Source organism: Papaver somniferum, chromosome 5 (genome assembly GCF_003573695.1).
Source record: "Papaver somniferum cultivar HN1 chromosome 5, ASM357369v1, whole genome shotgun sequence".
In the NCBI taxonomy this organism is placed as follows: domain Eukaryota; kingdom Viridiplantae; phylum Streptophyta; class Magnoliopsida; order Ranunculales; family Papaveraceae; genus Papaver; species Papaver somniferum.
In genome coordinates, this window is record NC_039362.1 from 18,708,257 (window position 1) to 18,780,345 (window position 72,089).

The 72,089-nt window shown below is 37.9% G+C and overlaps 2 protein-coding genes across 3 annotated transcripts; one reads left to right on the forward strand and one right to left on the reverse strand.

Annotated features, from left to right (window-relative positions):
- Nucleotides 1–23,782: 23,782 nt before the first annotated feature.
- LOC113281091 (eukaryotic peptide chain release factor GTP-binding subunit-like) lies at nt 23,783–29,196 on the reverse strand. 2 transcript variants are annotated; one of them, XM_026529737.1, is made up of 13 exons: nt 29,057–29,196; nt 28,783–28,852; nt 27,603–27,677; nt 27,439–27,514; nt 27,172–27,211; nt 26,944–27,015; nt 26,507–26,566; nt 26,271–26,422; nt 26,073–26,137; nt 25,808–25,961; nt 25,001–25,097; nt 24,782–24,920; nt 23,783–24,671 (listed from the first exon to the last, which is right to left on the reverse strand). In XM_026529737.1, the coding sequence occupies exons 2-13, from the start codon at nt 28,832–28,834 to the stop codon at nt 23,977–23,979; spliced, it is 1,677 nt and encodes a 558-aa protein (XP_026385522.1). In that variant the 5' UTR covers nt 28,835–28,852; nt 29,057–29,196; the 3' UTR covers nt 23,783–23,976. The 2 variants fall into 2 exon arrangements, with proteins under 2 accessions (XP_026385522.1, XP_026385521.1); XM_026529736.1 differs by lacking the exons at nt 28,783–28,852; nt 29,057–29,196 and adding an exon at nt 27,796–27,959.
- Nucleotides 29,197–52,238: 23,042 nt separating this feature from the next.
- On the forward strand, nt 52,239–54,008 carry LOC113277304 (protein TAPETUM DETERMINANT 1-like). Its single transcript, XM_026526430.1, has 3 exons — nt 52,239–52,485; nt 52,686–52,817; nt 53,522–54,008. Exons 1-3 carry the CDS (start codon nt 52,332–52,334, stop codon nt 53,866–53,868), a joined length of 633 nt encoding a protein of 210 aa, XP_026382215.1. The 5' UTR covers nt 52,239–52,331; the 3' UTR covers nt 53,869–54,008.
- Nucleotides 54,009–72,089: the final 18,081 nt, after the last annotated feature.

Genomic DNA, 72,089 nt, shown 5'->3' on the forward strand with positions numbered 1-72,089 from the left:
GGCACGAGTTTGACGTCTGGTGCGCATCTGAGTGATGGCGAAAGATCTTTCATGTTGAGTTGCACTCCTGGTCATTTGCTATCAGTCACGTTTGGAGAGCTTTCAGTGGAGGAGTATAATATTGATAGAGCAGCTCGACAAATGGGTATGGATCAGTGTGTTCCAACCATACGGAGAAGGAAGCCATCAGTTGAGCAACTCAGGACTCATTTGGATCATACTCACGTGGAAGGGAGTAGCTACTGGTTTCCTGGTTCTGATAGATTCGCCTATGTAACCCCAGGTTATGTAGAATTCTGGGACGCAACTTGGGCGTTTGCGTGGCTTTGTAAGATTTCCCAGACCTCCATTCAAGGATCTTCCTTCGGCTGAGATGATTTCCAGTCGACCAAGATTGAAGTATCTTTCTGGTGATAAACGAAAGTCGTCTCCAGGATGCTCTCAGGTATGTTTCTTCATATAATCTTCACGAAATTATAAGAACTGTATTCTGATTATATTACTGGATTTCACCACAGGACGGTCGTAATATACGACCTCGAATCGGTGTAGATTTCTCAGAGACTGAGGCGGTTATTCATGGCGGAGAAGGCAGGCATAAAGGTTATAAGTGTTACCAATACCGTAAAGTCCCCAGTTGGTGCTTTGGTGAGTTCCCAATATTTCTCACCGTGACTTTCATTGCTATTAACATTAGAATCATGAAGCCAATGTTGTTAATTTTGTTGCAGAATTTTACTCCATCGTCTTGAAGGTCTTCAATTTTCTGCTACTGAACAAGCAATCGCTGATTTGAGTGACGAAGAAACTGTAAGTATTTCTTCACATGTTCAAATGTGGTGCTTCATGATGAAAATATTGATTGTAAAGGACGTGTACAGGAGGATGTCGTCATGGAGATGGAGAATTCTGGAACTCAATCATCCTCTGGGAAGGGAATGGAGGTAATTCCCAAGATTCGGAGCCGGATGGAAGTGATGTTCCTCTTGTCGTTGATGTGGACAATTCCAACCCCTTGGACACTTTGGAGACTCCTCAAGTAAGTATATATCCTGTATATTCTTCATAGAAGTATAAAAGTGTGACTTGTGAATGAATGAATGAGAACCCATGTGAATATATGAAAACTTAGTCGAATTTCGTCGTCAGAAAATTCAGAACCCAGCTTTTTAGTAAAAACTGTAGAATCTTCGTCCGGAGTCGGATTTTGATGATCTGCATGTGCAAATTCAAGCCCGGAAAATTTCCAAGCTTTAAAGAAGATTTTTAAGTTTTGAGCACGTTCAGAGCCTGAAAAAGGCGAAATAGTAAACTTCCAGGAGACTTCCAGAACTTTTTCAGATTGCGCGTCACTTGATATTTTGGCCACATCTACTCGCTCGTTCATCGGATTGTCATGAAATTTTGACATGTCATAGAGGACATCCATACAAAGAGAATGGCATATGACCCATCCGATTCCTTGTAGATTTCCCAGTTCGTCTCTAGTAACAGGGCGAGTTCAGTTTCTTCAGACGGACTCATCGTAAAATGTGTTTTCATGACTTTCATGTTATTTGCTCGTGCCTTGAATGTAGTATGATGAACCTTGATGATGTTGCCTTGCTGGTATACTGTGTTTCATAATCTCCTTTGGCTTCGTGACTCTAACCTCATGTAATCTTCGTATTAGGTGCTAAATACCGAAGTTGAGGATACTGGAGCCATGATAACTCTAACCTTCCGAAGTTATTGATGAAGAGACAACCATCCCTGCATTAGAGGCCAGATGAGAGGTCGCTGCTGATGTTATGGAAAACCAGATGGTTGTTGCCTCAGTGATAGAAGAAACCGAGATAGCAGCGGAGAATACCGAAGGAACTGTTGCTTTGGTCGTGGAACGCTCCAGTGACTGAGAACCGTATAATAGTGTATGAATATCCAACTGCAGGGTTCTTTCGATCCTCCCTTTAACACTTCACTCCCGTATCATGAACTGGTCGGTGGATTCAGCGTTCCCATTGGATATGCACGCTTGTACAGACGATATGGAAGAAGTTTGGCCACATGATCGTTGACAGGAACCCTGGGCGTGCTTATGCTTTAACCATGCAAGTAGGCGTTATCTTGCGTGTCGTGAGTGATATGCATACGAGACCCAGGAATACCGTGACTCCAGATATACTCTTTGATTGGGAGTTTAACTTGGAGAATTCAGAAAGACTTGGCCTCAACGTGAAATGGCTTCGTAAGCAAATAAACGTTATCAAGGATTCATGTGAGAAGAACATACCCTTTCCAATGATGTTGTGAAGGAGAAGGAGGACAAGATTGCCAAGCTGACCGAGGAGTTGAACAAGGAGAGGGCGGCTTTGCAAATCTTGAAGGATGCTGATGAGCGAAAGCCTTTTCTTGCTGATCTTTGAACTTCTGAACTTCTGAGAGATGTGAGGTTTATACTTGGGTTTTGATATTTAGATGGTTTTGGATTGACTGATGGTTAAGGATTTTCTTGTAGATTTGATAGAGATTTTCTTTTACGAAATATGAACTGAATTTTGATAAATTGCTGAATTCAAATACTGATTGCAAGTATTGCAAATGTTTTGGAGGAATTGAAATACAAATGAAAGAAAATCCTAAATGTTAAATCCCAACACCATGAGTGCTTCAAACGCCCAATACCTTAAATGTCCAATAATTTCAGATAAACGCCTTGAGCCAATTTTCGTGAATTACTGGTAGGGTTCTGCCATCTGTGTTGGTCAATTTGTAGTATCCTCCGGCCACGGACTCAGCGACCATGAATGGTCCTTCCCAATTGGAGTTCCTTGTAGAATGAAGACCGCGCTGAACTGCTTTGAGAACCAGGTCCCCTTCATGAAACTTGTTAGGCTTGGTCGATCGTGCCTTGAATATCTTCCGCTGATTCGGAATTCCCTGTTTGATGGAATTCCTCGATTGTGGCCGTATGGACACTCGCGCGGAAGAGAGTATCCAGCATAGTGTTGATCATGCTTAGCCAAGTCTTCAGCAATAAACCTCTCGATGGAGTGACCGATTTGAAGAAGTTCTGAACCCAACCATTGAGTGTAATATTGCTGAGGTGAAGTTACCCACTCGTAGCTTTTGATGACTGCTAAATTATTCATGGGGAGAAGTCCTGGACCATAGTAGCGTATTTGAACATTGGTAATATTGGAGCAAGAGGAGGAATAAGACTTTCCTGAGCTCGAAACCTTCTGACAAAGGTGTGCGGATTATCTCCAAGTTCCTGCGTAAGTCCCATCAGAGTTTTTACTTCTTCCAGATGCTCAAACGGTGGTGCGTCCTCTGCTTCGTCTTCCGACTCGGAATCCTTGTCGATGACAGGATGTGTTGAAGGCATCGTTGTCCTTTCAGCATGAATCCAAGTTCTCCCAAGGACCATGTCGTATCCAGGGTCTTCCCGGATTATGAAAAACTTGGCCTCATTGTAGATCAATCTTTCCGTAACTTTGAGAGTGATGAAGCCATATGCGTTTCTGGAGATTCCTTCGTGGTCCCTGATTGTTATGGGAGCGTGGGTGGTTTCCCGTCGAGTAATACCAGCATCTCTGAGAGTTTTCAAAGGGATAATGTTGACGGCAGTACCAACATCAATGAACGCCATCTTGAACTCATTTCCTTTAATGTGTACTGTGGTGAGCAGTCCCCAGTCATACATTTCTGTGTCGATGGCTGAAGGTCCGGTGGTAGTCTCTTGGATCAGCGGACGTCTTCCGTACACGATGTGGTTCAGTGCAGCAAACATGTCTTTCCTTTGAGATTTCGAAAGATACAACAGCTCACAGACATGTTCGATCAGAGATTGGACCGTTTCCTTGATAGGAGGTTCGGAGATGGTAAAAGTTCTGACTGGGTGGGGGTTTTTGTTCACCCCCTCAGTCCCAAGGTTGAGCTCTCCTGATTCGACCTTTTCTTTGAATATGCGCTTCAAAATTTTGCAATCACTCATGGGATGGCTGACGTATCTATGGAAGCGACAATACCGAGGATTTTCCATGGCCTCTTCAGTTGGTTCCTTCTTGACATAAGGAAATTTGATTGCGTCGTCTTGAATCCAAGCATCGAGTAGTTCATTAACTTCTTCCATTGAACAGGGAAAATCAGGTGCTTCTGGATCTTCCGTATGCTGAGGAGGGATTTTCGAATTCTTCTTCTTGTGTGTCTTTGAAGGGGTGGAGGAAGTCTGCTTGTGTTGTGGTTCTGCTTTTCTCTTACTCCCTTCCGCGACAGCATTTATTGAAGGTTGTAGGTTATACTGCTTGTTGATTAGACGCCTGCTTCCTCGAGTGTCTTTTGATTCTTCAGTCTTTGTAGACTTTACTCTTTCGAAAAGAGCGGGTGCAGTGGTTACCGACATCTTCGCAGCTTCGTGAAGCTCTGAGAAAGTCTGGAATCGAAGGTTTTCTAGCAAGGCCCTGTAGACCGGGAGCATGCCATTGATGCACAAGTCCACCAGTTGTTGCTCCGTGACGTTTGGATCATGACAATCCAGGGCTTGGACTCTGAATCTTTTCACATAATCATTGGGATTGTCACTGACCCTCTGAAACATTCTTCCAAGTTCGGAGAGGGTGACTTATTCTGACACGAAGAAGTATTTCATGTAGAATGCGTTAACCATTTCTCCCTAATTGTTGATAGTCCCTGGTGCGATGTTGTTATACCAGGTGTATGCTCTGCCTTTCAGAGATTTTGAGAATTCCTTGAGACGGACGACATGATTGTGTTCATGTTCTCCCAGGGATTCGAGAAAACGAGATACATGTTCCCTAGCATTGCCAGTTCCATCATATAAGGTGAAGGTTGGAGAAATGTAACCTTTGGGAAGTGGAGTCCTCTGCGTAGCGGCAGGATAAGGAGGTTGATGACGATGGACATGCGATGTTTTGTCTTTCCCACGGTTCTCCAAAAGGTTCTCCAGATCCTCGCGAGTGATGAAATTCGATGATCTCTTCGCTGATGAGTTGTCTGCAGTAGTTTTGTGGACTTCGCCGTCTTCTACTGTATGGATTGGAATTACTTCAGGGCCGTCGTCTAAGGATTTATCCTTCTCCTTTCCCTTCTCTTGAGTCTTCTATGTCATCTTGTCATTAAGAGTTTTGAGATAATTACACAGTTCCTTCTGTGTAGCAGCCATGTCAGTCTGGTTCTTCGTAAGAGTCTCCTGCGCTTTGGTAAGATCAACAATGGTAGGCGGTGGGTCTCCTCTGACCTCTTCAGGGTGTCGTCCGGACAGTGGATGATCTTCGGCGTGAGGAGGAGTAGTGTCACCACCATCAGTGTCGGAGGTCGGAATTGTCTCCGGGATATTCTGGTTGTTGTTGTTGCTAATGCTAGCACGGTTTGTGTTAGGATTCGTAACTGAACCTGACCTGAGATCAACCATCCTGTGAAATTGTGAGATTGCAACCGAGAGAATGATCTCACACAGATGCACTGCTGCAAAGGGGGTGCTTTAGATTCGAGAGATCAATCTGTAGTACTCCGGCCTAAATCAAGACAATGACCGTTCCAGAGTAAATTCGGTCACAAGAGAAGATGGGTTGATCTGTATGAGGGAAGCAGATAAATGTGTGGAATCAATGGTAATCAAATATTGTGGGTGTGTGAATTCTGAATACGATAAGCTCTGGGTGATTGAAATTGCTCAATTGAGAGTAGTTGCTCAATTGATGAGTTGATGATCTCGTGTTATCGATGAGACGTGAGATTGATGATACTGATGATGATGATTCAATCATGATTCAGAGACTTATTTATATTGTTGGAATTGTAGACATCATGATTCCATGAAGTGTGACAGCTGATGGAATCAAGAAGTGGGGAAGTGGAGATCGTGTTTGAAACCAGTTGCTCAACGTGTGGAGACTTGGTCGATTTTCCACCCACTACCTCGTGAATTCCTTCAACTGATTGCACGACTTGCTCACATTCCATCGTGTGTTTGAACACACGTGCCGTAGACTGCCAGACCAAAACCCTAAGTGATATCCCCCAAGTGACATGATTGACGTCTCATGGTTTGTTAGTCAATTGATGACTTCTTGGTTTGATGGGACGATGAGTCCATGTAGTCGTTGAGTTGAACATGATGTTCTGAAACTCGTGAATTGAACATGTCATGAGACAAAGGTATAGTTCTTACGATGAAGTGAGCAAGTATTGCTCATTCGATGGATCGTTGAATATTGATTGTTGAACCAATATTCCTTGGTTTAAACAAATATTTATCATCTGAGAAAGTGTCGCTCATGTGATGAATTGTTGAATATTTGGTCGTCTGAGCATGTGTTGCTCGTCTGATGGATTATTGGCAGCGTACCAAAATATTAATTAGAATATTGGTCGTTGAACCGAGCATAATTAATAAAATTAATGACCATGAGGTCGTCATAAAATTATTAAGGTTAGAATCTGGAATGATGATCCTTGGATTCAGAAACCCTAATTTGATCAATTGATGATCAATTCATGGTTCGTCAGAATTTATACCATGGGACGAAGGAGGAAGCGATTACATGGGACCGTGGATCAACCATGTAGTGTCCATATGCTCACGTGAGCAAATACGAAGAACTCCTGATGAGTTGATGATTTGTTGGTGAAAGTATGATTAAATGCTGGTTTAGTCATTTATTCGAAAATGCTCGTCTGAGCCTTAGGTGAGAAAACCTAATTAATTATGACGAGGCGAGTGACTGACCATGTAGTCATGAAACCGGCCTTGGGTTGTCCCTTGACCGCCTGACGATCACTTCATGAAAATCCAAAGTGTTTGGGAGAGTTTTGAACCTAATACGAGCAATTGTGCAAATTAGGTCAAAACTGTAAAAATTGATGAGACCGGCTTCCGTGAGCCAAATAGCCAATCTTGGTCGGTCAAGATAGCGTGCTCGTGTCCCCAAGGAGTCCGCGTCTCAGTCCTGAGAATTTTGATATTTTCTTGTGTGCAATTGAGCATCCATTCGAGAAAATATGCCAAAATTAGGGTTTCGACGAAACTGGGGAAAACACCATTAGATGATAAAAAATAATTATAAAATAAGGAATGAGGAGGCGTGGGACCGCCGTGGTCAAGGCATGGTCGGCCGGAAGTGGCCACGGTCCCGTGGTGCCTTTTCCTTAATTTTATAATATTTTGATGATTTTATGAAAAATTCATGAATTTTGATAAATTTGATGAATTTAGGGAGTTTCCATGAATTGAAGGAGTTTTCATGAGTTCAAGGAAGTAAAAGATATTAAAATAATAAAACAAGGGCGTGTGGGACCGTAGAAGGCATGGTCGGCCGGCTAGGGCCCGGTCCCACGAGTTTCCCTAATTTTATAATGATTTTATGAAAAATTCGTGAATTTTGAGAAATTTGATGAATTTAGGGAGTTTCCATGAATTGAAGGAGTTTTCATGAGTTCAAGGAAGTAAAAAAAATATTAAAATAATAAAAACAAGGGTGTGTGGGACCGTGAAAGGCATGGCCGGCCGGCTAGGGCCCGGTCCCACGAGTTTCCCTATTTTTTTTAATATTTTTAAGTATTTTGATGATTTGAGGGATTTTTTCCTAATTTGAGAGAAATACCATGAAATCAAGGAATTTAATGAATTCAAGGAAAACTAATAATAATAAAATAATAAAACAAATGGGCGTGTGGGACCGGCTTGGGGATGGCCGGCCGGCCAAGGCCCGGTCCCACAAGTTTTCATAATTTATTTTATTTTATTATTATTTCATGATTTGTGCAAAAATACCATGAAATCAAGGAGTTTTTTCATGAAATTAGAGAAATAATAATAATAATAAAATAATAAGGAACCATGGGGTGTGGGGCCGGGACCAAGGCATGACCAGTTGGCCAATGGTCACGCCCCACACTCCTTTCCTTAATTTTATATTATTTTTTATGGATTTATGGAAGTACCATGAAACCGAGGAGTTTCCTCGAGACGAAGGAAATTTGATAAAATGAAAGAATTTTCATCAAATCATGAAAAATAATAAAAATGCGTTAAAAATATAAAACTGTAGTGGGATTGACCAGGACACGGTCGGTCGGTCATGTGTCCGTGCTCCCAGCACCCTGTCAATATTTTTGATTATTTATTATTTTCTTCTCTATTTTGCATAGGTTCATCGTTTAGTTGTATTTTTGAAATACTCGTTCGCACGGTGACTCTTAGTGTATCATCGTTGAATACACCTTCAGCATTTGAATCGGGGCTTACTTAGAGGTAGCTCAGACGCCCTGTTGCTGATTAGTTATTACTAATTATGGAATTCGGTGGAGAATAATTCACAAAACTGAGCAATAAGATGTTTATTATTAATTCATAGGATCAGTGTTGGGACTAGGAATGGTCCTAAAATAATCTAACTGCAAGTGCACAGTGTCGGCAAGCAACACAGGGCAAGCACAGGTCAGTTCCACAGGGACAAGGGGGAGCAAGTGTGATCTTTCTTATTGTGACATAAAACAGGACTAATCATTAGCATTCAACAGAACTAATCATTAGCAGTTATTAACTTCCCAATCATTACACAGAATTAGCATTTAATTTCCACTAACAGCCATCAACAAAACAAGCATTAAATTCTCAATCATTAACAGTTATTAACTGAGCTAGCATTAATTTCTCAATCATAATCAGAACTAGCATTTATTAGACAGACTAACATTAATTTTCCACTAACATTAAACCTTCACTGCATTGACTTCAGGTTAGCATCAAAATCAACACGGTATTTATTCCTAAAGCATTAATCACTAACTACTAATCATTTACATTAACTGAATCATTAACATTAACATTTATTTCTGGAAAACTAATCATTAATCATTGATACCAATCATTCACATTAACTGAATAGCTGATTTGGAGGCAGGACATTACACTAATTCAATCATTGAGATTGAAGCAAAGTTACACAGAGAACTGAAGATGAACAAGCAAATGAGGAGGGGAAAATTTCTGAACAGTAAAGGATATGGGTGAATCAGATGAATGGAAACTAGGGTTGAGAATTCACCTCTCAGCCCATACTAGCATGTGAACCAATGAACTACTTTAGTTTCTTTGAATAGATAAATTACCTCCAATCACTAAATCAAGGCAAGCATTAGTTGTCTGTTTAAAGCACAACTAATCAACACAATAACAAGCAATGTAGAGTCAGTGAACAAACATAGAGGAATTCTAACTACCTAGGATGCTTGACATTCTAGGTGAAAGCAACATGTTTCATCATCAACAAAATTCATCTTACACAATTATCTTGGCATAAACAGCAGCACATCAGCACACAAATTAGCATTCAGGCTAAGGGTTTCATCTTAGCCCCAGTTAAGATGTTTAGTTCATAGTTAGAGAGCCTAACATGATACTAAGAGGGTTATTATACATGGAGAAAAGCTACAGGGACAGAACACAGAACAAAAACCAATTGATAGAGAAATTCTTACTGAAATTAAACTTGGGTCCCTCCCTCTCTCTCCTCACAATGTTACACAGTGTACAATTTATACCAGAACACTAACCCTAATTGTAAATCCCCAAATCAGAAAATTAGGGTTTTTTTAAATTACACAAATTTAACTTACAAACTCCCAAAATCTGCTCGACCCATGCCTCCTCTAGTCCTTGATGCTCTTCCTCTGCTCCTATTGTCCCCTAATTTTCGAGTTATTTTACTCACCCCAAAACCTAGGGTTTCAGAGGTTGTGAGGAGAAGAAAATAACTAGGCTAGGGATATGGGGGTGTTGTCGGTGAAGAGATAGTAGTGGCAGTGATGGAACTGGTGGTGGTGACGGAAGTGACAGCGGCAGAGAGGGAGGTGGTGGAGTTGCAGAGCTCTGCAACTGTCGGGTGAAGGAGATGAAGTTTTGGGAAGAAGGAGGTGTTTGGGTGGTAGTATAGGCATCGTGCTAGGGTGTGAAGCGGGAACATCTGATTCGATGTTTGGCGAGCTGATCCGTAGGATGTGACGATGGTAGGTGGATCCAACGATGAGATGGGAGGCTGTGGGTAGCGACCGTCGGATGGAGGAATGCACGAAAAGGACGGCCCAAGATGGAGATCGGCGTTTGCGATGTAAAGAGGGAGCTTCGGAGTTTGATGTGCGATGATGGAGGCGACCGTAGGATGCTGAGATGCTTCAATCTGACGGCTGAAATCCGATACGGGCTTGGGTAGTGGAAATGGGTTTGGAGAAAGGGTTTTGGGCCTTGGGTATGCCAGGCCCATAACTTCTTTAAGAACAATTCCTCCTTCTTGAGCCCATTTCTACCCTCTTGGTCTTGTGCACAACATTCTTCGCGGCTTCCTTGCGTAATTCCTCCCGGCTTTTCACTACTTTCTGCTCTTTTTGCTCCGCACTTCATCCAGATTTTATTGTTACCTAAAAATGCAAAATTAAGTAAGAAAAATATTTATTCTTGAAAACAATGAAAATACAGAATATGGGATAAAATGTAGAATTAATGCACAAAAGATGAGTTAAATGCCAACAAAAATATATAAAATATGCACTATTTAGCACTCATCAAATACCCCCAAACCTGAATTTTACTTGTCCTCAGTAAAACAAGACTAAGGAAATCCTAACTATACCACTGTCGCTGGTCTCTCGAATGCATTTAGCGTATGCACTAAGCCTTTTAAACCACTAAGTGTCCCTAGTGGACGAGTTGAAGTCTCGTGAAGGTTTACCAGAGGTGTGCCTACAAACCTAAGGACAAAATATAAGCTCATATTCCGTCAAATGTGACATGTGCAAACAGTTTAAGCTCACAGCAAAATGGAGATGTCAATCTAGCTATCAAAGGCACAATCCTAGCACTGATAACAAATAAAGACATGTGATAAGAGTGTAAAGTGTATCTACACTGTGTAAAGAAAGATCTGAAGTTATGACTACTAATCACCAAGAGATAGTTTCTCAGGCTAAGAACTGAGGTCGAAATCTAGCTAGCTGTCCGGACTTTACGAGAATTGTGAATGAGTTGGAGGTATTTCACAATTTCTCGCGTTGTACATCAATGGCATACACCCTCCTTGCTTATTACAAAAGAAACAACAAAAGATGATTATTTACATGACTCTTATTTACATTGACAAATCTCTTTTTATTTTTGGAACAAGAGATGATGGAATTGATAAATACTGATTTTTTTTTTTTTTTCTTTTTTTTTTTTTTTTTTTTTTTTTGGTATTTTTCTGATATTTTTTTTTTTTTTTTCTGAATATATACATCGTTTTTTTTTTTTTTTTTTTTTTTTTTTTTTTTTTTTGATAGAGAACACAGAACACTTTTGATACATAAACAACAAGAAATAAAAATTACATGACACTTTGCAAGAGGTAGCCCTTTTGATGCACCCAGTTAAATTCGATGGTTGTCTTTTAATGCAACCATCTTCTATCCCAACCAACCAAAGAACAAGCTAGTCCAGTTTCGTTCAGTATTCTAAAGTGATTGGCAATCGTGACTTCCTATCCAACACCTTGAAGATCGAGGCCATACATGTATTGGTAGATCGTGCGCGTGCAGATTTCTTATCACTATGTGAATTGTGCTAGAATCAGGGTGCCTAAATATCTAGACTAGACTCCTAATAAAAATACATATTTGCACAAGAGTCACATTTCAAGGTAAATGAGCTCCATTTTTATGTTTTTTTCTTTTTTTTTTTTTTTTTTTTTTTTTTTTAATAATTATTTTTTTTTTGAATTTTTTCGATTTTTTCAAAAAGAAGAAGGAGTTCGTTTTCAATTATAGCATATTATCATGGTATCCATTCCATACCCCCAAACCTAAACTAAACATTGTCCTCAATGTTTCAAAACATGGAAAGAATTATACAACAATATATGAAGAGGAACATGCTGAGTAGAGTAAAAGGAGAGAGAATACCGATTGTACGGTGGTAGCTCGATTAAAACTCCGTTATTCAAGGCAAAAATCCATCATATTAGCAGTCACAATGGATGAGCAAAAATATATACAAAAGGAAATTTAACTAACACATTATCTACAAGAAAATTTGGTTTTTAATGGGATTGGATTTTTGGAAATTTTGGTTTTGTCGGGAGACATTTGGTTTGGATGGGAAAAAGAAAAATTTTTTTTTAGGGGAGAAAAACATTTGGAAAACTGTTTGGTTATTTAGGGAAAGAGTGGACTAGTTTAGTCCACATAGACCGGGTCCTCCAGGTTGGTTGTTTCAATGTCGGGTGGGAATGGCTCAAGGAATGGCTTTAATCTCTGCCGTTGACTTTGAAAACGTTCTTGTTGGAGACATCCTCCAACTCTACAGCTCCATGAGAAAAACTGTGCGTACTAGGTACGGACCCTTCCATCTGGAACGCAGTTTTCCTGGAAAAAGATGTAATCGGGAGTCATACAGCAAGACTTTCTGACCAGGAGTGAAGGATTTGCGCAGAATACGCTTGTCATGAAACATCTTCATCTTCTGCTTGTACAGCTTGGCACTGTCATAAGCTCATTCCTCAATTCTTCCAACTCGTTGAGTTGAAGTTTCCTTTGAATTCCAGCTTCGTCCAGAGAAAAGTTTAGCTCCTTGATTGCCCAGTAGGCACGATGTTCTAATTCCACAGGTAGATGGCACGACTTTCCATACACTAGACGATAGGGGGACATGCCAATTGGTGTCTTAGCTGTTCTATAGGCCCACAAAGCATCATTCAACCTTAATGACCAATCTTTCCTAGACGGGTTGACCGTCTTCTCCAGAATGTGCTTAATTTCCCTATTAGAAACTTCTACTTGTCCACTAGTCTGAGGGTGGTACGGAGTAGCAACCTTGTGAGTTATGCCATACTTGCGTACTAAAGACTCAAAGTACTTGTTACGCAAATGTGAACCGCCGTCACTGATGATAGCTCTAGGGGTACCAAAACGTGCGAATATGTTTTCCTTTAGGAATGAAAGTACCACCTTGTGGTCATTTGTTCTGGTTGCTATGGCTTCTACCCACTTAGAAACGTAATCAACTGCGACTAGGATGTACAATCTACCGTCAGAAATAGGGAATGGACCCATGAAGTCGATCCCCCAAACATCAAAAATCTCCACAATCAGAATGGGGTTCAATGGCATCATGTTCTCCTCGAAATGCTTCCTAGCTTTTGACAGCGTTCACAAGCAACACATAATCATGGCAATCCTTGAACAATGATGGCCAATAGAATCCACACTGCAAGTCTTTGCAGCGGTTTTCTTGGCACTGAAATGGCCTCCACATGCCTGGTCATGGCAAAAAGATATCACATCTTTCTGTTCAGTGTTGGGGACACATCTCCTAATGATTTGGTCCTGGCAATACTTAAACAGATATGGGTCATCCCAGATGAAGTGTTTAACTTCAGCCAAAAACTTATAGCGGTCTTGTCTCGACCAATGTGAGGGCATCCTACCTGCAGCAAGGTAGTTGACGATATCAGCAAACCAAGGAAGGTCTGAGATAGACATCAGCTGTTCATCTGGGAATGATTCTCTAATCAGCTCAGATTCATGAATAGACTCTAAAGTTAATCTAGACAAGTGATCAGCAACCACATTTTCACACCCCTTCTTATCACGGATTTCGATGTCGAATTCCTGTAATAAGAGTATCCATCGAATAAGGCGAGCTTTAGCATCCTTCTTGGAAAGAAGATACTTCAAAGCCGCATGGTCTGTGTATATGATGATCTTAGACCCTATCAGATAAGATCTAAACTTGTCTAATGCGAAAACCACGGCAAGTAACTCCTTCTCGGTAGTCGAATAGTTGAGTTGAGCATCATTAAGAGTTTTACTAGCATAGTATATCACATATGGTAGTCTATCAACACGTTGCCCTAGAACAGCGCCAACGGCATAATCAGAGGCATCACACATGAGCTCGAACGGCAGTTTCCAATCTGGTGGTCGGACTATAGGAGCGGTGGTGAGGAGAGTCTTGAGTTCTTCCCATGCCTTCACACAAGAAGCATCGAAGTCAAAGACAACATCTTTGGCAAGTAGGTTACACAAAGGTCTTGAGATTTGGCTAAAGTTTTTGATGAATCGCCGGTAGAACCCAGCGTGACCTAAAAATGATCGAATCCCCTTCACAGAGTGGGGTTGAGGTAATTGCTGAATGAGGTCGACTTTAGCTTTATCTACTTCAATTCCTTTTTCCGATACGATGTGTCCTAGAACTATGCCGGAGTTCACCATGAAGTGGCATTTTTCCCAGTTTAAAATCAGATTCTTTTGCTTACATCTTGATAGCACAAGGACTAGATGGTCCAACATTCGTCAAAAGAGGAACCAAACACAGAGAAATCATCCATAAAGATCTCGAGAAAACTATCTATCATGTCTGAAAAAATGCTCATCATGCACCGCTGAAAAGTAGCGGGTGCATTACACAGCCCGAAGGGCATACGTCTAAAAGCAAATGTCCCAAATGGACACGTGAATGTAGTTTTTTCCTGATCTTCTGGTGCAATATGGATTTGGTTATAACCGGAAAAGCCATCTAGAAAACAGTAGTGACTGTGTCCAGACACACGTTCTAGCATTTGGTCTATGAAAGGGAGCGGGAAGTGATCCTTCCTTGTTACTGTGTTCAACTTCCTGTAGTCGACACATACTCGCCATCCTGTGGTTGTACGTGAAGGGACTAACTCATTCTTTTCGTTCCGAACCACAGTAATGCCTGACTTTTTAGGCACAACTTGTATGGGACTAACCCATTTACTATCTGAAATCGGATATATGATACCCGCATCGAGTAGCTTCAAGATCTCACTCTTAACGACTTCTCTCATGTTAGGGTTAAGTCTCCTTTGCATTTCCCTAGATGGTTTGGCGTTCTCTTCAAGATTAATGTGGTGCATGCAAATGGTGGGGCTTATCCCTTTGAGATCTGAGATGGTCCATCCTAAGGCTTCTTTCTGCTCCTCAAGGACTCCTAAAAGCTTGTTTTCCTGTTCTATGTTTAATTGTGAAGAAATGATAACAGGTAAAGTATCAGAAGGACCTAGAAATGCATACTTCAAAGTCTCAGGTAATGGTTTCAATTCCTGGTTGGCCTTAGGCGACTCGTCCGAAGATATAACAAACTCCTCAGAAAGTGGGGGTTGTTCCACTGTATTCTGCCACTTAGTGATGTCCATTTGAGGTACAGATTCGAGCAAAGATTGGACTTCACTAGTGTATTCATCATCATACAACTCCATGTTAACACCTTCCAAACATGCTTGCAGGGGATCTTTTGACATAATGCTAGTCAATGAATCTTGTATCAAACTCTCAATCATATTGACTTCATGTACTCCTCATCATCAATTCACAGGTTGTTGACTAACATTAAACGCATTCAATTCTACAGTCATGTTTCCAAAAGAGAGTTTCAACACTCCGTTCCGACAGTTGATGATCGCATTGGACGTCGCCAGGAATGGACGTCCTAGAATGACAGGAATGTGACAATTTGGGTTTTGGACAGGTTGGGTATCTAAGACAATGAAGTCTACAGGAAAATAGAATTTTTCAACCTTAATCAAAACGTCTTCTACCACTCCACGAGGAACTTTGACAGATCGATCTGCCAATTGGAGAGTTATAGGTGTAGGCTTCAACTCTCCAAGACCTAACTGCACATAAACAGAATATGGCAGGAGGTTCACACTTGCACCTAGATCTAATAAAGCTCTATTGACCGTGTGTTCTCCGATAGTGCAAGAGATGGTTGGACAACCTGGGTCCTTAAACTTGGGTGGAGTTTTGTTGAGAATAATGGAACTCACTTGTTCAGCTAAGAAAGCACGCTTGTGCACATTAATCTTGCGCTTTTGAGTGCACAAATCTTTGAGGAATTTGGCATATGCAGGGATTTGCTTAATTGCCTCAAGAAAAGGAATGTTGATGTTGACTCTTTTAACAGTTCTAACATCTCATTGTAGTGGGTGCTTATCTGTTGGCGAACTAACCTCTGAGGAAAAGGAGCAATAGGAACATTAGGAGGTAGAGGGACATTCCTAGCAGTAGGTTTGTCGGCTTCACTAATGTGCTCGGATTCTTTTCTGGACTAGAGGTTTCCTTAGGTGGTGTAGGCAATGCTAAGTTTGGCTCAGATTCACTTGTTTGTGGTATGCCTACATTGTTCTCAACAACTTTACCACTTCGGAGAGTGGTGATGGAATGGACTTGATCGGGTGAGGTTCTTTCGCAAGATGATGATGTTGTGCCTGCTTGAAATATCCTCTTTGGTTCTTGTTGGGGTTGGCTAGGAAGTTTACCCTTTTCTCTTGTATTCAATGCATCGCAAATTTGACCCATCTGTAGTTCTAGAGCGGTGACTCGCTGATCAGTTGCTTTCTCGTTTTTCATCAGATGTTGGGTCAATTGATTGATACTTTCTTCAATGCTGGACAATTTCTTATCAGCAGTGTATTGAGGGTACGACTGCTGTTGAGGATTTCTAGGGTATTGGTAGCCTTGGTTGTTTTGATAGCCTTGATTTGGTTGAGATGGTCCTCCTTGGGCAGGGCCTTTGGACCATGAAAAGTTGGGGTGGTTTCTCCATCCTGGATTGTAGGTCTGTGAATATGGGTTGTGCTCTTGTTTTTGAAACATAGCATTTGCTTGCTCAAGCTTAGATTCCTGGAATGCATGCATTTCCGGACAATCATTGACTTGGTGATCAGATCCACTACATAGAGCACAGATAGCCATTTCGACATGTTCACAAAAGGTAGTGGGAGAAGGGTTTGCGTTTTTCTGTAGTTCTAACGCTTCTATTCTTCTTGCTAGCGCAGCCATCTTTACACTTCCTTCAAAATCAGACTCAATCCTATGGACCCTAGCTACAGGTGTAGTCTTTCTAGGTTCACGAATGGATTCCCACTGTTGCGTCTTCTCAGCTACTTCAATCAGGAAGTCCCAAGACGCATCAGCAGTCTTATTTACAAAAAGACCATTGCACATTGACTCAACCGTTGTTCGGGTGGACACATCTAGACCCTCATACAAAATTTGCACAAGTCTCCATTTTTCAAAACCATGATGGGGACATTGGAGCAATAATTCATTGAATCTCTCCAAGTATCTAGCTAGGGTCTCACCCTCTAATTGCACAAAGCTATTCAGACTTTGACGAATTGTCGCAGTCTTGTGATTTGGGAAAAACTTTTTGAAAAACTCCTTGATGAGGTCATCCCAAGACATGATGGATTGAGGCTGTAAAGCATACAGCCAGGCCTTAGCCTTATCTTTAAGGGAGAAAGGAAAAAGCCTCAACTTTAGGATTTCGTCAGACATTTGAGTGAAACGCAGAGTTCCACAAATCTCCTCAAACTCTCTCACGTGATGGTACGGGTTTTCATTTTCTACACCTCTAAAAACTGGAAGCATTTGTATTGTGCTCGATTTCAGCTCATAATGGCCATTGGCTTCGGGTAGCACAATACAAGATGGTTGACTAGTTCTAGTTGGGTACATATAATCCTTGAGTGTACGGGGTTCTCCCATTGTTTCTGATTGATCTGGACTGTCTACCTCAGAACTAAGGATTTCGATTGGATCGTCCGGGTTAATTCTAACGAGTCTGTTTGTTTGGTCTCTGTAGGTCACAATCATGTCCTAGCAGGTACCTCAACTAACATGTTGGTCAGAGCAGTCGGAAACAATTTTTGAACCACAAAAGGCCCAATATTTTGGTTTAAAATGGGTTTTTTGATGATTTGGTTTTGAGTGGGTTTTGGTTTATAAAATGTAGAGCCCTAATTTTTTTTGTTTTTGTTTTGTAAAGTTAGGAGCCTAATGGATGGGATATACACCTAAAGTCCAAATTAAAAGACAAGCCCACAAAAGATAAGAAAAAGAATAATCACAAACAATAAATACAAGCCCATAAAAGAAAAGAAAAAGAAACAAAGAAAATTAAAAATTATTACAGGCCCAAATAGAAAGAAAAAGAAAATTAAAAAATTATTACAAGCCCAGATTAATACTTAAACACAAGCCCAGATGAATTTAATGAGGCCCAGTTGGGTTATCTCATGGGTTAGGCCTACCTGAATAGCACAGCCCAGCTGTTCGGTTTAAGTTGCTAAAGCCCAGTTGGGCTTGGATCGTCCTACGCGGCTTTGGTTTGTCTGAGGCCCAGATGGGCTTTTGGTTCAGCAAGGCTGCAAGTGCAGCAGCAACAGCAACACAACAGCAGCAGGAGCAGCAGCTTGGGAGAGGCTAGCAGCAGCAGCACAACGCAGCAGCAGGACAAAGCAAGCAGCAGCAGGAAGAGTAGGTTGACAGGGAAAGAAAACTGCAGCAGCACAGCAGCTTGGCAGCCCAGTTCAGCAACAGGCTTAGCACAACAGCAAGAAGAGGAGCAGCTCCACAGCACAGTTCAGTGAACAGCAGCAGTTCAGCAACACAACACAAGAAAGAAAGAGCAAGTGCGCCGCAACCGAGTCCCCGGCAGCGGCGCCAAAAACTTGTTGGGACTAGGAATGGTCCTAAAATAATCTAACTGCAAGTGCACAGTGTCGGCAAGCAACACAGGGCAAGCACAGGTCAGTTCCACAGGGACAAGGGGGAGCAAGTGTGATCTTTCTTATTGTGACATAAAACAGGACTAATCATTAGCATTCAACAGAACTAATCATTAGCAGTTATTAACTTCCCAATCATTACACAGAATTAGCATTTAATTTCCACTAACAGCCATCAACAAAACAAGCATTAAATTCTCAATCATTAACAGTTATTAACTGAGCTAGCATTAATTTCTCAATCATAATCAGAACTAGCATTTATTAGACAGACTAACATTAATTTTCCACTAACATTAAACCTTCACTGCATTGACTTCAGGTTAGCATCAAAATCAACACGGTATTTATTCCTAAAGCATTAATCACTAACTACTAATCATTTACATTAACTGAATCATTAACATTAACATTTATTTCTGGAAAACTAATCATTAATCATTGATACCAATCATTCACATTAACTGAATAGCTGATTTGGAGGCAGGACATTACACTAATTCAATCATTGAGATTGAAGCAAAGTTACACAGAGAACTGAAGATGAACAAGCAAATGAGGAGGGGAAAATTTCTGAACAGTAATAAGGATATGGTGAATCAGATGAATGGAAACTAGGGTTGAGAATTCACCTCTCAGCCCATACTAGCATGTGAACCAATGAACTACTTTAGTTTCTTTGAATAGATAAATTACCTCCAATCACTAAATCAAGGCAAGCATTAGTTGTCTGTTTAAAGCACAACTAATCAAACACAATAACAAGCAATGTAGAGTCAGTGAACAAACATAGAGGAATTCTAACTACCTAGGATGCTTGACATTCTAGGTGAAAGCAACATGTATTCATCAACAAAAATTCATCTTACACAATTATCTTGGCATAAACAGCAGCACATCAGCACACAAATTAGCATTCAGGCTAAGGGTTTCATCTTAGCCCCAGTTAAGATGTTTAGTTCATAGTTAGAGAGCCTAACATGATACTAAGAGGGTTATTATACATGGAGAAAAGCTACAGGGACAGAACACAGAACAAAAACCAATTGATAGAGAAAATTCTTACTGAAATTAAACTTGGGTCTCCTCCCTCTCTCTCCTCACAATGTTACACAGTGTACAATTTATACCAGAACACTAACCCTAATTGTAAATCCCCAAATCAGAAAATTAGGGTTTTTTTAAATTACACAAAATTTAACTTACAAACTCCCAAAATCTGCTCGACCCATGCCTCCTCTAGTCCTTGATGCTCTTCCTCTGCTCCTATTGTCCCCTAATTTCGAGTTATTTTACTCACCCCAAAACCTAGGGTTTCAGAGGTTGTGAGGAGAAGAAAATAACTAGGCTAGGGATATGGGGGTGTTGTCGGTGAAGAGATAGTAGTGGCAGTGATGGAACTGGTGGTGGTGACGGAAGTGACAGCGGCAGAGAGGGGAGGTGGTGGAGTTGCAGAGCTCTGCAACTGTCGGGAGAAGGAGATGAAGTTTTGGGAAGAAGGAGGTGTTTGGGTGGTAGTATAGGCATCGGTGCTAGGGTGTGAAGCGGGAACATCTGATTCGATGTTTGGCGAGCTGATCCGTAGGATGTGACGATGGTAGGTGGATCCAACGATGAGATGGGAGGCTGTGGGTAGCGACCGTCGGATGGAGGAATGCAACGAAAAGGACGGCCCAAGATGGAGATCGGCGTTGCGATGTAAAGCGGGAGCTTCGGAGTTTGATGTGCGATGATGGAGCGACCGTAGGATGCTGAGATGCTTCAATCTGACGGCTGAAATCCGATACGGGCTTGGGTAGTGGAAATGGGTTTGAGAAAGGGTTTTGGGCCTTGGGTATGCCAGGCCCATAACTTCTTTAAGAACAATTCCTCCTTCTTGAGCCCATTTCTACCCTCTTGGTCTTGTGCACAACATTCTTCGCGGCTTCCTTGCGTAATTCCTCCCGGCTTTTCACTACTTTTCTGCTCTTTTTGCTCCGCACTTCATCCAGATTTTATTTGTTACCTAAAAATGCAAAATTAAGTAAGAAAAATATTTATTCTTGAAAACAATGAAAATACAGAATATGGGATAAAATGTAGAATTAATGCACAAAAGATGAGTTAAATGCCAACAAAAATATATATAAATATGCACTATTTAGCACTCATCAATCAGCTGAGGATTTGACTATGAATTCAGAATAATAAAGTGAGCATTACCATTCCATTGGATCGTAGATTCGACCATAGAATCGGAGTAATTAAGATTTATCTATTACCATTTATGAGACCAGTTGTGGATTCGATCATAAAATCGAAGTAATGAGATAATATAGTTATTGTTATTCTATGAGATCAAGCTGCGGATTCGATCATAGAATCAGAAAAATTGTTATTGTCATTCCATGGGACCAGTCGTGGATTCGACCATGGAATAGGAACGATTGTAATTAGGAATAATTAACTTTGTGGCTCTATACTAGCAGAGCAAGCTGTCTAGGAGCATTAATTATCCTGATACGAGCTTGCAGGTAAGTCATATCCTTTATATAGTCAGGGTAAACTTGTTGTTTGTTCCTGAAGACGTTATCGCTCTATACTAGCAGAGCAGGCTGTCTAGGAGCCGTCCATCTCGTGATGCAATATAGAAATAATCACTGAAAGTATTCAGTATTCATGAAATATGCAGTTGTCCAGTCGTGAGACTACATATCTACATGTATTCTGAGAGAAAGTACTCTCCGTTGAGAATTCGAGAGACCCGTGTCTCGATACTCACGTCTGATTGCTGAATCAGAGCTTCGTATAATTATGAGTTTACGAATTTAGCCTTTATCGAGAATCCACCATCTACAACCTCAAAACAGGTTGCAGTTGTTTTATGTTCAAGGAATCCCCCAATAACTATGGAGGGCCTTAACATTGACTAAGCTCAGCACTAAAACATCATGCACTTACCTCAAAGGTTGGGTTAGAAATTCCGTAAATCAGTACCCTTTAACAAGAGGGATAAGAACAGTCTTTTTGTTTTTTTATTATTAAATAGAAATCCACAAATGTGAGGGAAAAAAATAAAAACAAAAACAAAAACAAAAGAACTTTTGTTGGAAGAGATACGTGTCAGAATCTAAGGGGCTGGGATAGTTTTCGTTTTTTTTTTTAAATAGAAATCCACAAATGTTAAAAAAAAAAAAGCAAAAAAAAAACAAAGACATTTTTGTTGGAAGAGATATGTGTCTCAATCTAAGGGCCTGGGATAGTTTTCATTTTTTTTATTAAATAGAAATCCACAAGTGGTCTGATAGTTCTCATGCTCCCTCCCACTGCGGAGGTCAGGGTTCGAATCCTTGTAATTGCTAAAAATTCTCCTAAATGAATGAGATTTAGGAGTAGTCTAGGGACCAATGTACCAAGTTGCAGATGCTGCAGAAACTCCGTATGGTAGATTAATAAACTCCATACTATTCATTTTTTTTTGTATACCTCCCTATATTAATAAACTCCATACATTAATAATTTTGTAAAGTCCCAAGATTATTAATATATGAAGTTTTTATTGTACTAAATTATCAAAAAAAAATAGACATTTTTGTTGGAAGAGATACGTGTCAGAATCCAAGGGGCTGGGATAGAGACACTTGAATCTGGAGACAGAGGATCTGAGGGCCCAGTGCCGGCCAATACAGAGGTGTTAAATTACATTACTTCCAATAACAGCGACCAACAAGTATAAGAGAAAAATTTGGGTCAGTTGTCAAAAATCAAAGATTAAAAACAATGTTTTAAAAGTTAGTTGAACTTATTCCATTCCATCCTGCTGCAAGTATATTATGAAACTGAAGTTATAGAAGAGCTCAGCTGCTCAGGTGAGTACAATATTTCACAGCAATAACGCAGGTGAAGGCCAAGCCAAGTCTTGTTGCAGCATTGTTGAATTATATTTTCTACTCGACAGTCTCACGAGTAGAACAAGATTAGGGTAATCTCATACGACAGGCATATCATATATACCTTGACAAATTTTAAAACACTCCTGCTGCTCCAAATTTGTTAATTGCGAATAAAGCGTAAGACCATCAAGCAGGCATCAGTTTAAGTACTGACAAAATTAACATTTGTTAATTGCAAAATAAAGCGTAAGACCATCAAACAAGCATCAGTTTAAGTACTGAAAAAAATAACAAACTAGCAAAATTTGTTGATTACAGAGTCATATTCAACATATAGAAAATCTTACTAAAAATCGTCTTCTATGATTTCCTGTGCTGTTTACAGTAGGCCAAAGTCGAGAAGGATAACTAGGGACATGACAGTGAATTTGCCAACTAGGATACATCAAATGTTGAGGGCAGGAAGACTTCACTCCCTAATCAGGATCTGCACCATTAATATCATCATCATCTACGTCAATTTTGGTTCTCAGAATTGCTCCGATGCCGCTAAACTGTTTGCAGAATTGATTACCATTCTTTGACCTGTCACTCACCACCTGAATCCAAAACACCGATGTCTCTCTGCTTATCTTCTTCAAAACATTTGTATGATCTTTAAACTTATCCCATACAATTAGTGTATCGACCACGCCCATATCAAGAGCTTTTAAAGTTGACTGGAGGCCAGTAGCGTACTTTCCTGTTGCACTGCTCATCTCCTCAAACAAGTCGCCAATCAAACAGTGTTCTTCAAGTAACCTCACATCACAAAGGAGGTCAGAAGAAGAATAAATGGCTTCTTCAAAACCAATCTTACCTCCATAATCAACATAACCATCTTTCAAAATGTTCTCATTTCCTTCCATTAACAGTGGTGCGCATTTACAAAATGAATAGAGAAACCAAATGAATGAGTTTTTTAAAAGGATGAGCAGGAGATTAACAGTGGGAAAGGTCTTCACTGTCTTCCATTAACAGTGGTGACTAATCTGGGGAAATCAAATAAATTAGTTTCTTAAACTTAACGATGAATAGAGAGTTAAAAGATGGCGTTCATATACAAAGAAAGAAAAGGCAAACCCAACTATGGGTTAAAGGGTAGCTTGCTGACATCATAAGATGCCAAATGGTAGCTGCTAGATCAATTATCATAATTGATCTAGCAGTGCTAGAGCAAAAGTTTTTCCCATAATTTGTTAATTCAGCATTAAAGCTTAAGACCATCAAGCAGGCATCAGTTTAAGCATCGACAAAATTAACAAACTAGCAAAATTTGTTAATTAAACATATAGAAAATCTTACTGAAAATCAACAAGCGTATTCAACATATAGAAAATCTTACTATAAATTGTCTCCTATAATTTCCTGTACTGTTTACAGTGTCGTCAAAGTCGAGCAAGATGATCAGCGACTTAACAGTGAATTTGCCTACCAGGATACTCATTAATATCAAATGTTGAGGCCAGGCAGACTAGAACTGTTTTGCACTTCATTCCCTAATCAGGATCTGCCCAATTAATATCATCATCATCAACGTCAATTTGGCTTTTCAAGATTGCCCCAATGCCGCTAAACTGTTTGCAAAACTGGTTCCCATTCTTTGACCTGTCAGTCACCACCTCAAGTGAAAACACTGAATTCTCTCTGATAATATTCTTCAAAATATTTGTATCATCTTTAAAGTTATCCCATACAATTAGTGTATCCACCACGCCCATATCAAGAGCTTTAGAAGTTGACTGGATGCCAACAGCGTACTTCCCAGTTGAACAGCAGATCTGCTCAAACAAGTCGCCAATCAAACTGTGTTCTTCGAGTAACCTCACATCACAAAGCAGGTCAGAAGAAGAATAAATGGCTTCTTCAAAACCAATGTTGCCTCCATAGTCAACATAACCATCTTTCAAAATATTTGTGTTACTTTTGCTTACAAACTGTAGGTGGAAATCATCACGACCAACTACTATTAGGCATGCACTACCGAAAAGCTCTCCGGCCTTCTCACGAACTTTCATTGTATAACTGTGAAGTTCAGTATAATAAGCATGGGCTTTTATACTTGGGAGATTGGCTCTGAACTTGTCAATCACTTCATATTCCACTCCACGTAATGACCCAAAAACTGTCTCTTTGAGATCAGTCACAAGGAAACCTATCCTATCATTGGGCTTGAACAGACTTTTTCTTTTATCTACAAAACATTGATTGAATATGTATCCACATCAGTTATTTCAGGTAATAAGAATGTAAAAAATTTGCTAACTCTTATATTTATAAGCAGTTAGGGAAAGTACGACTTACCAGGCCGATTGCTTAATATAGAAGCATGTTTAAAGTCTTTTTCCTCCATCCCTGCAAGTTCCACCTTAACATATTCACGAGGTCTAGCACAGTTTACTCGATTGCCTAAAGAAGAGACACCAAGCACTTTAACATCGACCTGCCAACCCAAATAAGACATGATTAAAGTTTTTAACTAAGTATAGAACAATAAACCAGATGTAGAGATTGAGAAACTACCTCCTGAAGCAAAATTTGTAAAGTATCGCCTGCCCTAATCTTTCCAGATTCAATAGTTCCCTCTACATAAGTTCCTCCTATGTGGTTAATTGACATCCTAAGAAAAAGAAAAAATGAAAATAATTCATTTTTCGAAAAACATGAACACAAAATTTGAAAGAGCAAAAATGACCAGCATCCAAATGGAAAGCCAAAATACTTAAATCGAGAAGGGAATGACTAGTATTGACAACCTGGTTCAAACAACATATGAGTGACTAATTCTGGAACCAGTCTAAAGATGATTCAGACAGTAAGCATTCTATGACAGCTTAAACGCAAATGAAACAAGACCTGACCGCATGTCAGGGCACGAGCCACCAAACAAAAAGTTAACATTCCCTTTAACCACTATGGGAGAAGAAAAAATACAATTAAGCTTCTTCCAAAAAAAAAACAAGTAGCCTCTTGGACACCATAAGAAGATAAAAAAATGCTTTTCAATAGTACAACCAACAAAGTTTGTATACACATTCCACAAACAAATGTTGAATTTATCTAAACCACTACCATTTTAGTGTTCATAGAATACTCGAGATTAGATTGTATCTACACTTGCTGACCTGATTTCAGTTTTATATACAATAGATATGTATGTATTCAATGACCTAGCTCTAAATATTAAACTCTGAATTGATACAGATGTGGGAGTCAAATTATTAGTTATCCATAACACCAATAACAGAACCTTCTTAGGATACGGAGGCTTGCTACAAAAACAAAACAATGGAAAAATGGAGGAAGAAGATATATATGTATATATCTTACCAAAAAGGACCTCTGCCCTTGTCTTCAGGAACTTCCATAGAATCCAGAGCCTCAAAGAGGCATGGCCCGTCCCACCAAGAGCAAGTACTCTTACTTACTCTGGTTTGTATGTTAGAATCAACTGATACAGAGTCTACAGGAATAAACTGAAGACCTATATTGCAAGAAAGCAAACATTTGATGCAGAAGTTTAGAAGCACATAATATAGCATAGAACTGAAATCTTCAAAATACTTTTAAGGGAGTTGAGAAAACGGCCATTTACCTTTCTTCACATCAAAACCCGAGCATCTGAGATGAAGTTTCATCTTTGATACTACTTTCATGTACCTAAATATAACATTCTCCATAAAAAATTAGAATTCTTACAATTGAATTCACAGAGATGAAATTTAAATGTGTAAATTTATATTTGAAACACAACAGACATGAGAAAATACATAGTAACAAACATGAGAAGCACCTGTCCTTCGACCATTTCAAAAGAGGATCGCCCATTTTATTTACAATCACGAGCAATTTGGAAACGCAGGTTGTTGCAAGAAACACGTGACTCTGGCAAAATTTATCGTCTGCAACTGCAGCACGAAAATCTTGTCCTAGCGCAGATATTACCTAGATAATTAACAAATCATTATCTTCATTTACATAAATTGAAGAGAACCAAAAAGAAAGCAATATGAAATATAAAAAACTTACCCACACCGCCATATCAGGTTGAGCACTGGCAAAACGAGAGGGAACATATTTCTTAACACTCTGAAAGACCAAAACATAATTAAAAGAGGAGTAAAGGTTCTGCGTGGGACTAACAATTTGAGAGTTAGATCTGTAACTGAATCACAACCATCATTGCTTGCAGTAAATAGATACTCTTATAAACTTCAACTGAAGAATTTAGAACTGCACAAGAAGGTTCAGACTTCATAGCAATACACATCTAATCCAAAATTTAAAACTGCACAAGATGATGGTTTTTCCAGTGTATGCTCTGCATAAATTTTAAAAGTTGCGACCTAACAGTGAGAAACCTGGGGAAACTTTTGAATCCTGTATAGGATAGACCTATTAATAATCCCAGTGAGAAATAATATAAATGAAAAACAAGAAAACATCAGGACATGGGAAAAGGTTACCGGATCTTCTAAAATTGTGAACACTGTGTTTTCCGTCTCAAAACTAGCTTTTCGAACCTCCACCATATCACTCTATAGAAAAACGTCTCGCAAAAATAGCAAACAATCAAATATGATAAATAGAAGGTAGATGTGATGAAGAAAAGAGTGAACTGTGGGTCACAGGCTGTAATATCACTGTGTTGAGAATATTATTCTAACCCAAGGTTTATATCAGAAGGAACCAACCTTAAACTGCTCATTGTTGCAGTCTATCTGTTCCAGTTTCCTAGTACAAAGAGGAATAAACGGATTTTCAGCAGAAAAATAACAAAGAAAGAAGACTTTGGGCTGAAACTCATATTTTATCCAAAAAGATCAGAAACAAAACAGAAAAAAGTTTCTATATGAACAAGTGACTAGTATGAAAAAAGTCAAAAACAAAAGTGACTAGCATGACTGTGTTACACTTTAAGATAAGGCTTCACGGAATTGCACAATGGAAGACGCCCTTACCATAGATTTGCACTACCCTCCTGGGCTCGATTCTCTTCCACCTGATAAGTCGGACAAAGTATATGCCCACAAGCATCTGTGCCCAAATCGAATACAATAATTGTAAAAATGAAACAGATAATACCAAATTGACTAGTGTAATCCTACAAATATATCAAACTTACTATCTGCATGCACCAAAACAGCATTCAAATGCCTCTTTCTCTGCTGTGGTTTTTCATTCACTATTCCCATGTTCACTGAAAATACAATGAAAACACAATTATCTTAGAAAGACTTTCGTTCAGCATACTAGGGATAAGCAATTGATAATCTAATATAAATTTCTTTTTATATTAAGTTGTAGCCAACAAATACCTAAAAACAAAGACTGAACCATTTCGATAACTGTTTGCTTTTCTTTTCCTAGTAACCAGTCCAAGATTACAGGAGTAATGACGAGCATAAGACTTGGATCAAAATCCAAGACTCACATTTTGTTGTATCACTAATGTCAACTTCAAAAGATATTTTCCCATTGTGAATCTCTGATAAAGTGAGCTATCCATTTCGACAACAAGCACCTTTTAAGACTATTACTGTTACACTATGACATTGTAATATGCAAAAATACATTGCAGAGAGAAAACTGCTCATGTTGTTATTTCTACTAACCATAACCAAGAAACAAAACAATCCAAGAAATTAATGACATAACAATCAACGATAGATACGATTACTGCAGATACCTGCATCCAATCCATGTAAATGGCTTACTGGACAACAAATAAAGAGTTTTGAACAGAATACACAAGCTGAACACCGAATCATTAATTAAAATCTGGACTATCATCTCAAAATATAAAATTATACAAGTGAAACGAACAATCAACTGAGTATAGAAAATCTATTATCTCATTTCATTGTCACTGATGCTCAACAAGCCAATAATTTGATTCAATTTAAAAATTTCTAACAAAAACCTGACCACTAAATCACCTATGTAGATCTGACTTAGATCAGAAGTAATACAAGGGACAATTCCTGATGCTAAATTTTTCCAGATCATCTTTCTAGATCTAGTGTCTTGCTAGATGATTCAAACTACCTAGAACAGGCAGCAAACATCCTATACTAACATGATATGCCATTGGTAACAATCAAATAATAAGTTAGGGTTTTATCCCCAAATTCCTAGCAGATAAGCAACATACATACCTTAACAGATCCAACCAACCAATTATATCTAAAGATTGATAGTTAATTAGCAGATGAAATGGAAGGAAGGAACCTTCGGTATGTAAGAACTCGGAAAGGAAAGAATCAAAAGATAATTTGGAAAGAAACAAGAAACCTAAAACGTACCTTCTGTAGATTTTGGTTTTTTGGCTGATTTTAATTCTTCGATCACAGCCATTTATCTTGTGGGTATATTCTGAAAAAACATCAAGAAAACATGAAAATGTGTAAAAATTCCATTTATAATATCAGGCAAAAGAATAAACAGGTACAGGTTGGATGCTTTTTGGTTTCGTCTTAGATATGTAATGAATAGAAACCCTAAAATCTAAAGAAACAACGAAAAGAACGAAGAAAATCAAACACAAAATAAGAATCGATTGAAATAACAAGGAAATACCTCTGATTTTGCGATCTAGGTTTAAAAATCAGAGAGCGAAGAAGATACCAGACGCGATTGCTTTAATTGAAAGACTTCGGTGAGTTTAGAGAGAGAAAACGAAGCCGAGATTTCTGTTCACTCGCTAGTACTGGTATAAGTATAACAGGTAGAAGTTTCGATTGTAGAAAAGGCGGAAGGAAAATCGATGTCAATTTTAGTTTTTACACCCCTAACTTAATACATATCTTACTTGCACCCCTGTTCCCCCATCCAATTCCAAATAAGGTACAGAAACCAGGGTTGAACATACCCATATCCGTATCCGCACACGATCCAATCTACTTCGGGTAGGTAGGTTACTGCCGATATCCGCCATAGACGGGTAGGATTAGGGTTGTCCATGGTACGGTTTGGCTCGGTTTTAAGCTGACTGAAACTGAATATGTCAGTTTTCTTCATTCGGAATCCGACTTTACCACTTGGCAAATATGGTTTAGTTTGGAATCGAACCGAGACGATACAATACAAGACCCACCACTTTTGGTAAACCACAATGTTATTACTTGCTTTTTGTCAGTTCTACATATCAGATAAGAGGGTTTTCAAAACAGACAATAGTGAACCTATGATTAACGCGCGGTTTGTTCTCTGAGATTTTTATTACATAAAAAAATTTAACAAGTTATAAGCACTAATAGTTTGTTCTTAGTTCTTTAATACGTAAAATAGTTCAACTAGAAATTAGCAGAAACAAAATACAAAGAGACAAGTAATGGTATTTTGTTCAGTACTATCACAGACTATCTTTTGTTTTATGTCTTTTTTATTGGTCCACGTCTGTGTTTGTCATTGTGTCAGTTTTTCTAATGGTCACTCCTCTCAATCTGTTGTGTAACAAATAAAGATAGTCATCTCTATTGTCTGAGACTTTAAGTTCATCCAATACAGTACTCATAACATTCCCACTATGGTATTAGACGAAGATATTGCTTCCGCCTTCAACCGCCATTTATGGTGGAATTTCATATCTAGAATAAATTTCACTGAAGCTTCTTTATTTTTCTCATTTCTTCTTTCTTGTTTTCAATCATCATCATGGCATATTATGAGTCAAGAATTTCACATATTCCTTTAAATCAGATCTCATATATTATTTCGCAACTTGTTAACCTGGAAATCATTGCTTGTCCCACTCCTCGAGAGATACAAGATTATTGGATTTCTTGATGGTTCTCGTCTATGTCCGCAATATCGAATCGATAATGAAATTAATCCAAGATATGCAACTTGGAATGATGATGACAACACTCTCATTCTTTGCATTCAATCAGTTATTTATAATACTGTGATTGCTTGTGTTTGTTGGTGTTGATTCATCTAGAGAACTTTGGAAAATAATTGAATCGAGATTTGCTCGTAGCTCCTCAATTCACTCGATTCAACTTCGTTTCAAACTAGAATCTTTAAAATTAGGTTCGATTACCGTCTCTTCATTTCTTGGTGAAATAAAGAGATTCACTGATGATTTGTATGTTGTTGGATCTAGAATTACTGGTGATAAATCGGTTGCCACTATAATTAATGGATCAGGACCTGGTTAGTGCTTTAAATACTTCTATTTGTATTCGTAATCCACCGGTTTCCTCAAAGGAGTTGCACAATCTTCTCCTCGTTAAAGAAACGGTTGCTACCTCAAAAAAAAAGATATGATGACAGAAACTAATGCTAAGGCTTTTGCCACCAATTCTAGACCTAATTTCTCCTTAGCTAGATGCAGTGGTCGTGGTTGATTTCGTCATTCATCTTTCCCTCCTCATTTCAGACCACTAACTAGAGGTTATTCTCGATTCCACATGCATCATTTACCCAATTTTTCACTCTCATTTGGTCCAAAACTGCCAATATCTACTTCTGTTGGTCCTAACACCTCAGATGGTTCTAATAGTTCTACTCATATATCTTTATCTTTAGATAAAATATGTCGGATATGTAATGAAGGAGGTCATCTTGCTTTAGAGTATAGACACAGATTGAATATGGTCTATCAGAATTCTTACACTCCTCACAACTTGAGACTCATGCTTGTTGTTGGAAAAAACGGGTTTTAAAAAGCATGGACGTTGACTTGATCCCTAGACCTATTGCCCACTAATTGTTTTTCATTTGAATAGATAAAACAATAGTCCCACATAGACTAAAATCTTAAGAGTTTTAGACTTAAATACCATGGGTTTTGCCTAAAGGGCATGGCCCTTTGGGTCTACACACTTTTGTGTGAGGGGAAAGACTTAGATTATGGCAAGGTTGCCTTTCCCGTGCGCGCGGTGCTTCGCACCGAAGCACGCACGTCGTCGTCCATTCGGGCGGTTCGGGTCGGTTCGGGTGTGGGTTCACAGACCTATCTTTTTACTGAAATTTTCATTCGTGCTTTCCACACATGTAGAAGAATCTCTTAGCCTTTGTTTGTACATGTTTTGTCATGTGCATGAAGAATCTCACTTTGTTTTTTGTCTGACACGCGTGTTTTGACTGCCAAAAGCAAAAGTCTTATTTCTGCTTTTCTTTTCAGCTTTTGTCAGAAGTCATAAAATGTTTTGACTGTTGCTTTTCAGCTTTTGTCAGAAGTCAGAAAAATGTTTTTGAGTGTTGCTTTGCTTTTCAGCTTTAGTCAGAAGTCAGAAAATGTTTCTTATATGCGTGGGAATCTTTCTTTGTTAATAACCGGTCATTTTTTGGTTGACTATAAACGGAATTGTTCAACTCAGTTTTAAACACATAACACACAACAGCAAAGAAGTAGCTTCTTCCTCTCTTGTTCTTCTCTGCTACTGTTTTAGTTTCTCTGTAACTATTTTGTTTTCTTCATAAATCTCTGCCAAGCTCTTAGAGTACTCTCTTTGTATGCTACATTGAGGGGTACTATCAGTAGTTGTATCATGGAGGTGACTTGCCAACTGCTATAGCATCTCTCTTCCAGAGGAGTATTAGGCAACATTACCTTTAGGTCGGCGTATCTCATGCGTGCCTCTACTAGTTCCTGCTACCATTATCAGTACATCTCCAGGAACTTCAATCAAGCGTCGGTTTGAGCTAAGTATTTTCTTCTCAATTATTACGATTGTTGTTACTATTTCTAACACTTGCATCTACCAATATCATGGGAGAGAATCCATAGTATGTTGATACAGGTGCTAACAGTCATCTGACCTATGATGATTCTGAATGTCAAACTGTTACTCCTTATGATGGTGGTAAGGAAATTCAGATAGCCATTGGTGAAGGTATGGAAATTACCCACATTGGTATAATACATAAATTTATACTTATGTCCACTGTTACACTAAAAAATGTTCTTTTGGTTTCAAAATCAGCACATAACCTACTTTTTGTACACAAGTTTACAAGTGAAAATCATTTCTCATCACTTTTAATTCTTTTGGTTTGTGTATCGAGGATCTCTTGTCTAGGAGGATCATTTTAAAATGGCAGCATAAGAATGATTTGTATCCCACACCGTTTTTCAAGTATTCAAGTTAGAATAAAACTTTGACTAGTATATTTACTTCAACATCTCCTTGTGATTCAAACATGGCTTACCAAGCATGTCTTCATCAGCATCTACTTGGCACATCCTTCTTTCCAGGTTCTTCAGAAAGTTTGTACTATCTCGAATCAATATTCTCAACTTGTTAGTCAAATGTTTTGTAATGAGTTTCAGTTGGGTAGAAGTCACAAAATAGCCTTTAGTTTGTCATCTCATAGAGCTACTTATCATTTGTTACTTCATATGGATTGGTGGGGACCAAATCTTGTAACTTACGTTAGTGGTTTCAAATATTATGTCAATATAGTTGATGACTTTTCAAGATTCTGTTGGATTTATCCTTTGTATGAAAAATCTGAATTTAAGAAAGTTTTTCTTCACTTCAAGGCTATCGTTGAAAATTTGCTCCAATATGATATTACTACAATTAAAATAAATGGTGGTGATGAGTTTTTGAACAATAAACTTAAGGTTTTGCTCGGTGTTTATGGTATTTTGCATGAAATTTAATGTCCTCATACCCCTGAACAAAATGGGTTAGCTATATCCAAGCATAGACACATTATGGATGTGGGTAGAACTATTCTCATTCAATCAGGCTTGTCAGATGCATACTGGGTAGATATCTTTCAAACTGAAAATTTTGTGATAAATAATTACCAACAAGAAGTCTTAGCTTCATCTCCTTGTTTCATATACTTTTCCATCATGCTCCAGATTATGGTTCTCCTTGTGTTCCATGGCTCAGACCTTACACAAATCACAAGTTACAACCTATGAGTATTAATTGTATGTTCTTAGGTTATAGATCTACTCATAAAGGATACACAATTCAAATGTTTGGATCATAAGTCTAGTAAAGTATATGTTTCCAGGCAGGTTGTGTTCAATGAAAATGATTTTCCCTTAAGAGCAACTGACAAAATATTTGCATCAACATTATCTATTTGCTCCAGTTCGAGGTTAGCTGGTTTAACTATTGCATCTAACATACTATTTGCATCTTTAGATACCGCTACACCTAAACCTACTTCTGACACAGTCACCACATCTCCAAATACTGCTACACCTAAAACTACTTCTGACACAATTGTTACCATTTTTCCTGAGCTATATGGTATTTCAGATACATCTTCTACAGCTATTACTGCTCCAGCACCATATGTACTTGTAATTTCTAATGATTATTCCATGCAAACCAGGGAAAAGTCAGGTATTTTTAAACCAAAAGTATACAACACTAAGCATGTTTTGTCTTTAAATTTGGTCAATCAAATTACATGAGCTACTTCTACTTGTTTCTCTAAGGCAAACAAAATTCCTAAATGGAGATACTCTATGGTTGATGAGTATAAAGTTTTTAAGAATGTCGACACATGGTTACCGGTTGATTCTGATCCATCTTACAATATAGTGGGTTGTAAATAGGTCTCTAGGGTTAAACATAATGTTGATGGTACTATTGCTAGGTATAACTCTAGACTTGTGGCTAAGGGTTTTCGTCAGCAAAAAGGTGTCGATTTTCAGAAACTTTATGTCCAGTAGCCAAGCCAATAACAATTAGACTAATTCTTTCTTTGGTAGTCAATTTTGGATGGAATATCAACCAACTGATGTCAGTAATGCATTTTTACATGGTGATCTCACTGAAGAAGTGTATATGCAGCAATCTCCTGGTTGTGTGGATGAATATAAGCCAAATCGTGTTTGCAAATTACATAAAATTTATATATGGGTTAATGTAGGCACCAAGGGCCTAGTATGACAAGTTACTCACAATTATGGCTTTTTATAGATTCACTCCTTATTTGGATGATTCTTTACTTTTTGTTCAGAAATGCTGTTCTAGAATTACAATCATGTTAGTGTACGTATATGATATTATCATCACATGTAGTTCTACATCATTTTGAAAAAAATTATCTTGTAACTTCAAGGTCGTTTTAGCTTAAAGGATTTGGGTTCATTGTGCTACTTTCTTGGTCTGGAGGTTAAAAAAATGAAGCTCACCTTTCCCGAGCCAAACAATATATGCTTTAAATGTTTTAGAGAAATTTAATATGACAGGTGCAAAACCTTGTAACACTTCAGTTTCTCCTTCTTCTCAGATGTCCAAGTCATATGGTACTCTCGTTAGGGATCCAAGTGAGTATAGATCTATAGTTGAAGCACTGCAATATATCACTTGAATTGGACCTGAAATTGGGTATACAGTAAATCAAGTATGTTTGTGCATTCAAGTCCCTACATATGTACATTTTACTGTTACCAAGAGGATTCTAAGATATATCAAATTAACATAAAGTTAATTATGGTTTGTTTTACTCTTAAGGGTGTTTTTGTTATTAATGGTTTTTAGTGATGTTGATTGGTGTGGTTCCATTGATACAATGAGATCAACAAATGACTTTTGCATATTTTTTTGGTACCAATATTGTTTCTTGGTCTAGCAAGAGGCATAATGGTGTTGCTAGAAGTTCAACTGAAGCTGAATATAGGTCCTTGGCAAATACTGCAGCTTAAGTGGTTTGGGTATGTCAACTGCTTAGAGATCTACATATTTTCTACTAATTCTACCAATCATTTTATGTGATAACTCTACCTCTCATCGAATCTAGTCTTTCGAGCATCTTGCTATGAATTTTCATTTTGTAAGGGAATTGGTGCGGGACAAAACTTTGCAGGTGAAATACTTATACTTATTTACATCGGATCAGGTTGCAGACATTTTTACAAAGGGATTGTCAAGATCACAGTTTTCTTTTCTTCGTGAAAAGTTGAAGATTTATCATCCTTGTATCCTTCAGCTTTGGGGGGGATATCTTCTATTTTATGATATTTTCATTGGTACACGTGTGTGGATGTCATTGTGCCAGTCTGCGTAATGGTTACTCCTATCAGTCTGTTGTGTAAAAAATAAAGAACAATCATCTATGTTGTTTGTTGAGACTTTCAGTTCACTCAATGCAATACTCATTATATTACTACTAACAAGAGTTTGGTTTTCATAGCATGATGACCCGTTAGAATGTATTCCTAAAAAAGGAATTATACTAATTATGGAGCTCTTTATAGAAAACATCCATTAGAATTTTTACATAAATAAACAGAACTCGCAACTACAAAGTATTCTTAATAAAAGACCATGTAAACCATCACCACTGGCACCCATCTATGAACTATGGTGCTGAGAATGATAGAGTGTTATGTATCACAATATACATATTGCGTATATTTTGTATTTTTAGTGTGACACATGCCTGTTCTTTTTACTATTATATTAAAAAGACTAAAAGAGTCATCTCATGTAAATCAAGTGCTACTTAGAAGAAAATAAAAATCGATCCAAAAAAGATGGTTAAGCACTTGATGGAATAAGTGAAGAATTCAATTTCAATTGAAGTTTTTGGACAAGGAAAGGGTTTGAATAATCCCATAACATTCACGGTCATACATATAGGTCATATAAACATATACACACGTTCCTACAACTGGTAAGCATGCATGGGGAGACTGGTGAATGTCATCGGTAAGAAAGTTATGAGCTAAAACAATTGATTTAAGATTCTAAAGTTAGTAATTGGTCTTATTGATATTTTCCCTTTGCCACTTCAGCAAACAAATAAAAATCACAATCATACCTTATTTATTGTCATAGACCTGTTATAGACACTTATAATAGTCGTTAGTTGGGTATTCCTTATCTTAGTTATTTACATGTTCCATCTTTAACTCTTTTCACATTTCGTACGTGAGAGAGTTAGTATTATAAGTGTGTTAGTAAACTCTTCTGTATGCATGGTTATGAACGAATTGAGTAAATATCATCTTATCCATCGACTCTATTGTTCTTATTTCCTCATTAGTCTTATTCTTCTCTTCTTATCTTATATCTCCTTCCCTTTTGGGTAGATCTGAATTCATTTGTAATGTAAATCACTACAAGTGGTACTAGAGCTCTCATTCTGAAAAACTACCATGGGCAACAAATATTCTCTAGACGAACTATCAGAGAAAATCGATGAGGTAGCTAGAGTACAAAAAGAATATATCACAAGACAAGATGAACTAGCTAGCTAAGAATAATAAGTCATGAAAATTAGAGGGTACTAAATACACCACCATCTTTTTCGTTCGGTAACTTGTACGAACAAAACCTAATACAATCACGAGTAGGTCAAAAGGAAAGACCTTAAATGAGATTATACATAGAGTTTCCTTCTTTCTCGTCCACAATCAATGTGCATAGACCAAAGGTACATGTAACTGATTGTATAGAAGAGTTTTGGGAAAATCTCAAAAATCAATATGCAAGATAAATTTAGTATATACCCGAACTATATATACAAGATCTGAATTCTAACAAGCAAGAAACTTGTTATTTATCTTTCAAGATATAATTCAACAAGAACAAGTCTTGGATGATCATAATCAGTAACGTCTTAGATTATGTATATTGATTACATACTACTTGTGATATTTTTATTATAAAGATAAACTATATAATGCGGAAAGGGAAGTAACATAAGACACCAAAAATTTTGTTAATGAGGAAGATCGCACTGGGAGAAAAAACCCGACATCGTCCAGCTTTGAACACCGTACTGTATCAAATCGCTACAGACATTATCCTACTATCAGATTTCAGAATGGATTGTAATTGAGACCAAGTTCACCCTCCAAGCAATTCAGCTCCAATCAGGCTCATGTAAGCGTGGTTCTACGCGTACTTGATTACTTTAGTGTCTTTTATAGCCTAAGAGTTTCTTCAGTCTCAGTGAAGAATTTGTTTACTTATCTACCTATAACAAACAAGCCTGGTGATCTCCCTATTGATATGTTTCAATCAATCTGTTTGCAGTAGACAAGTCTAGTAAACCTCAAGGACTTGTAACACTTACACTCTCATCAAAGAGAAACATATATCACTTACCACTTCACAAGAACAATCCAAACAAATCAAAGAAGAGTTTAGATATCTATCTTGTGGAATCACAAAATTTGAGACGTAAAGAACATTACAATTTTTATCTATCTTGTTCATGATATAAAGTTCGTCAACTTCAATAACCAAGTAGAATAAGATCTTGATGAAAAAACTATGAGGTAAAAAGATAGTTCGACCGGGCCTTACGAATCACTAAGTGAAGTACTCTTCAAAGTCGTGATATAGTTCCATAAAGAAACCTAGCTAGGTTATAGAGGACGAATCTAGCTATGCAACTAGGACACAAGAGTACTAGGGATTGAGAAATTCAGCTGCAGAAGTCTCTATAATAATATATTTTCAACACTATGGGTAGATTTGAGTTCAATCTAGGGTTACTTGGAAACCAAGCTAACACTTTTCTATCTTATATGAAAATTCCTAGTTAAGAATTCATGTAAGTGTGTGAAAAGGCTTCCTTAGAAGTTGATACTATGGCCAGGGACGGATGTAGTGTGAAACCATGCACAATGATAGTCCATAAAGCCTAAGTAAGGCCGCCGTAAACTTACAAAAAATAACGATGTTCGAATAAACTCAAGATTAAACAATAATCCACAAGCTAAAGAGAATTTTATGAAGTAAATTTATCTTAGAAGTGTATACGAGAGATATAACAAAAGTGAACTAAGTCCATGGTCAAGGTATGCACATCGAGTATGCTAAACCTTGGAAGGTCGTATACTTTTTTCTTTGCACAGTACAAGAAGTAGAAATAGATGCTAGATGCCGGAAACTGATCAAGCTTTAAACTGGAGAATAAATCAAGCTTAATTGGCAGGTAAGGGCTACATGGGAAGATAACAAAACTTCATTTTTAGAAACTTGTGGTCTTGCAAAACTTTTTACTTTTTATATTATAACAAAGCTAGCAATCCAGGATTTCAGACGGCTATTACGTTGACTACCAAAACCAATGTGAGAGCAACATGTTTTTTTTGATGCATTGACGAAAGATATAACGGTTACAAAGAACAATCAAATAAAAACCAGTGATATCCAAACTATCTTGTTACAGCATTGCTCGATCGAACTCACAAGTGTTTTTATATCAAGCTTGTGGTCAAATTTAGTCATCCAAACTATATCTTGATTTTAGTTAAGTCTCAGGACTAGGATAAAGGTAGTTGAGAAACAAACCAATCATCATTTGCGTTCTATCGTTTGTAGGCGAAGATCAACCGAACCTTTTGTAGAACTTCATCAACAAAAGATAAGTGAAGACCACCTATTTCTCAAGTTATACTCACCTTCCTATCCTTGAGATGATTGTCGCATAACTAATTATACTAGCTTGCACAGACAAGAATTTCGAGTCGATAACTAATTATTTAGTTTGCTAATTTCTCGAAATATAATGAGTAAGCTTAATGAACATTTGTTCATACTTGATCAAATTCGGTGGAGAACATTTTATTGTTCGGAACTATTTTTTGGTTCAAATTTATCATTCGAAAATAGTCTGGAACAGTGATATGTGTCATTTATGTTATTCAGGAATGTTTCGAATTGATTTAGAGTAACATAGAACTACTACATTCGGAATACAAGACAGTATTATCGGTCTTACAAACTGGGAAAATTGTTATATGTCTAAAGTTGTTTACATGTACTCTTACACGTATCGGAGTAGCTACATATCGACTTTCAGATTTGTATAATATGCATACTCGTATGCACGTCATGGGAAAAATCTGTTTGTTTCGTGATCCGGATAGGTATGTATTTCCGTATACAAACAATTTTGGAATTGTGGTAAGGAACCGGGTTAAAGTGCTCAAACTGGTATGCAAACCAATACAGTTCTATGTTCAAGAACAAGTTTAGTACCCAAACCTATACGCAAACTGAAAAGGTTCTGTGAACTCCGGAACCGGTGAAGGTCTTATGTTTGCAAACCGGTACGTGAACTGAAAAAGTTATGTCAAGTCCGAAACATAGTGTTGCACATAAGTTTACAAACCGGTACATGAATTGAAAAAGTTCTGTCAACTCCGGAACTCGGTTTTTCTTGTAAGTTTGCATACCGATCCACGTACCTTGACTCAGCCGATTCACGAACTACTCAAGTATTTGTACTTTGTGCATTTACCAACTATGTTGATTATGATTCAGTTGCGATTAAACTATCTCTCTGAGAAAATTTGCATTTGATCAATTCTCTAATTAACACTAGAGTCATTTGTCCATATGCCTGTGACTCAAGATCAATGTTTTTGTGTTCATGGAAATGAGTGTTAAGGTTTTAAGTTCAAACCCGCTATTTTCGGCTAACCATGTTGGACATAATCTTTGTACACGGTTCAGTTACGGTTTACCAAACTAAAGTGTATATATTGTTTATAAGAATAAATTCATCTAACAGTGAATATTGTTTGCTTGTTTCCAAAGTTATCCTAGCTTAAACCTAAAGCAACCTAGGCTTTGAAGTCTATATAAGGGGAACTCTTGGCAACTGGGATCTTTGAATCCTAACACTACTTTTTGGTGTGTCCTAGTTGTATCTAGAGTCGTCCTCTCCAAAAAAACTTTTAGGATTTAGCGACTATCAAAGACTTCACTGGGATTCGTGAAGCCAGGTCCCTTCATATTTTATCTTGATAACTTGTGTATTCTGATCTTGTTCGATTGTTGATTTATCATTTGAACAAGATAGATAGAAATCACAAAGTTCTATTCGTCTCAAATTTTGTGATTCACAAGTTTTATACGGTGAATAATAATCTAGGCTGCACTTTGGGTTGCATAAGTCCGGCTTTTGAGGATATCAAGACTTTTGTCAAATCGCTATCGATTTCCATCACTAGGATCTTACATTTGATCTGATCATTTGTTTCGATCATAAATCTATCAATTACATAGGCTTAATCTATGGGAGGTAGATTTGGTTTAAAGTCTTCAATTGAGTTGAAGCAACTCTTAGTTGGTGTGACGTCATCTAAGGGAATCAATTGCGCGGAGTCCTGCTGGGATTCAAGAGGCGTAAGGAGCGCGACTGTACCTGAATCATGGGAGACTGAGTTCGGGCTCAACTACATTTCAGACCGAAGTTAATTGGTAGTAGTCTAGTGTATGTAGCGGCTTGATACAGTTTGGTGTTCAATATGGACAAGGTCCCGGGGTTTTTCTGCATTTGCGGTTTCCTCGTTAACAAAATTTCTAGTGTTTGTGTTGTTTCTTTTTCCAAATTATATTGTTTATCTTTATAATTGAAATATCACAGGTTGTGCGTTGATCAATCAGGGTAGATACGTCTGACCTTGTTCGTCGGATAAGACTTGATCGATCCTTGGATATTGGTCTTTGGTACCGTCCAAGAACTCTCTTTGAGATTAGATTCACGGATTCAATTATGTAAACGTTATAATCACAAGAGAGATTGAGATATAACTAATTAACTATAGACACTTTTGTTGTTTGAGTTTTAACTCTCAGAGTTGTATTGGGGTTGTCCATACAAATTGCCTACAAAAAAGTTGGGGTGCATTTTGGTACCCCCAATGTTTTCATATCTAATTTGTTAATTAGTTTTGAGACTTATGTACCAGATAAAACTATATAAATATTTATTTTCTTAAAATTCAATAATGTATGCAAGTGTCCAATAAATTTTTCCAGCATCCGCTTGCATCCGCTCTATGAAAAAACACCGGCCTCCAATCGGATATGGTTGAGCATTTGGTTTGCGATTCATGGATTCAATCCGAATAACCGTATTTTTGAGAGTGGGTGACCATACCACTTGCTAACGGGCTGGATGCGAATAAGACTTGTCAAATCCAAAGAATTACGGGTTGGGCCTAAATATAACCTTGAAAAATACGTTGGATCTTCGGACCCGATAATTTAGTCCTGAGAAATGTTTTCCACCTATAAAATAGTTCTCTCCATTAATTATACCACATAGGTTTTTTGTTTTTTTTGAAGCACATAACTAGGAACTTTGTATGTAATTTGGAAAGAATATACGGATGAACATACCGTGGTTTATGTAGGTTTGTCTATGTAGTTCCTGAGTATAAACACATTAAAACAATAAATATAAAAAATTAGTTAATTGACACAGAAAGTGAGCCATTTAATTAGATGGTCATAAATGAGTAATCTATGACACAGAAAGTGAGCCATTTAATTAGATGGTCATAAATGAGTAATCTATGCTCACCCATTTTCTTGGTACAACTTTTCATTGACTTTATTTCTCTATTATAAACTTTAATTGTTATGGAGTACAATTTTTTTTGGATTATCTACATCAAATCTGTCCACTTGTGTATTCGTCGGTTACAAATCTATTGGATGCTGGATTTAACGTAGATGTCAAATATGAAATTCGCATTGAATTAGATTGGATGTGGATTAGGTGAAAATCTTTCCATGCTAGTCCCTTAAGGATAACCCCTATGGTCTTATAATCTAGCAGCTAGATTAGCCATCCACGTCATCTAGGGAAACCTCCAAAGTCCTATGGTATGGCGAATCTAGCAACGAAACGCTGAATAGTACAGCGCCGAACATTGAACAGTACAACATCTAGGTGCACGCCGAACCGAACAGCGTTTGACTTGGTCAGCTAGGTTGACAACGCTGAACTATTCAGCATCTGAGAATCGGGTTTTCTCCAGCGCTGAAGCCCTTCTCCCTCAGTACTTCCCCATTTCATTTGTTTCTCAAACACACCCGAAAATGGATTTTGTAGATCAATGATTCTAGAAATTTATTTCTCAAATCCTTTTGTGGGTTTGTTCTCCATCGAAATCCTGATCGTTTGAGAGTATTTTCATTCAATTCCGTCCACGAAATTGATTGAGTTAAGGATTTAAAATTTTAGTTTTTTTTTCTTGATTTTTGATTATGATGAAAATTTGATGAAATTGATGATTGATAGTTGATACAATGCATGATTTAGATGATATGTGATATGGGTCATAAACACCTAGATTTATTATATATTGATTATGTTTTCTTTGCTATTTTTCGTGTGAATTATGTATTTTACGTTTGTTTTGAGCTTTCAGGCGTTTTGCAGTCATACGGAGGAAAAGAAGAAGAAATTACCCAATTTGAGCAAAAAGGGTAAAATTGCCATTTCATGGGAGAACACTATCTGGAGCCCAGTTAAGGATAGGGGGCAACTCTATTAGAGGTATTAAAGACAGCCAGCTCATGTTAAGGGGCTGCCAACTTGGGTAGCCTTTATCCAGAATACAGGTGTGTTGTTGGCACCCAAATCCAGCCTAACCCTAAATCGAGAAGATTTATCTTCTCAATCATTTCGCACCTGAAATAAAGAGAGAGAGAAAAGCAGCGCAGCTGCTGCTGTATTTGCTCTGTCCGAGAGATTGAGAGATGAAATTCGGTGAATAGAGATGAAATCCAAGGTGCTTAAAGGGTGAAATCGAGAGAGAAAGGAAAGAATTTGAGTTCTGTATGATTGGAAATGCTGGGTTCTTCTCAGATTTGAGATATAAGTAGATTTGATGGTGATGTGATATTCTTAGAAGATTTAAATCGAGTTGCAGTTGATGATAGGAATGGTGGCTGTATTGGTTGAACAAATGGGTTTCTGGAACTGAGATTAAAGATGGGTTGTAGCTGATTGACGAATTATTGTTCGAATCTGGGATGAAGATCGAGAAGAATAGAAGATTGGGTATTTAATAGAGTCGTTGATGTGAATGATGGGTTCGGTCTGTGAGAAATGAAGATGTTGTTCTTGAGATAATTCGAGACATTAGAGATGGTTAATGGCAGAAATTGAAGCTAGGGTTTTCCTGGTGAATGAATTGAACCAAGGACGATGCTGGTGCTACTGTTGAATGAGATGGAAATTGGTATGACTGGTGGTGGATTGAAGGAATTGATAAGGTTCTGAGAATGGGTTTCTGAGATCGAAGAAGAAGAAGAAGAATAAGAAGAAGAAGAAGAAGAAGAAGAGAAATTGAACCAAGAATGGGTATGAGGTGGATGTGCAGCTGCTGTGTAGAAGAGTATGAGGCAGAGCTGAAGTACAGGGAGAAATTGGAGTTGAGCGATGAGGTTAAGCTGCAATGAATTAGCTGAGGAGTTGTTGATGATGTGAATGAAATGCTGCAAATGAAGCTACAATAGATGTATGTTAGGATTCTTAACAGGAGAAGACCAAAAATGGGCCTGAAAAATGGCCGGAAATCAGCCAGAAAAAGAGGAAACTCTGTCTGATTCTCCAGTATGGTGAGTCGACTCGGTGACTCCAGATCCAACTCAGCTGAGTAAGACCAGTTAGCCGAGTAAGATGCTGACTCGGTGGCTAACTCACTTTCTCCCCTTGACCCAGTTGACTAACAGAAGACCGTTAGGTCAGCGGTTAACTGTAACGGAATCTGACGGAATATTCCGTCGACGGTGAAGAACTTTAAGGTGGCCGGCGACAATGATATTCAAGTAGCCGACAATGTCTTTTCCGGCAGATTCCGGCGATGGCGTCATCAACTCCGGCGACCAGTTTTGGACCCAAAATTCCAGAGACATATTTCTCATACATGGGCCTAGTGGACCACTTGGAGATGGGTTTTGAGAAGACCTATATTTAGAAAGAGTATCCTTTTGGAATGAGAGAAGCATATAAATAGAAAACTCTTTCTCTAAACCTAGATATCTCCATATTTTTATCTTCTACTTCTACTTTTATTCTAGGTTTTAGACATGAAAACTCTTCTCTTTATCCTTGTTATGAACTCCATTAACATGAGCTAGTTTTTATTATTGGTTAAGGAATAAGTTGAATTTTCAAACATGGGTTGTGTTCAATAAATTAGTTTTGTCTCACAATTATCGATTATGATTCACTAGAAATATCGCATGTATGATTGATTGTTAGTTTCTTCAAGTTGCAAATTGGTAGAACTCGTAATCATATTTATTGCTAGTTTAGGGTTTATTATACGTAAACGTGATACACCTTGAATAGCGTAATTGTGATTATTGCTTGTAGTGATACATCCTAATAGTCACATGTGAGTCATAACCTTTGTTAAATCAGATTAGTGCTTTTACACGTTCGACTGCTTTGATTGGCCTGATTTCATAAAACTTAGTGCATCTAGGGAATTAAACTTGATAGTGCTTTTACACGTTAGGTTGTTCTTTTAGGTAGAATTCATATTCGCATCTTTTAATGTGTTTGTTGATGATAAGAGGAAATTAGCGGGATATTCTTGCGATCAAGGTATCTTAAGGCCTTCGATAAAAATTGAGATTAAATATCAATTCTAGTTATTGTTGAAAAACATGTTTGTGGATGAAAACGGATCCTTAATCAATTTCTTTACATCTTGATTTGCGTGTTTGCTTCGCTTTATTTGTTTTGTTTGCTTTTAATTTACTTTTAGATTATAAAAATCAGAAAATCCCCCCTTGTTTATATAGGAAACCGAAACAACTTGACAACCTAGATCCTCTCTGTGGGAACGATCCTTTCTTACCCTTGCTATATTTTATATTTTGAGTAGTGAGAAAGTAATTTATTTTTGACGCATACGACAACGGTCAAATTTTGGCGCTGATGCCGGGGAGGCAGCGGTTGTCACTTGTTTTTGGTTTTTTTTTTTTTTTTAGTTTTGTTTTTTTTTCTGGTTTTTAACCTTGTTTTGAGAATCGTGTTTCAGGTATTTATTTCTCATGGATGGAGCATATTGGAACAATGGATACGGTTTCCAACAATCTCAACAACATGACAACTTCCAACAATTCCAAGGGTATAATCAAAACCAATTCATTGGCTATGACCAATATTCCATGGATCATTATGGTTTTCCTCAACAACCTTATGGCGGGTATGTGTGTGAACAACCACAAGGATTGGAGGATTCTTATGTTCGTGAACAACAAGTCTCTAACTTGTTAGACAACTTTTCCAACTTTTTATGACAAGAGTTTCAAAAAGATAAAGAGGCTACAAACGAGCAACTCCAAGAACTTCGTGAAGGTATGACTATCTTACGAAGAAGCATTGATGAATACAAGGAAGAAAGGTATGAAGATGAATTTTGTTTTCAAAGCAATAATTATTCTAATGTGCCTGTGGTGTATGATGAATATTTGATTGATGCTAATGTTGAAAAAGGCCAACCTTTGGGGACTTTCGTTGATAATTGTGTAGCTAACTCAACTCTTGATCTTAATAATGATCATTCGCCTATTCGAAAGGATGAGTTTGAGGTTAGCAACACTAAATTCAACGACAACCAATCTTATGTTAGCTATGAAATTGACGATGATTATGAAGATACGTCATTTGAAGCAACTCATTGTGACATTACCCAAAGGTGTACAATGGAATTCTGGGATCAAAATGAAGACGAAGAGGAATATGTTGACAACATTGTAGCTTACTCAAGCCTTGATCTTTATAATGATCAAGAACCTATTCAAAAGGTAGAGCTTGAGGATGATGCAATGAGTGTTCTAAAGAAATTCCTTATGGACAGAATTGCATCCGCAAAAGAGTATGTGCCTTACAACAAAGAGGAGTGTGTTGAGAATGTGACCGGTTTGACCAATATTGTGGAAGACCCAATTGAGCTTGCATAGAATTGTAATGATGTTTATGCCGAGACTTTAGTTAAGGTAGAAACGGATGAACAATGGTTGCAAGGTTTGATAGAGGACCATGATATAAAAAAGGTGAATAGTTCACTTGAATTTTTCAAGGATGAAGAGGATTCCGTGCTACAAGAGATTGTGCAAGGTTTGTCTAACCCTTTGCCTATTGTTTCTTCTTCTTTACCTCTTATCGGTTTGAATGTATGTGCTTCGAGAATATTGTTGAATGACTTTGTTTCTCGATTTCCGCCATTAGAGATACTTGATTCTCATACTATGCAGGTTTTGGAACAAGAAATCGTGGAAGTACCCGACTTCTACATTCTTTATACACTTCCAAGTGTGGACAAGAATAAGTGTGGGGGAAACTTTTATCAGTTAATAGCTTCATTTCTGTTTTATATTACTAATATTTGTATGGAGTTATTGTGTGCAAAACAGGTTATATGGGTGGATCCCAAATTTTCCGATTGTTAGTATATGGGGAGTGAATCTTACAAGAGTCAAGTCGGGCCGTCGACTTTAAAGCAAGCGCTTAATGGGAGGCAACCCATAGGTTTTGTATTTCTTATCCTTTTGTTTTTTTCTTTTGTTATTTACATATCATGTTAAAATTTCTCACCTTGACTTTACTAGGACGATTCAATTACATTGAGGACAATGTAAAGTTTAAGTGTGGGGGAGTGGTTAAGCCTGTATTTTATAAAAAAAAATTTAAAAAAGTATTGCATAAAACCTCCAACTTTCAGAGATTTTAGAGTCACTAGCATACTTCTAGGTATGTTTACATAGAGAATTCTGACCGGCATAACTGAACTTGGAAGTATTGGGGAACTACATTCGGATTTCTTGCTTGTTAGAGTGTTAAATAATGGATTTAATCATGCCGGTGATGAAAATTAGGAGCAGGGAGAAATGCATTATTAGAGTTGTTGATCAATCATTAATGGAGACTACCCTATTTATATCATGTGAGGCACCAAACAGAAATTTTTCCATCTAACTAAAGAGCTTTCTTTTGAGTGTGTGTCACCGTACGTTAATTCCGGATAGAACGGTGAGCTACCCAACTTCACACCAATTTTCAGCACTATTTTTGATCTCTTGAGTGCTAATTTTGTCAATCATGAGGGTGACGTCTATGGATGAAAGCCTCCTTCTTGTAGTTCGATTTGCAGTTAGCACCATTCTCTCTCTCTCGACAACAACGGATCCATAGAAACACTACCATCATCAACAACAAGGAGAAACATCAAAATCTACAAGGAAAGTTGAAGACGTTCAAGGTTTACAAGCAACGGAACGAGAAAAAAGAGCAAATTTTATATCCAAGTAAAGCAACATACAATGAGCAGATTTTTACATATACGTTGAAGACTTATTTACAAGAGCAAAGAAAAGAAAAAGGTGAGAATTATTGAAGTTTATGATTTCGAGACGATACAAGTTGTGAAGAATCAAGCGGTAAAGTACTTTTCCCACGGCCATGGTTTGTTTTATTTTGTTTTGTATTTTATTTCTCTTATTGAAAAAAAAACGATGATAAGAGAAATTTTGGTATTTTGGGTTTTTATTTATTTAATAAGCCGCGGGAAAGGAAAATCTATAAGGAAGTCTCAAGCGACAAGGATTTAAGATAAAGAGTTACAAATTGTCAAGGAATTACGAAGTTTAAGTGTTTATCATCAATAGTTGAAACCTGAAGACGAAGACTAAGAAGATGAAGACGAGGAACCGAAGAAGTTTTTATTGGATGATGTGAGAATGGTGTTATCATCATTGCAATCGGATGTGAAGGTAAGTAAGTAATCTCATCCTCGATAATAGTGGTTGATTTCCTTCCTTAGAGATCATCAGAAAAAATGTTTTTCAAAATGTTAAAAGATGTGGGTTTTTAAAATATTTCAGAAGTTGTCCTTCCCACCATTCAACGTGTTGCAGGATTTCTCTCGTCATTCCTACCTGCACTCATGTGAGAACCATAAAAAGCCGTCTTTTTGAGTGCAATTATCATAAAACCATTATTGGTGAGGCAAAAGTCGAGGCGAAATGCTTATTGATCGCTCTGAAACACGCGTTCTTTCATTATGGTGTGGTTATTTCTCACTCAACATTTAAGAATGAGAATATGTTCTTTGGTATTTCTAACTTCTTATTACTAGCATGCAGAAACTCTATGTCCTCATAACTCTTTGGATGCTTGGGATGCTGGAACGCTTTGAAGTTGTAAGTTTTATTTTGATTTGCTCGAGGACTAGCAAAGTCTAAGTGTGGGGGAATCTGATAGGGGTCATAAGCACCTAGATTTATTATCTATTGATTATGCTTTCTTTGCTATTTTTCGTGTGACTTATGTATATTACGTTTGTTTTGAGCTTTTAGGCGTTTTGGAGTTGTACGGAGGAAAAGAAGAAGAAATCACCCAATTTGAGCAAAAAGGGTAAAATTGCCATTTCACGGGAGAACACTATCTGGAGCCCAGATAAGGATAAGGGGCGACTATATTAGAGGTATTAAAGATAGCCAGCTCATGTTAAGGGGCTGCCAACTTGGGTAGCATTTATCCAGAAGACGGGTGTGCTGTTGGCACCCAAATCTAGCCCAACCATAAATCGAGAAGATTTATCTTCTCAATCATTTCACACTTGAAATAAAGAGAGAGAGAAAAGCAGCGCAGCTGCTGCTGTATTTGCTCTGTCCGAGAGATTGAGAGATGAAATGCGGTGAATAGAGATGAAATCAAAGGTGCTTAAAGGGTGAAAGGAAAGAATTTGAGTTATGTATGATTGGAAATGCTGGGTTCTTCTCAGATTTGAGATATAAGTAGATTTGGTGGTGCTGTGATATTCTTAGAAGATTTAACTCGAGTTGCAGTTGGTGATAGGAATGGTGGCTGTATTGGTTGAACCAATGGGTTTCTGGAACTGAGATTAAAGATGGGTTGTAGCTGATTGAGGAATTATTGTTTGAATCTGGGATGAAGATCGAGAAGAATATAAGATTGGGTATGCAATAGAGTCGTTGTTGTGAATGATGGGTTCGGTCTGTGAGAAATCAAGATGTTGTTCTTGAGATAATTCGAGACATTAGAGATGGTTAATGGCAGAAATTGAAGTTAGGGTTTTCCTGGTGAATGAACTGAACCAAGGACGATGCTGGTGCTACTGTTGAATGAGATGGAAATTGGTATGACTGGTGGTGGATTGAAGGAATTGATAAGGTTCTGAGAATGGGCTTCTGTGATCGAAGAAGAAGAAGAAGAGAAATTGAACCAAGAATGGGTATGAGGTGGATGCGCAGCTGCTGTGTAGAAGAGTATGAGGCAGAGCTGAAGTACAGGGAGAAATTTGAGTTGAGTGATGAGGTTAAGCTGCAATGAATTGGCTGAGGAGTTGTTGATGATGTGAATGAAATGCTGCAAATGAAGCTACAATAGATGTATGTTAGGATTCTTAACAAGAGAAGACCAAAAATGGGCCTGAAAAATGGCCGGAAATCAGCCAGAAACAGAGGAAACTCTGTCTGATTCTCCAGTATGGTGAGTCGACTCGGTGACTCCAGATCCAACTCAGTTGAGTAAGACCAGTTAGCCGAGTAAGATGCTGACTCGGTGGCTAACTCACTTTCTCCCCTTGACCCAGTTGACTAACAGAAGACCGTTAGGTCAGCGGTTAACTGTAACGGAATCTGACGGAATATTCCGTTGACGGAGAAGAACTTTCAGGTGGCCGGCGACAGTGATATTCAAGTAGCCGGTGGTGTCTTTTCCGGCCAGATTCCGGCGATGACGTCATCAACTCCGGCGACCAGTTTTGGACCCAAAATTCCAGAGACATATTTCTCATACATGGGCCTAGTGGACCACTTGGAGATGGGTTTTGAGAAGACCTAATTTTAGAAAGAGTATCCTTTTGGAATGGGAGAAGCATATAAATAGAAAACTCTTCCTCTAAACCTAGATATCTTCATATTTTTATCTTCTACTTCTACTTTTGTTCTAGGGTTTAGACATGGAAAATCTTCTCTTTATCCTTGTTATGAACTCCATTAACATGAGCTAGTTTTTATTATTGGTTAAGGAATAAGTTGAATTTCCAAACATGGGTTGTGTTCAATAATTAGTTTTGTCTCACAATTATCGATTATGATTCATTAGAGATATCGCATGTATGATTGATTGTTAGTTTCTTCAAGTTGCAAATTGGTAGAATTCGTAATCATATCTATTGCTAGTTTAGGGCTTATTATACGTAAACGTGATACACCTTGAATACAAATAGCATAATTGTGATTATTACTTGTAGTGATACATCCTAATAGTCACATGTGAGTCATAACCTTTGTTAAATCGGATTAGTGCTTTTACACGTTCGATTGCTTTGATTGGCCTGATTTCATAAAACTTAGTGCATCTAGGGAATTAAACTTGATAGTGCTTTTACACGTTAGGTTGTTCTCTTAGGTAGAATTCATATTCGCATCTTTTAATGTGTTTATTGATGATAAGAGGAAATTAGCGTGATATTCTTGCGATCAAGGTATCCTAGGGCCTTTGATAAAAATTGAGATTAAATATCAATTCTAGTTATTGTTGAAAAACATGTTTGTGGATGAAAACGGATCCTTAATCAATTTCTTTACATCTTGATTTGCGTGTTTGCTTCGCTTTATTTGTTTTGTTTGCTTTTATTTTACTTTTAGATTATAAAAATCAGAAAATCCCCCCTTGTTTATAAAGGAAACCGAAACAACCTTACAACCTAGATCCTCTATGTGGGAACGATCCTTTCTTACCCTTATTGTATTTTATATTTTGAGTAGTGAGAAAGTAATTTATTTTTGACGCATACGACAGCGATCAATATGTTTACGTGATTAAAATGATATGTGATTGAAATCAGATGAAAAAATGGATAAACTCATCGAACTTCTTGAAAACGCACAAGCACAAAGAGTGGCCAAGTACGAAACAAACGAATAGTATCTGAAGAAGAACATGGAAACCTTTTTAATCTTGGCACAAACGCAGCAAAGAGAATCGGACATGAAGATCCTACGACGACCCTTGGATGAATTACACGAACGGGGGAAAACCGTCTACAAAATATGGAAGAACGAGATTTTGGCCCGTCATAGATTGCCACTTATCCCCTAAATTAAAGTGATATATTAGTAACAATTTAAGTTATTTAGTAGTAGGATTTCAATTTGAATCTACTTTTTTATGTTTTAAGTTATTGAGGATTTCGATTTCAATTTCAATGTACTTTTTTATGTTTTAAGTTATTTAGAAGTAGGATTTCAATTTCAATGTAGTTTTTTATGTTTTAAATTATTTAGAAGTAGGATTTCAATTTCAATGTACTTTTTTTATGTTTTAAGTTATTTTGATTTTAATGTATGTTTTTAATTTCTTCAAAAACATTGTAACCTTGTTCTGCAATGTAATGGAAGATTTTCCTTACTTTGGTAAATTCTCAAATTTTAAAACAAACAACTATTGGAACAAATTGCCAAACATTTAGAAAATGAAATTCTGGAGAGAAAAATAGTCGTAGGTGAAAAAAAGGTCAAGCGCTGAATGGTGCAGCGCCGACCTCTAACGTTGAATGGAACAACGTCCAGGAAAGCACTGTATAGTTCAGCGTTGATGCCCTGGAATATTCGCGGAACGCTGAATTGTTCAGCGTTGGGACCACTTTTTGAGCGCTGAATTATTCATCGTTTCAATCTCGCTGCTATTTGAACTGCGAGCAAATGCTAGGAGAGAGAAGTAGAAAGAAGCAGTGTTAACTTTTTTCCCAAACTTTTTCCTTGATCTGCAACACTTTTTGGCCAATCTAGCAGCTCAATCTATCCCGTAGGGGTTAACCTAACATCAGATGTCTACTCCAATAAAATTGGGCTATGTCAGGTTGGGTTACATAGAATGTTGTGACGGGCCTTAAAGGGGAAAACCACGGCCGATGGCCCAAGAGTTGAGAACATTCTCTTTCTCACTCTGGTCGGTTCAGTTTCCATCTTTTTTAGTATTAATTTCTTTTGCACACATATATAATCAGAAAGACTTTCCTCTGTTTCTACTTCTCTCTCTATTCCTTGAAAAACACAGAGAAATTCAAAGAAGAGAAAGACATTCATTTGAACGTATTTGAGGTTTCTTCTTCTTCTTGAACAAAATGTTGATGTTGAAGGTGAACATCAAGTTCTCAATGATCAGAAGAATCAGTGTATTAACGGCAGCATTTTCGTCAGTTGGACTACTACGACTCCTGGCAGTTATTCTTCTCATCAGAACTCACCATGGATTAATCACTTCCACAACTTCTAATAGTGCGTCAATCATTCGTACTCTTCTTCGTTGATCTGATAATACTGTTTTATCAATTTTAATTTTCAATTCCGATTTTTTTTGTTCTTATTCCTACTCTGTTTTCTGTTATTTTGTCTTTGAGCTGTCTCTAATCATACTAAACAATAAACAAATTAACAATTGCATTTGTCTGATTACATTTATCTTCTTTGTTTTTCAGGTATCCATCATCATCATCTTCATCATCAACAACATCCATTGGAACAAAATCATCATTTACAGCAACAACACAAAATTATTTCTACTACTACCACTCTCACGATTTGTCATCATAGAAAGCTTCTGAATCAGAGTAAGTAACAGGAATTTCATTAATAATCTTTCATTTGATCAATTTTTGTTTTTCATTGTTTGAATAATTTTTTTGGGAAAATATTTGAAAGCTTTTTGGTCCTCCACCAGTCCACCACCATTTTCAGAGTCTAACAGAACAGAACAGAGCAGAACAAAAATAAGAAGCGTGTGATGTTAGGTTAGGGTTTTCATCACCCAATCCTAAACCATCGTACTACTACCTTTGTCTGTCTGCTGTTCAGAACCGACGCTATGTTTATGGTTTCAATTTTTTCTGCCATTGATCTCTTTTTCGACTTGCTCAGATGTTTTTTTCCGCTGTTACACTTGTCTGTCATTTTGTCTTACACGCAGATGCGCACGTTAGAAAGAACTAGAATTCCATTTTTCAAAATTTTCCTCTGGTCGTTCTGTTTTTGATCCGCCATTAATAGAAATGTGGCGCACGTTAAAACTGTTGAATGGCTCAAGTTAGCACACTTAAAACATGGAAAATGAAGAGACATGATGGACCTATTACCTCGTCAGAATGACAGAATCAGGGTTCATAAAAGCCCAGTTTGTCTAAAGATGTTTATCTTTTGGTTGGATTAGTGGACGGATTAGTGGAATTAAGCCTAAATCACTTTTTTCAAATCAATTATTCTTCATTAAAAAGATGAGATTAGTTAAAAAATTATTATTAATAATCCTTTTCTGCAGAGGAAGAAGAGCCAAAGATCGAACCCAACAGGATGTGGGGAGAGAGATGTTCAAAGTCAGACATAGTCGTAAGTCAAGGATCAACACCACCATTACCAAACGGCATCCCAACGTACACAGTTGAGATCATGAACGTGTGCACCAAAGGCTGTGATATATCAAACATTCATCTCAGTTGCGGGTGGTTTAGTTCCGCCCGTCTGATCAATCCTAGGGTTTTTAAACGCATTAGGTATAATGACTGCATCCTTAACAATGGTGAAGCTTTGATCAACGGGGATAGCATTTCATTTCAATATGCCAACACATTTCAATATCCTCTCACTGTTTCTTCAGTCAACTGCTAGTTGTATATTTTTCTTTTTTTTTTACTATAGTTAGTAGTATATATATTGAGCAAAAAGTCCGTAAAAATCTACAAAGAATTTACTAGTAGTAGCGTTATTACTCATGAGACCAAGTGTTAACTTGTTCCTGGCCTAGCTCTGTTGCCAATTTTTTGTAATTATAGATGTTGATGCAGAAATGAGTTTGCGAGTTTTTTTTGGATATTGAAGATTTAGAACGTGTTAGTAATTCTTTTCATTTTTCTTTTCTCCGTTTATTATTTTTATTTTTTCCCAAATTGATGAAAGGGTATGATATCACAAGCATGTCACTCGGTAAAAGTAGAAAGACTGATGTTGGCTTTCTATCCGAAAATTTCCCCATATATGGTTTGATGCACCGCTGGTATTTGATTGATAAATGATGGACATAAGACGTCAGATTGACTTTGAAGTCCAATACTACTAATGATGGCACAGCTCTTGTGCTTAATTAGGTTCAACTTTCCAAAACAAAACTATAACAATTCCCCAATCAACTAAGAGAAGGAAGCGACGCAAGTAGGATTCAAAATATCAAAGTCCTAAAAGAGCAAAAACTACATGTTGATTTTCTAGGCGGTTTGAGATTTTTACATCCTCAAAATGTACTCAAAAAATTACTTTGATGCTAAGGTTCTATGATTCAGGTACCATTTGGTGAGACTTGGCGGTATGGCCGAAAATATAACTATGCCAAGATACTAAATATGCGATTGTTAAATATTATCTGGTTAGCATACACTTGTAGTTATTTGTGACTTGTGTTGTAAGCCTAAAATACACTTGTAAAGGTTGTAAAATTGGACATGAATTTGGGGGGCGCTTTCCCTGAATATAAGACACAGGGTTACTTTACAGGCAGACGCTTTCTAAGTTTTTATTCAGACTTCTCGAGTACATTTGTTTTCGGTCTTTTTAAACCTCTTTCACTTTTATTAAGCTTCTTGAATGGCACAACTTAATTAGTCTGTAATATCAAAAAATCTCAACAACAATGCAAAAAACCGCCCAAAAAAAACCCAGACACAAAACAAATCCAAAGACGGGACCCTCTGCTGTTCATCGCGGGGGCACTGGGTCCCACAGAAAAAAAAAACTGTGAGATAAAAGGGCATTCGGTTTTGGCGTGGTTCAGATTCTCGGTCTTGTCCAGGAGCATGTCTGTAATATCTGTGTTTGTCAACCAAAACCAATCTTGTACCGGAAGACCAGCACAAAGTAATCTAGCTACTATATCTTACTCATCAACAAGTAATATCAGATTGACGTGGGTTTGAAAATTTTGCCTTTTAAGTCCATACACAATCCATTCACAACTGTTAACATTTGATTTGTTTCTCTTCCAGTCTCCTCTCCGCGTATCGGACTCCGTGATGCTGCGTAGTCAGTACGTGCTCCGGGCCTAGACAGAGAGATAGAGGGAGCACATAATCTGCATGAATTAGACAGACATTGGCCGTAATAAAGAACGTGGATGCATTTAATGCATGAGTAGACACAGACAGACACTAGACTGAGCGAGAATTCGGAAATAAAGTATGTGACAGTGAACAGGAATGCTTTATAGGGACTGCCATTGCCATCTCTCTTGCTCTATCTCTCTCTAGAATTCCATTCTTTCATTCTTCGGCCTTACACTGCTTTGGCGTCGTAATCATCCATCTATTCTGCAATGATAAACCCAAAGCATATGTCAATTACGCTCTGCCATACCCACGCACGGTCTGTAGTTGCACAGCTAACTAGGTCTTACTCTGATGGTCTATTAAACACCCTTTTCTTTTTCATTTCAAAATAAAATGTGAATTTTGTAAGGCAAATATGCTAATTAGGGAAAATTAGTCTCACGGGTGTCAGATGTGTGTATGGTTTGAAAGCATAATTGTTTTTGTTTTGATATCAAAGTCAAATTTCAAAAGGACAGCGAATCTGAACAGAAAAATGACAAAAGTGAACCATCATAAATGAAGCACGAAGCATCGACAATAATTCCTGGTTTGATTGGGTATACCCAATTTTAAATGGACTCTTTTTAAAGATTTTAAGGAAGTCCTAATGAGTGAAATACCTTTATTCTTTATAATCTTATTATCCTAAATCAGTTTTATTATTGATTTTTTCTATTCCCACCTCCAATTTTACTATTTCCCATCCCCTCACAATTTTTATAACAATTCTACTTTTTAATTTGAATTTCTTCTATTTACCACCTATGAAAGTCAAATATGCATGACCATGAATATTAACGCTTTCATTTTCCTTTTTCTTTGCTTCTTCTTTGTTGGTGTCCCATTTTCATTAAACAAAACAATTAAAAATTCATCAAGTTAAAAACCCAAGACTATATTGGATTTCTAATCAATTTAGTATATATCTCTTCCTTTTCGCTTTCTCATTTTTGTTCTGATTCTCTTGACAACATTTTGATTTTAATTTTCCAGTAGTCGGACACAAATTCAGCTTCCGTAGTCAACATTGAAGTAACTCATTTTGTTTAATCAGAAACAATATTGTGTATGTTACAGAGGTTAAATCCAAATGATCTAACATGTGCAATTAAATTCAACCAATCTACACTTAAATACAAACAACACTCTTTACACCACACCACTTTTTGTAGGCTCTGATCTATCAACCATACATATACAAAAGTTCGATATGTATTTTGGAAACCATTTGTACTAGTTCAACTTTTTTTTTTGCTGTTCTCACGTGTAAAATTGAGATTAACATTATTTGATGTTTTTAGACACCATGATGTGAATCAGACATGAATATTATGCCGTAGACGACAAACATGAAATCTTTTTCCTGGACAGTTAGACATTTCTATGTTTTCCGCACCATTTGCGAAAAGTGTAATATTAGCGAGATTACCATTCGTTCCCAAAAAACTCTATCATGTATACCACTGATCTCTTCCACTGTTGTTGATTATTTACCATCGTTTGGGTATAGATACGAAGGTTGCAAGGAGATGATAAATAAAATTCATTGTCTGAATTACAGTGTATATTGCGATAACACGTGGTCTACTCCGATGTGAATGCATGCTCTGGAAATTTAGAGAGGGAATGACAAATCCCAAGGCGGTGGTGGATTGCGGAGGTGGGGAGGAAGATGTATTGGTCGGTGGTGGAGATGGAGAACAAATTGTCCATAAATTAGGTTTTCATCGTTTGATTGTTGGGTGATTTTATTGATGGGTAAAAATAAAAAGTCAAAGGTATAATATATAGAATAAATGATATTTTAAATGGGTGGTACATAGGAGAATTGGGATGAGAATTTATGTGGATGGGAAATAGGAAAAGTAGGAATAGGAAATAGGGAATCCTTATTATTTTCATTTCATCTTCCTTCTTCTCTTCTTCTTCTCCTCCACAACCATACCGGCTCTCTTCTTCCTCTCCATTAAAACTCGAAACCCGTCGATTTCATCGAAATCGCCGATTCAAAAATTCTGATTAATCTTCAACAATGGATCCGCCAAGACGTAAAGGTACTCGTATGAAAGACGCTAATCGAAAACCCAATGAGTATAACTCTGGAATTGCAAGTTTGGTTCAAAAGAAAATGAAGAAAAAAACGGTTGAAGAAGAAGAATTCGTAGCCGCTGAAACACGAGAAATGACGCGATTAAGAAAGTAAGGGCATACTTAAACTCACTCTACTACTTCAATTTCATGTTTGCATGTCAAATTAGGTCAGAAAAATCGAAATTGTGAATTGGCAGTTGCGACGCCGGTAAGGTATTATGTTATCGACCTTGTCGACTTTTCATATTTAGGGTTTGTCCGGCAGGCTCTTAGGTTGAAGATCTTGCCGGTTGTTGAATACTTGTAACTGGTACTTGCAGGGTCGACAAGTTATTCAAACTAAGACCCTGCCGGCGACCGTTTTTTTTAAGCCGGGTTGGTTATATATTTTTACCTTGCCGGCTATATTTCTTTTTTTTGTGTCTCCCGATGCCTTGAATTTTAAAAGTCGGAATGGTATTTGGGTAAAACCATGCCGGTTGTATGTTAGCCGGCAATGTGTGAGTAATGGACCTTGCCGACTGGTTTTGTGGAAAATCCTTGTATACAATGTGTTCATATTTGTTATTAGCCGGCAGGTTATGTGAATATTACCCTGCCGGCCTATGTTTAGCCGGCATGCATTATTTAGTTGACCATCCCGACTTTTGTGTAGCCGTCAAGGTTGTATTTGTCGACCCTGCCGACTTATGTATTTTTTTCTTAATTGTTCTTGTTCAGGTTGCAAAAGGCAAAGAATAAAGCTTTGAAATCTCTTAGTCTTCCTTCAAGACCTCCTTGTGTAGGTGAAAAACTCTTGACTTCAACACATAGAGGGGCATACGTTGTGCCGGGAACGCTTTTGATCCATGTACCTGTTATAGTATTTTTCGTGCGGTAAATAAGAGTTCGTTGCTCGGACTTGAAAAGATTTATAAAACAAAAATATATACACAATATTTGTCACAGGATCAAGAGACACTAGGACACAGGATTCCACCATTAATCATTCACACAATGCATATATTTATTCGAAACAATTATAGCTCAAATCATAAGGACTCTCATTCTTGCCAAGGTAGATTTTTAGAATATGTATTGTATATCACTAGCATGACGCATCAAAAGCACTACGACCAAGCATACATCATCATACGATATCACAACCAATTAAGAAAAATCATAAATCGATTAATAAAAAGTGCAAGTAGTCAAAAAAGAATTAATATAATTATCATATGCGTAAAGAACGGCTTCCTCCATCATCCCAGTGTTGGGGTTTAGCTACTCATATTAATCATGTTCTCAAAATACATAATTGATGCTCAAAATTTGATTAAAAGAGTGAAAAAGTATAAAACTGTGAATCTACGACCCACAAAAGGCGTCACAAATCAACGATAGAGCTGTACTGTTGTAAAACAACGATACTTAGCTGCTGCTGTTGATGCTGCGGAAAGTAAGACTGTTATGTACAGTCTGTTCTTCGTGTTCTTCAAGGTCCTCTGATGGCAGCAACAGCAGCAGGTGGGAATTGCTGTAAATCCTTCTTCTTCGCTCCTCTGCATCCCAAACCTTCCCCAAACTCTTGATCCCCCTGGTAGTCGACCCAAGGAGCCTTTATATACTCACATGCACGCTGAAATCCCTCACAATAACTCCAAATAATTCTTATTTACTCGGGCAGTGAAGAGAGAATATTTTGAGATATTTTCTTTCTCCACGCGCTTCCAGCTCTGATTCTTCCCTTGTTTAGACTTTATACGCATCAAACAATAGTTATAACTCTCCCAGATCATCTCAGCCATACGCAAACACAAGAAATCCCGTGAATAATTCTTCTCTGCACGTTCTCCCCTGTTTCCAGTTCGTGGCTTCCCTAGCCAATTCTAGCCAAATTTAATCGACCACAACACTTGCAATAGATTTCTAAATGTCCCAGGAACAATACCACAAATTTTCAGCGATTTAATCTCCCTATAACACCTTCATTTTGTTGATTGAAAATCTGCCAGAGAGTAAAAATATTTTCCCGCCAAAAAGTTTATTTGAATTTGAGAAGAAGGAAGGGTGTCCCCCTATCCTGAACTGGGATGCGAATAGCAGGTGTCCAACTGAGGTGCCCCTTAACCAATAGTGAGAGTCCGAATAACAATTGTCCTTCAAGGTTGCCCCGGGCAACTTTTCGAGCTGATTTTTCCAAAATTGTTTATTTCCAAAAAATACCTAAAAACACACAAAACACCATAATAAGGACAAAAACAAGTACTACTAATACGAAACATTGAGGACGAATTAGACATAAAAATGCGTCTATCAGTACCGAATGATCCTCGTATTGGTTAAATACACTGGTTCTCTCTACAAAACAACACACAACTATTTGCATATACTCTCCAAAGCTCATATCATCATACGCTCCATCTGACTCACCCAATAGCTCTCTACATACAACAATGGCTTCATTTGATTCAAACGAAGATTTGGCAATCACCAAAGCGTGGTACGCAGAAACTCGAGTCAGACATGAGTCCTCTGTAAGGGTGGATGCTGTAACCTTTTGGGCTAGGACACACAACAAATTAAGGCAAGAGTTTGGGAATCCGAATGGAAGAAGTGTTCAACAAGTCCATGATAGGCACCAAGTCATCGAAAATGCGATACTTGCTTTTTTAACTCTCCAACCTCGGATTTTTAACGCTTCCCATTTCACCTTGTCCATTGAACAATTTGTAAGGATGTTTGTGGTTTATCTTACGTAATCCATGTTGTTTGATCAAACACCACTAACAAAGTAAGTTTGTGTTTTGTTTTTGTAGCATGAAGCCGTGAAAGCGCGCTACTTGGAGGAAAAAGGGGAAGCTTTCGCATTCGATGCAAGCTATCAATTCATGATATCCAAAATCCCGAAGTGGACTTCATGGAGGCCGGAGATGAATGGGATTCCTCCGACGAAGCTTGATGGTTTTGGTGTAGGTTTTGTGGGTAGATCTCTATGTAAACCCTCACGAGACTATAACTCGTCCACTAGAGTCGCCTAGGGGTTCAAAGGCTTGATGCACATGCTAAGTGCATTCGTTTTTCCGTCGACAAGGAGTTGTATTTTATGTTTCAATCAATTTAGTAACCAAAATTGCATGAATAAAGTGAATTACATCTTCTCATATTCTGTTTTCTGTTTGGTATAAGTACAAGTCGGCAAGGTTTTAAATCCTTATCATGCCGACTACAGGTCAGCCGACAGTGTTATAAATTATGTGCATGCCGGCTATAAGATAGCCGGCATGGTAGAAAATATTTACATGCCGACCGTAAGATTGCTGGCGCAAGATAGTCGGCGTATTCTTTATTGAAAGACTATTCCGACCTAAAAAGGGTCGGCATTTTCTTCATCCAAGGACCATGTCGGCTGTAATTGGTCGGCATGTTATTCAAACGTCGACCATGCCGGCGAAGCGTGGCTGACACCTTATTCAAACGCCGACCTTGCCGACCATTCACATTTTCAAAACCAAATTTTTTGATCGAAATCGAACTCATAAGACGGATTAAAGGTTTAATCTACTAAATTCATAATTTCAAAATTTTAATCTAAACTCAACTAATTAACCTAATCAAAATTTTTAGTGTTAATTAAACAAGGACATATTAGCCATTTAGAAAATACAAGGTTAAGGGGTGGAATCTTTTACTTCAAAATGTCTTGAATTTTGTCTCATTAGGTATACCCCAATCAAGCCGGGAAATAGAAGCTTGCAACACTTAGAAGCCCTTTTAACCAAAAGAAGAAAAAAAAAAGAAAAAAACACCTCATATTGAAATCCATATTTAAGCATGAATACTGGGCTGGTAAAATTAAGTAGATTAAACTCTAGCTGGTAATTTCGTGGGCGGTAAACTTACACTTAATGATGAAATGCAAATTCGGTCGGCTACGCAGAATACGAGAAATACCCGGGACTTCATAATTTGTGTTTAACATCTAATATTATTTTTATTTTTTTGAAACAAAAAAAAGGGAAAAAACTAATAAAATGCAAATTTAAGTAGATTAAACTCTAGTTAGTAATTCGGCACGCGGTAAAATTATATTTAATAATGAAATGTAAATTCGGTCGACTATGCAAAATACGAGAAAAATCTGGGGACTCCATAATTTTCCATTAACACCTAATGTTTTTTATTTTATTTTATTTTGAAACAAAAAAAAACAAAGGAAAACAAAAAAAGAACTAACAAGAAGACTCAGTCTGAATAAGGTGGGTGATACAAGAAGGAGGAGAAGATAACCACAACCCAGAAACGTGTCTAGAAACTGCACAAGCGGCAAGGGGATGAGCCACACAGTTGGCATCTCTTTTGATAAAGTTGAAATCCACATAAGCAAACTCCAGAAGTAGCTCTCTGATCTTCAGAATTAAGTGTCTGATACGCCATTGGAATTCAGATCTATTGAACTTCAACATATTTATAGCAACTGAAGCATCTCCCTCAAGCTGATTGAACCTTCTAGACAGAGCAAGCTCCATACCAAGGAGATTACCATTAGTTTCAGCTTCAAGAGGGGATATGAACCCCAAAACCTTCGCTTGACCACCCTGAAAGCTAGAGTTATAGTCTCTTATCATAGCAACACAAGCAAACCCCCTAGGTCAAACAACACCATCAAAATTTATTTTAACTATATTCCCATTAAGAGGTAACCAGCAAAATCTAGTACAATTCGACATATCAGATTCAGTGGGGGTGTTCAGCATGTCATCGATATTCTGATCTTGCGCAAACCAATAAGAAGCTTCCCTACTGATACTATTAATGTTAGCTTTGAGCTTGTTGAAAATTTCTTGATTTCTACTCTTCCACATAGCCCAAAAAATACAAGCTCCCATTTTGAACTTATCATGGTCCTTTTCCAGAACCCATTCAGCAATAACCTCTCTCACAATAGTAATTCCCCCAGCTTCTACTCTCCATGATAACTTCTACTCTCCATGACACTGGGGAAGCAAGTAAGACATCTTGAGAGAAAGGACATTGAATAAAGAGATGGTCAACTGACTCCACAGCTTGATTGCAAAATCTACAGTCGACATTGATATTATGAAGAATTTTATTCATATTGATGAGCGCAGGTAATCTATTCTTAACAAGTCTCCAAATGAACATTTGAACTCTTTGATGAATGCTTTTATCCTCCATAAATTCTTCCAAGGGAAGTTATTATCTTCACTAGTTGACGTGGAAGGCATACTAACTTGAAAGGATTTAAGAAAATATTTCGAAGAAAATACTCCATTAGGGTGATCAGTCCAAAGGAGTGTATCATTGTTGTTTTCTTCACTATTTGGGATATATATGCTCTTAATATTGGTCATCTCAGTTGGGTTGAATAGTTGAGCTAGTTTCTCCTCATTCCATATTATGGGATTGTCATGCATAAGCTGATTTACCTCCAATATAATTCCAAAAGAATCAACTAGACAGTCAGACTCAATCAAGGAAAAACATCCAAGAGTTATATCTCAATTTCTCAATACAATCTGCAATCGAACAGATAGAAATCTGTGATCCCGATTGATATGACAAATAACTGGAACGGTATCAAAAACCAATGTTCAACTGTCAATCAATTTCAATCAACAACCAAATGTCGGATTTATCAATTGATTAAACTACGCACAACCTGTGATATTTCAATTGTATAAACAAATATAATGCGAAAAATAAATAATAAGACACCAAAAATTTTGTTAACGAGGAAACAACAAATGCAGAAAAACCCCGGGACCTAGTCCAGATTTGAACACCACACTGTATTAATCCGCTACAAAAACTAACCTACTACAAGTTAACTTCAGACTGAAATGTAGTTGAGCCCCAACCAAGTCTCACAACGATTAAGGTACAGTCGCGTTCCTTACGCCTCTGAATCCCAACAGGATTCTACGCACTTGATTTCCTTAGATGATCTCACCCACAACTAAGAGTTGCTACCACCCAAAGAAAAGTCTTTTCTGATAGATAAATCTGTCTCCCACAGAAATATAAACAAAGTTTTTGTTACTTCTTTTGATAAATCAAGGTGAACAGGAACCAATTGATAATCCAGTCTTATATTCCCGAAGAAAAACCTAAAAATATCAATCACCTCATAATAACTTAACTATATGGTAGTATAATAAGTTGTTGTGGAATCACAAAGAATGAGACGAAGAGCTTTGTGATTACTTTTTATATCTTACCTATCAGAGATAAATCTCGAGCCAATCTTAGAGAAGATATTACTCAATACGATAGAACAATTAAGATCATAACACGCAACTACAGAGAAAATAGTTGGACCTGGCTTCAGAATCCCAATGAAGTCTGTAAGTCGTTAACCTATAATGGTATTATGAAAAACCTAGGCTAAAGGAGAATCGACTCTAGTATGCAACTAGTATCACACAGGAGGTGTGGGGATTAGGTTTCCCAGTTGGTAGAGTTCTCCCTTATGTAGGCTTCAAATCAAGGTTTGATTGCTTTGAAACAATATTCACCATTATATGAAAACCTGATTCAAGATTCAAGCTAAGTTTTCTTAAAACCAAAGCAATATCTCTCCACCATTAGATGGTCTTAGCTTGTTACACACAAATGAAATATACTTTAATTTAGATATAGGCAACCGTATCTATATGGACTAACTCCAATAGAATTCCAAGAGAATCAACTGTACAGTCAGACTCAATCAAGGAAAAACATCCAAGAGTTATATATCAATTTCTCAATACAATCTGCAATCGAACAGATAGAAATGTGTGAGCTCGATTGATATGATAAATAACTTGAACGGTATCAAAAACCAATGTTCAAGTGTCAACCAATTTCAATCAACAACCCAAGGTCGGATTTACCAATTGATTGAACTATGCACAACCTGTAATATTTCAATTATATAAACAAATATAATGCAGAAAAGATAAAACACGGACACCAGAAGTTTTGTTAACGAGCAAACCGTAAATGCAGAAAAACCTCGGGACCTAGTCTAGATTTGAACACCACTCTGTAATAAGCCGCTACAGACACTATCCTACCACAAGTTAACTTCGGACTGGAATGTAGTTTAGCCCTAACTAAGTCTCACACCGACTAAGGTACAGTCACGTTCCTTATGCCTATGAATTCCAGAAGAACTCTACGCACTCGATTCCCTTAGCGGATCTCACCCACAACTAAGAGTTGATACGACCAAAATTCGAAGACTTTATAAAAAAAACCGTCTCCCGGGGAAAAGTCTATTCTGATAGATAAATCTGTCTCCCACAGAAATACCTACGAAGTTTTTGTTCTGTCTTTTGATAAATCAAGGTATACAGGAACCAATTAATAATCCGGCTTTATATTATCGAAAAACAGCCTAAAAATATCAATCACCTCACAATAACTTAATTGTATGGTAGTATAACAATTTATTGTGGGATCACAAAGAATGAGACGAAGAGCTTTGTGATTATTTTTTATATCTTACCTATCAGAGATAAATCTCGAGCCAATCTTAGAGAAGATAGTACTCAATACGATAAAATAAGTAAGATCAGAACACACAAATACATAGAAAATATTTGGATCTGGCTTCAGAATTCCAATGAAGTCTTTAAGTCGTTTACCTATAATGGTTTTAGGAAAAATCTAGGTTAAAGGAGAATCGACTCTGGTATGCAACTAGTTTCACACAGAAGGTGTGGGGATAAGGTTTCCCAGTTGCTAGAGTTTTCCCTTATATAGGCTTCAAATAAGGGGTTTATAGCTTTGAAACAAAGCAATCAATATTCACCGTTAGATGAAAACATGATTTAAGATTCAAGCTAAGTTTGGTTAAAACCAAAGCAGCATTTCTCCACCATTAGATGGTCTTAGCTTGTTACTGTAGATGGGGAAAAATGATTTGTTGGTTTTCACGGGATTGAGGAGACGACTGTACGGAGGAGACTCCTTGAACCGAGCGAAATGTTCAACCTCACACAGATGCACTGCAAGAAGGGAGTGCTTTGAATTCGAGAGATCAATCTGTAGTACTCCGGCCTGAACCAAGACAATGGTCGTTCCAGAGTAAATTCGGTCACAAGAGAGGATGGGTTGATCTGTAGGAGGGAAGCTGGGAAATGTGTGGAATCAATGGTAATCAAAGATTGTAGGTATGTTGTGAATTCTGAATAAGATAAGTTCTGAATGATTGAATCTCTATTGAGAGTAATTACTTAGATGTCGAGTTAATTTCATGTTGTATGTGAGACGTGAGATCGTTGTATCTTCAATCATGATTTCAAAGACTTATTTATATTGCTGGAATTGTAGACACCATGATCCCATGAAGTGTGACAGTTGATGGAATCAAAGAGTGGGGAAATGGAAATCGTGTTTGAAAGCAGTTGCTCATCGTGCGGAGACTTGGTCGATTTTCCATCCACTACTTTGTTAACTCCTTCAACTGATTGCACGACTTGCTCACATTCCATCGTGTGTATGAACACACGTGTCGTAGACCGCCAGACCAAAACCCTAGGTAATATCCCTCATGTGACACGATTGACGTCTCGTAGATAATTAGTCAGTTGTTGACTTCATGACTTTATGGGACGATGAGTCCATGTATTTGCTGAGTTGAACATGATTTTGCAAAATGTTCTGAAACTCATGAATTGAACGTGTCTGTTGATACAGAGGTATAATTCTCACGTTGATAGTTGAGGCGAACAAGTATTGCTCATTCGATGAATTGTTGAATATTGATAGTTGAACCAATATTCCTTGATTTGAGCAAATATTGCTTATCTGAGCAAGTGTTGCTCGTCTGATGAATTATTGGTAGCGTGACCAAAATAAAACATTAATTAGAATACTGGTAGTTGAACCGAGCAAAATTAATAAGAATATTAATCATGAGATCTTCGTAAAGTTATTAGTGTGCGAATCTGGAATTATGATCCTTGGACTCAGAAACCCTAATTTGATCAATTGATGACCAACTGATGGTTTATTTCAAAATCAACCATGGAATGAAAGAGGGATCGGCTACATGAGACCATGGATCGACCATGTAGTGCACATATGCTCATGTGAGTAAACACCAAGGTATCTTGAAGAGTTGGTGATTTGTTGATGAAAGAATGATTAAATGTTGGTTTAATCATTTATTCGGAAAATGCTCGTACGAGCCTTAGGTGATAAAACCTAATTAATTATGAAGGGGTGAGGGCCCGACCAAGGGGTCATGAAACCGGTCCTGGGTGGTCAGGGGATCGACTGACGATCATTCTATGAAACTCCAAAATTATTTGGAAGAGTTTTGGACCTAATACGTGCAATTGCGCAAATTAGGTCAAATCATGAAAATATGTGGGACCGGCTCATTGAGCCAACCCTGGTCGGTCAAGGTAACATGCTCACGCCGTAAAACACGTCTGTGTCTCAGTCCTGAGAATTTTGATATATTCTGGCGTGCGTTTGCACACCCATTTGAGAAAATATGACAAAATCAGGGTTTTGCAGAAACTGAGGAAACTTCATGAGATGAAGGAAAATAATTATAAAATGAAGGAATATGAGGCGTGGGACCGCTGGATCCAAGGCATGGCCGGCCGGCCAGTGTCCACGGTCCCATGGTGTCTTTTTCTAATTTTATAATATTTTTCATGATTTTATGAAAATATTATGAAATCAAGGAATTTTGTTGAAATTAAGGGGTTTCCTTAAAGTGAAAGAGTTTCCATGGGATCAAGGAAGCAAATAATATTAAAATAATATAAGGGCGTGTGGGCCGGCTAGGGCATGACCGGTCGGCTTGGCCCGATCCCACAAGTTTCCCTAGTTTTTATGTAATTTTTGTGTATTATTTTCCATGATTTGAAGGAATTTTTATAATTTAAAAGAAATACCATGAAATCAAGGAATTTCATGGGATCAAGGAAACCTTAAAATAATAATAATAAAATAACGGGCGTGTGGAACCGGCTGAGGCATGGCCGACCAGCTGGGCCCGGTCCCATGAGTTTCCTTAATTTTATATTATATATTCATGGTTTTGTGAAAATACCATGAGATTAAGGAGTTTTCATGAGATTAGAGAAATAATAATAAAATATTAAGGAACCATGAGGTGTGGGTCCGGCCGGGATCAAGGCATGGCCGGTTGGCCAATAATCACGGCCCCACAATGTTTTTCCCAATTTTATATTATTTCCTTGGTGCGAAGGAAACACCATGAAACTGAGGAGTTTCCTCAAAACGAAGGATATTTGTTCAAATGAAAGGATTTTCATAAGATCAAGGAAAATAACAAAAAATACGATAAAATACAAAACTGGCGTGAGATTTCCCACGGCACAGCCGGCCGGCCGGTGAGCCCAATCCCTCAGCACCTTGGTCAATATTTAATATTTATTATTTTCCTTCCTATTTTGCATAGGTTCATCGCTTCGTCGTATTTTGAAATACTCGTTCATGCGGTGATTGTTAGTGCATCATCGTTGAGTACACTTACACTATTTGAGTCGGGGCTTACTCGGAGGTAGCTCAGACGCCTGTGTGTTGGATATTTATTACTAACCCATGGAATTCTGCTCGGAAGAACCATAGACTGAAGTAACGAAGTATTGCGAAAATATTTGAATATTTTCAGAAATTCAGTGGATGAATCCAAGAATTTAGGAATAATTAACTTATGGCTCTATACTAGCAGTGCAAGCTGTCTAGGAGCATTAATTATTATGACATGAGCTTAATGAAGCTTCTTTTGAGATCAAGACCCCTTGATTGATACATGAGCATGGTGTTTGCAGTGCCATCTTGCTTCTGTCAGTCGTAGAAACATCATTTCTGAAACCCTGGTCACGGGACCATAGCTGAGGTTGCTCTCGAGAGGGGATGATGTAATGACCATGGTTTCATGTCCCGGTAGTAGCATTAATTTTATGATGAATGATTAGCACATGAGAGTCTGGTGTCACGAGTCTTGGACTGTGAAACTGATTGTCATGATCAGTGGACCGTCAGTCCCCAGTATCTTGTTAAATCTCTCTTTTTGTTTTTCCTTCTTCTGGCAAGACCTAGATAGAGGACCCAGGTAGAAAAATTGATGTAAAGATCTAGGTGGTCGAATTTGGACGTACCTTGATGAAGGACTTAGCGGAATGACCTGGTGGACACCGATCGACTGTAGAAGTTATGAATCCTGTCTAAGAATTGCTGCTTGCATGTTGTACGCTCTTGAAGCTGTAGGAACCTCATACGACGTCGGAATTCGATGCTTGACCCCAACTTTTGAAGCTAAGAGACTGAGTTATCACATGAGAAAATAATCACTCAATTTGTAGTTGTAGAGGTCATCCAACGAAGCATGCACATTTGTAATTTGTAATCCCGTACAAGTTTTTTAGATTTTGTAGACCTGACGGTAAAGGCCATATCTTTCAGCTCGTATGTCTGATTGATGCTCCCTTTTTGTATGTTGTAAAAGAGACATAAACGAACATCTTTTGTTGAGGAAGCATTGTCTCATTCTTCACTCTTTGGTACGTTTTTTAAACCCATGTGCTGAAGTATGTTGTATCTCATTTGTAGAGGTGATGAGAACATCTTGTAGAAGACTTTGGTATTGTGCCCGTCCATCGCGCAAGCTTCAGAAATACTTTCATGTGAACATATTTCATGTATTCACGCCTTGATATGAATCATTAGTGCTTGGGGAAGTCCGCTTCATCGAGCAATACTTCAGAGAATGGTTAGTTAATGAAGCCTTGTCATGAGGATGTTGCTCTTGAGACCGTTGTTAATGCTGAGATCTCGATTGAAATTTCTCCAGAAATTCTTGTTGATGCTGAGACCATGAACGGAGTTCCTCCGCATATCCTTGTTGATGACGATACTGTGGTTGGAGTTGCTCCAGAGATCGAAAAAGGATAGAACCATGATTATCGATATAGCCTTTGCTCCTTCATCCAGTGAGCCTTTTACATTCACGAACTAGTTGGTGAGTTGAGCATTCCTAAGATAAATATATTCTAGGATTTCAACCCAAATTCTCCTGAATATGACTTTACTGTGAAGTGGCTGAATCGATGTTGTTGTGGCAGATAACATCGGCAGTCTCCATTCTGGATGTGAGGAGAAAAAGTTCCTTGGTCGTGCAAGGCTTGTAATGTAGAGAGGTTCCGTTGATGAAGTTTCATGGAATCACATCAGATTTCAAATTCCAATAAGATCGAGTCCCCAGTGTATGTTTAAGGAGTTTGTGACATCCATGGATGAATGATGTTGCATCTGCTTCAGAAGTCTTATCGTGGGATAATGAAGAATTATCGATTGTAATTTCGTTACACTTTGATTGCGCTGGTGTTGAATCAGTGTGTCATCGTCGAGATATTTGTGCTGAAGCCAGATGTGTCGTTGTAGGAGGTGTACTCTTTGATTGGGAGTACAATTTGAAGGCTTCTTGAGTGTTGAAGCGTCATATACCTTGAGCATGTCTTAGGTTTGATCGTTTGGGTCCCAACTATCTTCTGTTGATTCGGTATTCCTTTAGTCGCGGTAGTGGGATTCAACACTTGTGCAGACATCAGAGCTTTCTGATTTTGTGGCACACATGAACACTCCTGCAAGGCTTTGGAGAAATTCCTGAATTGTCCTTTGACGTGCTTGAACATCATCTCAGTAATGAATGTCTCAGTGAGATGCTTGATTCGGAGAAATGTCAGATTCAACCACTTGGTAAAATATTGCTGAAGTGAGATTACCCACTTATAACGTCTTGCAATAGCAGAGATGCTAGAAGAATTGAGTCCCCGTGATAGAATAACATGTGAGAAAATAAATGACATAGATATGGGAGGAATGAGACTTTCCTGAGTACAATACCTTTTGATGAATGTCTATGCATCTTTTGCAGGTTCTTGTTTCAAACTCGTCAAAGTTCAAAATTCCTCCAAGTGCTCTGATGATGGAACGTCCGCCAAACCTTATGGATCGAAACTTTCTTCGTTGGAGAGATGTGTAACCAAAGGCGCTTTGTAAGTACCATCTTTTCAGCGTGGATCCACGCTCGTCTGAAGGATATGTCATATCCTGGATCTCCTGATTATGTGAAACTTGGTTTCCATCCAGGTTGAACTTATGTTCACTTTGAGAGTGATGTAGCCATAAGTATTTTCGAGCATTCCTTCAAGGTATTTGATTGATATGGGAGAATGAGTAGATTCTCTTTGAGTGATTCCTGTGGATCCGATGGTATTCAGTAGAATGTTATTGATGGCAGTGCCAACATCGATCAACGTTCTTCCAAATTCGTTTCTTCTGAGATTGACTGTGGTAAGCAGTCCCCAATCGTACATCTCTTGGTCTGTGGATGGAGGCTCAAGAAGTATTTCCGGAATGGACTTCTTGACACGATGCGGTTCAGTGCTATGAACATGTATCTCCTTTGTGCCTTCGACAGATAAAGCAATTCATGTTCGACCAAGGATAGAACTGCCTCTTTGATAGGTTGTTCAGAGAGTGTAAAGATTCTGATTGGGAGAGGATTCTTGTGTACTCCTTCAGTCCCCAGTTGAAGCTCTCCTGATTCAATCTTCTCCCTGAATATGCACTTCAAAACTCTCAGTTGCTTGTGATTGACGAACCTGTGGAAGCGGCAGTAACGAGGACTTTTCATGTCTACTTCAGTTGGTTCTTTCTCGACATATGTTGCACCATCTTGTACCCAGACATCTAGGAGTTCGATCACCTCTTCAATGGAAAAAGGAAAGTCAGGTGCTTCTTGATCAAGAACTCTTGTGTGTTGGTCAGAGGCTTGTGCATCATGCTCATCCTTCCTTTGTGCTTTTGAATGAGCTGAGGTATGCTTGTACGGCGGTTTGGATTTCCGCTTGCTCCCTTATGCAAAAGTGTTTGTGGAAGGCTGGAGGTTTTACTGCTTCTTTATCATACGTCTGCTACCTCGAGTGTCTCGCGGTTCTTCAACATTTGTAGCTTTTGTTCTTTCCAGTAAAGCGGACGCAGTAGTTTCCGATCTCTTCGCCGCTTCATGAAGCTCTGAGAAGGTCTGGAAATGAAGATGTTCTAGTAAAGCTATATAGACCGGGATCATGTCATTGATGCACAAGTCTACCAGTTGTTGCTCCGTGACATTTGGATCATGGCAGTCCAGAGCATGGACTCTGAATCTTTTCACGTAGTTGTTGGGATTTTGACTGACCCTCTGAAACATTCTTCCAAGATCAGAGAGAGTGACTTTCTCTGACACGAAGAAGTACTTTCTATAGAAGGCATTAATCATTTCTCCCCAATTGTTGATAGTCCCTGGTGCGATGTTGTTGTACCAGGTGTATGCGCTGCCTTTCAAAGATTTTGAAAATTCCTTGAGGCGAACAACATGGTTGTGTTCATGTTCTCCCAAGGCTTCCAGGAAATGAGAGGCATGTTCTCGAGCATTGCCAGTTCCATCATACAGTGTGAAGGTCGGAGAAGTATAACCTTTCGGAAGAAGGATCCTTTGCGTAGCAGCAGGGTATGGAGGCTTGTGACGATGGACATGTGACGTCTTATCCTTTCCACGGTTCTCCAGAAGGCGCTCCAAATCTTCCCGAGTAATGAAATTTGATGATTCCTTTGCTGATGGATCGTCTGCAGCTTTGCAGACTTCAT

Excerpts from the sequence above, each read along its gene's own strand:
- LOC113281091 (XM_026529736.1), bottom strand. The coding sequence starts at position 27,883 with ATGCTCGTCATTACTCCTGTAATCTTGGACTGGTTACTAGGAAAAGAA. Across the intron at positions 27,016-27,171 it reads GCAACAATGAGCAGTTTAAG|AGTGATATGGTGGAGGTTCG; the intron begins GTTGGTTCCTTC and ends GTTTTTCTATAG. Across the intron at positions 24,921-25,000 it reads TACAAATTTTGCTTCAGGAG|GTCGATGTTAAAGTGCTTGG; the intron begins GTAGTTTCTCAA and ends TTGGGTTGGCAG.
- LOC113277304 (XM_026526430.1), top strand. The coding sequence starts at position 52,332 with ATGTTGATGTTGAAGGTGAACATCAAGTTCTCAATGATCAGAAGAATC. Across the intron at positions 52,486-52,685 it reads CACTTCCACAACTTCTAATA|GTATCCATCATCATCATCTT; the intron begins GTGCGTCAATCA and ends TTTGTTTTTCAG. Across the intron at positions 52,818-53,521 it reads TAGAAAGCTTCTGAATCAGA|AGGAAGAAGAGCCAAAGATC; the intron begins GTAAGTAACAGG and ends CCTTTTCTGCAG.